Genomic DNA, 72,089 nt, shown 5'->3' on the forward strand with positions numbered 1-72,089 from the left:
TCTTAATAAAATGCAGACAGTCATATTAAGCAAGTTTATAGACATATTATGGGTAAGATAATGCAAGAAAAAATTTCTCATTGTGTAAATAGCAATGTGTTCCATTTATGAATGTCATTTACTGAGATCTTATTATTTTCATGATTCCATACCAAAGCCTGAGAGGTAGCAAATGTGTTTTTGTTAAATGCATACTGAATAAATTCCTGATTGAGTGGAGAAAATGGGGGGCATAAATACATTTTAAAGTGCTAAAATAAATAGATATTAAAATCCAGACCTCCTGGAGAGAGCTCCATTATCATCCCTTCTGTTTTAATGTTTTCTCTGGATCCCTTCTTATTCTGAAGGGAAAGAAATTTCTTGTCATAAAAAGAGCAAGTAAACAAAAAATTAATTCAAAACTCCATTTTCTATCTTTAACACACATATTATTAATTGTCATCCTTATTATTTTTAATTAAGGAAGGCCCAAGGAAAATCACTTATTTAAGTTCTATAAGTATAGTTTCTTTAAATTTCTGTAAGTAGAAAGCAAGGGGGTACTGACCATGTTATATTAGTTCAAAAGTTCTCAGAAGAACAAAGCAACCTTATATTGTAGCCAAGTATTATCTCTGCATGCAATCAGAATATGCCAGGGGCAAACATCAGATATATAACATGCTTTCTGCTTTAACATGTAAACGAACCAGGCAAACCGAAGCAATACCAAATTCTTGGGTGTCAAACCCATGGTGTCTGAAAGATGTGAACTGAGTGTCAGACTGTCTAGCAGCATGGTGTCCTGGCTGACTCTGAATCCTTCACCTACAGTCCTCCCTCTGATAAATGCAGGGAGTGCCTAGGTGCAAGTTCTTCAATACACTACCCAACTAAAAGGGTCTCAAACAAAGAATACATTGGTAGAATCAAGGTGACAGTATTAGCCAGAACATTGGTCTTCATCTACGGTTTGGGCTTTGAGCTAGGAATCGAGTTCTTTACTTTGAATCTAGAACAGAAAGACAGAAAGATTAAAAATCAAAATAGGTTTGTGCCCTTCTTGGAGAAGTATTGTATACTGCCAGGTTCTGATCCTTGGAGGCCCATTGTTCAATCTTTTCCCTAGCATAGAAGCACTGGAATGTGCAGTATTTCAACTAAGCTGAGTTCACAGGGGTCACCTTACCAAGGAAGCCTTCCTTAAATTCCAGTGCAGTGGGTTTCCAGTTACTTTCCCCTCCTCCTCCTCTTCCTCCTCCTTTCTCCTGCTTTTTCTTCTTCTTGCTCTCCCTCTTTCTTTCTTTCTTTCTCTCTCTCTCTCTCTCTCTCTCTCTCTCTCTCTCTCTCTCTCTCTCTCTCTCTCTCCCTCCTTCCCTTCCCTTCCCTTCCCTTCCCTTCCCTTCCCTTCCCTTCCCTTCCCTTCCCTTTCCTTCCTTCCTTCCTTTCTTTCCTTCTTTCCTTCTTTCCTTCTTTCTTTTGTTTTTGTCTTTTGAGATAGGGTTCCTCTATGTAGCCCTGGGCAACCTGGACTTGATTTGTAGAAAGTTTGTCCTTGAACTAACAGAGATTCGATCTTGCCTCTGTCTGCCTGGGTGCTGAGATTAAAGGCATGGGCCATATCAATGGGCTCCCTCCTCCTCCTCCTCCTCCTCCTCCTCCTCCTCCTCCTCCTCCTCCTCCTCTTCCTCCTCCTTCTACTTCTTCTTCTTGTCTTAAGAAACAAGAATTTTCTTCAAACCATAATTAAAATCTGTTAGGTCGATTGTGTTTTCCTGTTACAAGGCACTTGAACCTGTTTCTAGGTAGGTGTGGCTCAGCCCTTAGTATACACCTTTAATATCTCTGGATGGAATAGAGACACACCTATTGTACTCACCTTTAATCCTAAGCAGTTAAGGTAAAGAGCATCCATGTTAGAAAGTGATGTCTCGTTGAGTGGCAGAAAAGCAATAAATCAGAGAAGATGAGACAGAGTAGAATATCATAGAGGCCCCTAAGACAATTCATTGAATCAGTTTGAGAGTCCAACTGAGCTTTCTGCTCTGAGTTTTCCAGAACTCCCACAGCATAATAGTAACATGTGTTCTTTTACTATTCCAGACACTAATGGTATAAAATCAAGATGTCAGCATGACAGAAGTGAGAAGAGAAAAGTAGTTTCATGTTCTTCTTGAAGAATCTGTGGGTATTGTTACTTTTACTTTATATGTAATCAATCTTTTGATGATCACATGATACCTCCCCAATTTACCTATCACTCTTCTCAATTTATACCCCCCTTAAGAGAACAATATCATTAGATTGGGGCCTATGATAATTTCCCAAGAACTTTTAATTGGATTCCATCAACAACAACAAAAAAAAAACACAGATAAAATTACATCTACTGGTGCCTGGGCATAAGAACTTAGTGTAGCTTTGGGAGTCTACAATTTAATGCATGACCGAGAACATTCAAATGATTCCAGAATCGTAAGGAACATGTAATGATGAAGCTCCTTCTTAACATATGATTCTGATTTTCTCCGTTTCAGATGCATGGATTTTGGATTCTTGCTCTCAAATACAAACTTTGCACAGACTTAATTAAAAACCATAGCCAAAGTATTTGAATTGTGAAGATTACAGTCTCTGAGTATATATTTAAGAAGCCAATCTCTGCTCCATACTCTCACAGACTAAAATGGTCCCCTTACTTGAAGGCATGTGTGAGGATTCGATGATTCCAAGTGTGAATGAGATCTACTTTCAAATAGCAGAGGAAGGTACTGTTCAGGCAACTCCCCATGCTCCCACCCATTTCTCAGTTCCCATATTATTTGGGAAAAGGAGCGCAGAAGGGCAGCATTTTAAATTGGGTGGGGTGCATCTTATTTCACCCCAACCTCATTCTTCTCTACAATGGACACTGAATTTTTTTTGTCTCATTCTATTTCAACCAAATTATAAGATAACTTGGCATTAACTAATTGTTTCGGCAGTCACATCATGTTGATAAATTGCATATAACAGGTGATTTTACACCATTTACTATGCCTTACTTAAGAACATTTTGCAGAGGGTGAGAGCCTGGAGTATTCAGTTCTAATGGGGTGTTCTCATCAACCAGTCCTCTCAAGGATTGGGAACTACATAGAAAAGAAGTGTCTTTCTATTGCTGTGAATTCCATGAACAAGGCTTATCAGAAGGAGGCAGAAGGAATAAAAGAGTCAGGAGTGACTCAGGATTCTAAGGAAACACCAGGACTAAAAGATATATAAGCACACAGAGACAGCCCCACAAAAGATCAGCACAAGTTCAGACTACACTTGATCCCAACACTGAAAAGGGGAAGTAGACACAATGTTTCATCCCTAACCAGTAAACTATGTGCAATTGATAACTTCCAGAAAAAGGGGAAACCAGTTTTCTCTAATGGAGTGACACTCTGGGTATATCAACAGCATTCTGAGGGAGGCCCCATGCCCAGGAGCAGTTGGCCAACACAAAGCAGATTCCATAATTCTTTTGTGGGCTTTTTTTTTGGGGGGGGGCACACTCTTTTTTTAATGTTTTGTATGCTACTTTGTTTACTTTTCTTTTCATTTTGTTTGTTTTGTTGTTGAGAGAGAAAACAAGAAGTTGGGTGGGTAGGGAGGTGTTGAGGATCTGAGAGGAGTTGAGAAGTGGAAAAACACGATCCAAATACATCACATAAAAATGAAATCAATGCTATCAGTTTGATATATTACATCCTCTTATTACTTTAAATCATGAAAGTAAGGAAATACAACAGAGCTGAGGAGAGTATGGAAAGAATAGTAGATGAGTAAAAGAGAAAAGAAAAGCTTAAAATAATTAAAGAAAAGTAATATATTGTGCACATTGGTTAAAATGCTAGATGAAACTGAAACAACCCCATATTAGTAGGAGTTCCACAAGAAGATTATATACAACTGTAACATATATGCAGTACAACCTCAGCTGAAAACAGTGCCTACATAAATGTATATGGTTGTATTTCAATAAAACTTTATGAGAACAAAATCCAGGCCAGAGTCTTGACCTGACCTGACATACTGTTGAATGTTAGTTAACCTATCTCACAGTCTGCCTATACTGTGATTCCTATTTCTTAATTAACACCTTGACTGCAGTTTTCCCTCCCTCCTCTCCTCCCAATTGCTCCCTCTAACCTCCCCTCCATGCCCCATCCATTCTTCTTCCCTTTATCATTAGAAAAGGGCCTCCCATGGATGTCAAGCAGCCCTGGCATATCAAGTTATGCAGCAAGACTAGGTGCATCCTATCCTATTAAGGCTAGAGGCAACCCAGTGTGAGAAAACAATTCCAAAATCAGGCAACAGAGTCCGAGGTAGCCCCTGCTTACACTGTTAGAAGGTCCACATGAAGACCAAACTATACAACTGTAACATATGTGTTCAGGGACTAGGTCAGTCCCATGCAGGCTCCCTGGTTGGTGGTGGTTCAGTTTCTGTGAGTCCCTATGGACCCAAATTAGTTGACTCTGTGGATTTTCTCATGGTGTTTTTGATCCGTCTGGCCCCTAAAATCCTTCCTCCTTCTTTCCTGAAGGATTCCCCAAGTTCTGACTAATGTTTGACTGTGGATATGTTTCCATCAGTGACCGGATGAAGTCTCCCTAATAGCAATTGGGCTATGCAAATAATAAGAGCGTAAGTGCCTGATCAGTATGCAAAGTGAGTAAAGATAGATAGATAGATAGATAGATAGATAGATAGATAGATAGATAGACAGACAGACAGACAGACAGATGGGAAAGCATGGAAAGTATCTATTCTTACTGTAGCTTAATATGCCATGTTTGCTTATTATCCATGGGAGACCCACCCTTTTCTGAAGATAAATGGAGGAGGAGTTGATGATTGGGGGAGGAGCAAAGGGGAGGTATTAGTGAAGGACTGGGAGGAGAGAAAGGAGGACAAGTTGTCATTGGGATGTAAAAAGTAATTTAAAAGGTTACTATTAATTTTTTAAAATGGTAGAAGAAATAAGTACATTGTATGGTTCAAAAGGAATTGTGTAGCTGAATGCTTCATTCAACAATAAAGCCACCCCATGGCATATGGTGCTATAACACCAGAAAAGTATACAGATTTGTAAGGGCAACCAATGAGGCAAAACACTGAAGTGACCCTTGAGATCAGAGAACAGAGTTAGTGTGAGAACAAAGGTCAATGCTCCACCAGTAGCACAGGAGAGAGTTGGATGTGTTTTCAGGAAAAGTAAAGATCTTCCACTTTGACACTGAAGATGTGTCCAGTTTACAGTACCAGCCACCAGGATGAGACGATCCAGGGGCTGTCTAATTTTTATTAAAATCCATTTGATACTTGTGTAATTCAGGAGCTGAGACACAGAGAGTTTATACCACTTATTCAAAGTACACCCAGCTTGAAGGTTACAAAGAAATGAACTTCCATCTAGCTCTGGTGATTCTCAAAGCAAAGTTCTTCAACTTTGTAGGATCTTCCAAACTGTATAAGCTTTTATCACTTCACAAAGTCTAAGCTACATACTTTGGGTAATGGGACTCTCACTGGGTTACTGTATGTGTTACTGAAAAAATTACAAGAGACTTCAAGAGAATATCTGTAGTATAAACCCTGGCAGACCTTATATCAAAAGCTGTTATTTTCAAAGAAATGGTTTACATCTTATAAAACAGCTCCCCCTAAATATGACCTGCTTTGAAGACCATAATTTTTAAGACTATGACAATGCCTCAGAGAAACCATGATGAGACCATACTTCACAATCAGCTAGGTGTTACTTTTGCCTCTATGGAACATGTTGGGGGTTCTCTCTGCTGTCTTCTGGGAAACAAACTCAATTTTTTTAAAGAAAAATAATCACATGTGTAGTATCCAATAAAAACAGCTATTGCTGAGTTAACTGATGTAGTATATACTGGGAATTATGTGTTAAGTATGGGAATTTTTTTTGGCTTTCATTGTTTTTTGATTTTTTATTTATTTGATATACAGGGCTGTCTATTCAGTTTTCCTCTTGCATTCTAGATGTTTTATAATAATTTTACATTTTATTTATTTTTATTATTTTATTTTTATTAAACATTTTTATTAGATATTTTCTTCATTTACATTTCAAATGCTAGCCCAAAAGTCCCCTATACCCTCCCCCAACCCTGCTTCCCAACCCACCCACTCCTGCTTCCTGGCCCTGGCTTTCCCCTGTATTGGGACATATAATCTTTGCAAGACCAAGGGCCTCTCCTCCCAATGATGGCTGACTAGGCCATCTTCTGCTCCATATGCAGCTAGAAACACAGCTCTGGCGGGGTGGGGGCAGTTACTGGTTAGTTCATATTGTTGGATATTAGTCCCCTATCTGATTTAGGATTAGTAAAGATCCTTTCCCAATCTGTTGGTGGACTTTTTGTTTTATTGACAGTGTCTTTTGCCTTAAAGAAGCATTGCAATTTTATGAGGTCCCATTTGTCAATTCTTGATCTTACAGCACAAGCCATTGCTGTTCTGTTCAGGAACTTTTCCCCTGTGCCCATATCTTCAAGGCTTTTCCCTACTTTCTCCTCTATAAGTTTTAATGTCTCTGGTTTTATGTGGAGTTCCTTGATCCATTTATACTTTTGTTTTGTACAAGGAGATAAGAATGGATCAATTCGCATTCTTCTACATGATAGCCACCAGCTAAGCCAGCACCATTTGTTGAAAATGCTATCTTTTTTGATTGGATGGTTTTAGATCCTTTGTCAAAGATCAAGTGGCCATACGTGTATGTGTTCTTTTCTGGGTATTCAATACTATCCCATTGATCTACCTGTATGTTGCTATAACAGTACCATGCAGTGGTTTTTTTTTTTGTTTGTTTGTTTGTTTGTTTGTTTTTTTGTTTTTTGTTTTTTGTTTTTTTTTTTTAATCACAATTGCTCTGTAGTACAGCTTGAGGTCACGCATGGTGATTCCTCCAGAGGTTCTTTTTATTGTTGAGAATAGTTTTTGCTATCCTAGGTTTTTTTGATATTCCAGATGAATTTGCAAACTGCCTTTTCTAATTCGTTGAAGAATTGAGTTGGAATTTTGATGGGGATTGCATTGAATCTGTAGATTGAATTCAGCAAGATAGCCATTTTTACTATATTGATTCTGCCAATCCATGAGCATGGGAGATCTTTCCACCTTCTGAGATCTTCTTTGATTTCTTTCTTCAGAAACTTGAAGCTCTTATCATACAGATCTTTCACTTCCTTAGTTAGAGTCATGCCAAGCAAGGTATTTTATATTTGTGACTATTATGAAAGGTGTTGTTTCCCTAATTTCTTTTTCAACCTGTTTATTCTTTGTTTAGAGAAAGACTTGTTTGCGTTAATTTTATATCCAGCTACTGCACTGAAGCTGTTTATCAGGTATAGGAGTTCTTTGGTGAAACTTTTAGGATCTCCTATATGTACAATCATATCATCTGCAAATAGTGATATTTTGACTTCTTCCTTTCCAATTTGTATCCATTTGATCACCATTTGTTGTCTAATTGCGCTGGCTAGGACTTTAAGTACTATATTGAATAGGTAGGGAGAAAGCAGGCAGCCCTATCTACTCCCTGATTTTAGTGGGATTGCTTCAAGTTTCTCTCCATTTAGTTTGATGTTAGCTACTGGTTTGCTGTAGATTGTTTTTATTATGTTTCGGTATGGGCCTTGAATTCCTGATCTTTCCAAAACTTTTATCATGAATGGGTGTTGGATTTTGTCAATGCTTTCTCAGCATCTAACGAGATGATCATGTGGTTTTTGTCGTTGAGTTTGTAGAGGATTAGATTGATGGATTTCCATATAATAAACCATCCCTGCATCCCTGGAATGAAGCCTACTTGGTCAGGATGGATGATTGTTTTGATGTGATCTTGGATTCAGTTTGTAAGAATATTATTGAGTATATTTGCATCGATACTCATAAGGGAAATTGGTCTGAAGTTCTCTTCCTTTGTTGGCTCTTTCTGTGGTTTAGGTACCAGAATAATTGTGGATTCATAGAATGAATTGGGTAGAGTACCTTCTCTTTCAATATTGTGGAATATTTTGAGGAGAATTGGAATTAAGTATTCTTTGAAGGTCTGATAGAACTGCACTAAACCTATCTCTTCTTGGCCTTTTTTTTTTGGTTGGGAGACTATTAATGACTGCTTCTGTTTCTTTAGGGGAAATGGGACTGTTTAGATCATTAACCTGATCCTGATTTAAATTTGGTATCTGGTATCTGTCTAGGAAATTGTCCATTCCATCCAGGTTTTCCAGTTTTGTTGAGTACAGCCTTTTGGAGTAGGATCTGATGGTGTTTTGGATTTCCTCAGGTTCTGTTGTATGTCTCCTTTTTCATTTCTGATTTTGATAATGAGGATGCTGTCTCTGTGCCCTCTAGTTAGACTGTCTAAGGGTTTATCTATCTTGTTGATTTTCTCCAAGAACCAGCTCCTGGTTTGTTTGATTCTTTTTATCGTTGTTTTTGTTTCCACTTGGTTGATTTCAGCCCTAAGTTTGATTATTTCCTGAGGTCGTCTCCTCCTGAGTGAATTTGATTCATTTGTATTAGAGCTTTTAGGTGTGCTGTCGGGCTGCTAGTGTATGTTCTCTCTAGGTTCTTTTTGGAGGCACTCAGAGCTATGAGTTTTCCTATTAGGAATGCTTTCATTGTTTCCCTTATGTTTGGCTATGTTATGGCTTCATTTTCTTAAAACTTTAAAGTCTTTAATCTCTTTCTTTATTTCTTCCTTGACCAACTTATCATTGAATAGAGTGTTGTTTATTGTCCAGGTCAATGTTAGCTTTCTATTATTTATGTTGTTATTGAAGATCAGCCTTAGTCCATGGTGATCTGATAGGATGCATGGGATAATTTCAATATTTTTGTGTCTGTTGAGTCCTGTTTTTTTGTTCAATTATATCGTCAATTCTGGAGAAGGTACCATGAGGTGGTGAGAAGAAGGCATATCCTTTTGTTTTAGGATAAAATGTTCTGTAGATATCTATTAAATCCATTTGTTTCATAACTTCTGTTAGTTTCACTGTGTCCCTGTTTAGTTTCTGTTTCCAGGATCTGTCCATAGATGAGAGTGGGGTGATGAAGTCTCACACTATTATTGTGTGCAGTACAATTTGTGCTTTGAGCTTTACGAAAGTTTCTTTAATGAATGTGGCTGCCTCTTAATTTGAAGCATAGATGTTCAGAATTAAGAGTTCATCTTGGTAGATTTTACCTTTGATGATTATAAAGTGCCCCTCCTTGTCATTTTTGATAACTTTGGTTAGAAGTCAATTTTATTCAATATTAGAATGGCTACTCCAGCTTATTTCTTGGTACCATTTTCTTAGAAAATTGTTTTCCAACCTTTTACTCTGAAGTTATGTTTGTTTTGTCACTGAGTTGGTTTACTCCATGCAGCAAAATGTTGGGTCCTGTTTATGTAGCCAGTCTGTTAGTCTATATCTTTTTATTGGGGAATTTAGTCCATTGATATTAAGAGATATTAAGGAAAATAATTGTTGCTTCCTGTTATTTTTGTTGTTAGAGTTGGGATTTTGTTCTTCCATCTGTCTTCTTTCAGATTTGTTGAAGAATTACTTTCTAGCTTTCTGTAGGGTGTAATTTCAGTCCTTGTGTTGGAGTGTTCTCTTTATTATCCTTTGAAGGGCTGGATTCTTGGAAAGATATTGTGTGAATTTGGTTTTGTTATGGAATACCTTGGTTTCTCCATCCATGGTAATTGATAGTTTTATTGGTTATAGTAGACTAGACTGGCATTTGTGTTCTCTTAGGGTCTATATAACATCTGTCCAGGATCTTCTGGCTTTCATAGTCTCTGGTGAGAAGCCCGCTGTAATTTTAATAGGTCTGCCTTTATACGTTACTTTTATATGTTCCCCTGAGAGCTTTTAGTATTCTATCTTTATTTAGTGCATTTGTTGTTCTGATTATTATGTGCTGGGAGTAATTTCTTTTCTGTTCCCATCTTCTTTGAGTTCTGTAGGCTTCTTGTATGTTCATGGGCATCTCTTTCTTTAGGCTAGGGAAGTTTTCTTCTGTATTTTTGTTGAAGATTTTTACTGGCCCTTTATGTTGAAATCTTCATTCTCATTTATACCTATTGTCCTTTGGTTTAGCCTTCTCATTTTGTCGTGGATTTCCTGGATATTTTGAGTTAGGATCTTTTTGCTTTTTGCATTTTCTTAGATTGTTGTGTCCATGTTTTCTATGGAATCTTCTGCACCTGAGATTCTCTCTTCCATCTCTTTTATTCTGTTGTTGATACTCGAATCCGTGGCTCCTGATTTCTTTCTAAATATTTCTTTTTTTTCCATTTTTTATTAGGCATTTAGCTCATTTACATTTCCAATGCTATACCAAAAGTCCCCCATACCCACCCACCCCCACTCCCCTACCCACCCACTCCCCCTTTTTGGCCCTGGCGTTCCCCTGTACTGGGGCATATAAAGTTTGCAAGTCCAATGGGCCTCTCTTTCCAGTGATGGCCGACTAGGCCATCTTTTGATATATATGCAGCTAGAGTCAAGAGTTCCGGGGTACTGGTTAGTTCATAGTGTTGTTCCACCTATAGGGTTGCAGATCCCTTTAGCTCCTTGGCTACTTTCTCTAGCTCCTCCATTGGGAGCCCTGTGATCCATCCATTAGCTGACTGTGAGTTGTCTCCCGTTTGTTTTCTTTATTGTTTCTACTTCCATGTTTAGATCTTGGATTGTTTTAATCAATTCTATCACCTGTTTGGTTGTGTTTTCCTGTAATCCTTTAAGGAATTTTTGTGTTTCCTCTTTACGGACTTCTACCTGTTTAGCAGTGTTCTCCTGTATTTCTTAAAGTGGGTACAACAACATTATGAACTAACCAGTACCCCGGAGCTCTTGACTCTAGCTGCATATGTATCAAAAGATGGCCTAGTCGGCCATCAGTGGAAAGAGAGGCCCATTGGACATGCAAACTTTATATGCCCCAGTACAGGGGAACACCATGGCCAAAAAGTGGGAATGGGTGTGTAGGGGATTGGGGGGGAGGGTATGGGGGGATTTTGGAATAGCATTGGAAATGTAATTGAGGAAAATACATAATAAAAAATATTTTATAAAATCCTCTACCAGCATCATGAGATATGATTTTAAATCTGAGTCTTGCTTTTGTGCTGTGTTGGTGTATCCATAACTCGCTGTGGTGGGTGTACTTGGTTATTACGATGTCAAGAAGTCTTGGTTTCTGTTAGTAAAATTCTTATGTTTGCCTTTCGTCATCTTGTAATCTCTGGTGTTAGATGGTCTAGTTGTCTCTGCTTAGAGCTTGTTCCTCCTGTGATTCTGTTAGCCTCTGTCAGCACTCCTGGGAGACCAGCTCTCTCCTGAGTACCAAGGCTCAGAGCACTCGCTGTCGGCAAATGCTCCTCTGGCAGGGAAGGAGCACAAAAGGTTTCTCTGTTTCTCTCTGAGGGTCAGCTCCTCCTCCTGGCTGAGGATGAAGGCCAAAAAGGACCCTGTGCAAGAAGCTCTGTTGCTTCTGCAACCCTTGCACTCTCCTGCGTGGACCTGTCTCTGAGAGATCTGGGATAGAAGATGATATTTTCACTGGAGTCTCAGGGTCAGAGTCCTCCCTGGAGGCCAACTCTCCTCTGGCAGGGAAGGTGCACAGAGGACTTAGGGTTAGCTCTGCCTCCTGGCTGAGGAAAACCTGAAGAGACCCTGATCAAGGAGCTATGTTGCTTCTACGTACCATGTGCTTCCAGCATGGACTGGTCTCTGAAAGACCCAGGACAGAAGATCTATTAGTGTTCCTCTTATACTTGGAGTTAATGTTTCAACAAATCAGAAGTCTTTGTCTCTGTCTCTGTGTCTCTGTATCTCCATTTCTCTCTGTGTCTCTGTCTATCTGTCTGTCTCTCTCTCTCTCTCTCTGTGTGTGTGTGTGTGTGTGTGTGTGTGTGTGTATGTGTGTATGTGTGTGTGTGTGTGTGTGTGTGTGAGTATGTGTGTGTGTGTTATTTGTGTTGTTGGAGATTGTGCCTAGTGCCTTACATTCCCTACTCTAGTAATTTCATCCCATGACCTTGACTTTGTATGTTTTAGAGTTTTGTCCTATTTAGGGTTTTACTGCTGTGAACAAACACCATGATCAGGAAAATTCTTATAAGGACAACATTTAATTGGGGCTGACTTACAGGTTCAGAGGTTCAGTCCCTTACCATCAGGGGGCGAGCATGGCAGTGCCGAGGCAGGCAAGGTGCAGAAGGAGCTGAGAGCTCAACGTCTTCTACAGAATGCAAACAGGAAAAGACCAGGAAGTTAGGAGGAAGGTCTCAAAGCTCACCCTGACAGTGATACACTTTCTCCAACCTGGCCAACCTACTTTAACAAGGCCACACCTCTCAATAGTGCCACCCCCTGGGCCAAGCATATGAAAACCAGCATAGTTTTGTTTTTTTGAGACAAGACCACTTTGCATATCATGGCCTGGCCTTTAAAAATGGAGTTTCAATATCCTGCTTTTGGTATCTAAGTGTTAGGATTAAAAGTGTGTATTACCGTGGTTGACAGGCCTGTATCAACTTTAGAATTTTAGCTAATTTATTCTTCTGAAATACTTTACTGCCTTGGTATAATTGTATTCTTAATTATCTTAAACAAACACTTGATCATTTTAGTATTTTTGACCAAGAAAATATTCACTGATCAGACAAAATTAGCATTTTGTTCAGTTAGCATTGCCTAAAGAATAAAGTTATTTAGGTCTTTCAAATATTTAATTACTATGCCTTTATATATTCTCTAAATTCCTAGAGTTGTTGAATCAATTTTCCACTTACTCACTTTCAAGTAACTGACATTCTTTGTTTTGCTTTGATATTATAATTTCCAGAACCTTTTAACAGTTAGACTTGGGATAAATATTTGAAGTACAACTTATGGATGTGTGCTTTTTTTGTACTCTTTGCACCATCCTGAGATTTAGAAGGCTTATTCTTGCAATGTTGATGCTGAAAATTCTGATTGCTATCTCCATCCCACACTATCTTCTTTGGCTTATTGCTTCAAATTTATTAATGTCATTATTTTTGCATATATATGTTGTATGTATGTTCATGTGTCCACTAGTGTGTGTGTGTGTGTGTGTGTGTGTGTGTGTGTGTGTGTGTGTGTGTGTGTGTGTAGGACAGAATTTGATGTCAAATTTCCTTCTTAATTTCTCTTTGCCTTTTCAATGGAGGCAGGGTATCTCTTTTTACTGAGAGTTCAAAATTCCAGGTAAAGTAGCTATCCAACTTGTTGTAGGGATCCCCTGCATCTTTCTCCCATGATCTGATATTACAGATGGGCTGCCATATCCACCTGGCTTTAATAGGGCTCTGTGGATTTGAATGCTGGTCTTTTCTTTTGCAAAACAATGGCTTTACCCACTACACAATATCTCCAGGCCCTGTTTATTGCATTTCATCTATTTTATAAATTTTGTAACTGCTTCTTTGACTGATATAAAATTAAAAATTGCGCACACACACACACACACACACACACACACACACACACATTCAATATATACAATTTTTGTAGGAATATCTTATAACTATCAGAGGAAAGAAACGAAAGAAAAACCTGCTGGCTAAAACATCTTGTGATGGGAAACAATTTTGAAAATAACACACTACATGCTAGAAAGGACTTATATCCTTGCTTGATTCACAGCCTTGGTAATCAATCTTTATAGTGCTGTAGTAAAATGACCAAGAAGGTAGGAAAAGATGTCTGAGCATCAGACTAGTGAAGATGGAGCCCTATGAAAAGCATGCTAGTGATTCCTGCTGCACTCTCTGGCGAGTTCAGTTAAAACAGTAACTCTACATCTCTCTGCAGAAGAAGGTGGGTGCTACGTATATCACCTATAAAAAGTAAACCCAGGATACCTCAAGTTCAAGAATTTTGAGTTTTTAACCTTTGACATATCCATGGCCTACTTCCAACATCTAACTGTTCTCTTAATAAAATGTCTGGGTTTCTATAACTATACTTTAAAAAAAAATCTAGAACATGAGTACTTAGAAATCACAGTAGGTACCTTCCACCTCTGATCTATACTTACACTAGGCACAGAAATTAGTTTTTAGCCTATGTCCATCCCATTTGTATTGCTGTCCCATGCATACCCTAATAACCCCTCATGCCAGGATCAGATTTGCCTTTCCTACAAAAGAAAATATTTATAGTAAATTAACTCATCACACATCCACATGGAGTTTGCATTTACGTCAGCTACATCCAAGTATCTATACACTTTAAACTATTTCCTTCTTTATTATTGACATGTGCTTAGAGTTTTAATATTCATCTTTATTAATTGCATCCTGCATGCACAGACATTGTTGTGAATCACAGATGAGTGTCTTATTAATTCACCTTACAATAAATGATATGCATGTCAACTTCTCTTGCTTCCTGGAGTGGGAAGATCAAAGTCTTGTTGGAACATCTGTACCTCTGTGGGTACAAAGGAAACAAGGGAGTTTCAACCTCTATATGCAGTACACAAACGTCTGAACGGCTCCAACAAGCAAAGAGAAAATAAAGTTACTCTAGAGACAAAATGTTGGAATCCTGGGTAATCATCTCCTTATTTTAGATTCTGACCTCAATAGCATGAGAGAAATTCAAGATCTGGCCTAACAATCCTAAAACACAATGCTCTCTAAGGTCTAAGCCTCACTATGTTTTGAAATGCAAACAGCAGAAAGATATAGCCCTCTATTTTCCCTGCCTCTGAAGGAATGGAGTTTCTACCTTGCAGAGATGTAAGTATGTCACTCACTGGAACCAGGGCAATGAATAGGAGTAACAACCAATAAGTTAATAATTCCCATATGATTTTAGAACTAAGAAGTTTCTAGAAAAAGTGAAAGAAACATTGTTTTTCTTTACACTGCTCCCATTTTTATAACCCAAGAGACTAGTAATTTTTCTTAATAAGAAAATGGGAAATCAAGAGCTATCTTTTTTTTCCCTATCAACAGAGAGCCAAAAAACTTTCAGGACAATTAAAAAAAAAACACTCCAGTTATACAACAGGAGAAGAGTCACCATCAGTGTTAGTGATGCCAACAGTAGAAAGGAATTACAGTAATTAGTCCATGTGTCTTTGATTCTCTGGAAGAGATCACTTTATCCTATGTTAGAGATGGTTACAGTTAAACATACATAATTAAACTGTGTTGAGAATTCATGGCTAGTGTATACTTGGAACCCCCTTCCCCATGAGGAAGTGAAGCCACTGTAGGAAGTTGTGCCCTGTGCCCTCTGAGTAGAACCCAGGCTCCTCTGCCATGTGCAGTTACTTCCACAGTAATTCGCCCTGGTCTTGGAAAGACCTCAGCACTTTGATACATTTTATTTTTCCTGCCAGGAATTCCAGATCTAACGCTTATCGCTGTGCTTTAGATGCGCTCTTGCCTTCAATGTCCTTTTCTAAATGAAGTGATCTGAACTAGACTGGAGAGCTTTTGTGTTAAGATAAGGAGTTGAATTTTGTCCTTCTAGTTGATTGAGAGGCATCGCAGAGGAGCACAATGAGCAAGCTGGCATTGTAGAAGGTCACTTTCAGACTATAATGGACAAAGGCATGGGAGGGATCCAGCTGGTGGGAGAATGATGATACTAGCTAAAGTCTGATGATAATTGAGACACTGTGAGAACATAAAAAAAATAATGGGGTTGGGTAGGGTAATATATACTTGCAATCCTAGCTACTTGGGAGGTCAAGACAGTGGCATTGTAAGTTTGAGGCTAGATTGAGCTATGTAACAAAATCTAGTTTCAAAAAATGGATGCCTGTATACATTCATTCATATATGATATATGAATACACACACACACACACACACACACACACACACACACAATGTGGTAATGAAGATTTGTTTCCCTATTTAAATGGGCCCTAATAGGGATTTCATTTGATCAGAGAGGTTTATAATTCCAAAGCACTTGGAGTTTCCATTTATGAAAATTCACCAAGATTGTGTATGATACTCTATGAGAACTCTCAGCCTTAGTAGTTCTGTAATATTTCTTCATTCTGATATTACTCAAACAATGTGGATATAACTTTGTTTCTGAAAGGAAATAGAATCTCAAGATCATTAAAAAAAAAAAAACAAAAAAACAGTAGAGGAAGAGAAGAGTTTGGGTTTTTGTGACTCTTCATAGCCATTCACCTTTGACAGACTTCTAGGTTCTTTATCCATCGACATTGTGAAAGCCTACCAAATATGATAGCTAGTAGTAAGTGTCAACTTGACACAATTTAGAATCACATATGAGACAGACCTCTGAGGGAGTTTGTAGATCAGGATAATTGATGAATGAAGATTTACCCTACATGCAGGTCACATAAAATTCCTTAGGCTTGTGTCCTATTTTGAATAAAAGTGGGAAAAGGAGTTTAACCCCAAAGTCCTTTCCACTTTGCTATGTGACTGCCAATGCAATGTGGCCAGTTGCCTTAAGCTCCTTTGCTGATTTCTCCAACATGCTATGGACTGCATCCACAAACTGTGAGCCAAAATAGCCTCTTCTTTTCTTAACTTATTTTTGTTGAGTATTTGTCATACTCCGAATGAGGAAAAATAACTAAAATAAGAAGCAAGCCCAAAATTCAATCATGCAAACAAACAAGCTAAGATCCCAAGGCTATTCACTAATGAAAATTCACTCATCCATAGTCATATAGATGCCACAGAAGAACCATTTTAGGACTTGCATATAGATCATCCATTTCTGCTTTCCCCTGTGCATAGACTTACGGAACGCTCACCTAGTAATTACCTAAGGTGTGAAATGTAATAGCTACTATAGATAATTGAGTGGTGCCCAGTAACTTCTTTGTTCCAAAAGAAAATGAGAATATAAGTGATTACAGGGCAAAGGCAGCATGGTCTACTCAGCGCTCAAGTTACATAATAAAGTTTCAAGATTGTAACATGTAGTTAAGAATAAGATGTTTGGTATTTTAAAATTTTGAACCATGGGCATTGTAAGTGCTAAGATAGACATAGCAACATATCCAAAGGATGAATATCACTCTGAGTTTTACTTGGTTTTAAATATGTTTGTGTGAGCATGCATGTGTGTATCCCTGTGTGTATGTGTGTGTGTGTAGGTGTGTGTGTGCACATGTAGGTGTGTGTGTGTGTGCGTGTGTGTGTGTGTGTGTATGTGTGAGAGAGAGAGAGAGAGAGAGAGAGAGAGAGAGAGAGAGAGAGAGAGAGAATAATAAGAATGTGTCTTCATGTACAGGGTGGGGTGTACACTTCAGTTCAGGGGCCCATGAAGGCTAGACAGCATCATCTGGTGCTCTGGTGTTTTGAGCCACCTGACAGATGTCCTGGGGACCAAACTCAGTTCTTCTGCAAGGGTTTAACTACTGAACTCCTCCCTTCACTATGTAATGAAATTTCCCCTTTTCTTTTTGGGATAAAAATGTTACTGGTCACCCCTCAAAATAGAGCTACAATTGAGTAAGAACAAAAGAATAAGGATTTAAGCTCTAGGTGCTCTTATACTGTGGCTGAAAAGTGAGCATAGTAGAAATGTTGCTAAGAAAGAAAAAGCCTGAAATCCCTAAAGCCACAGGCACGTGTAAAAATGCACTCCACAGTATCTTAAGGAGGTCTATGTGAGAATAAAACATACAGCCCACCTGGACATTTGTGGTGTTATTATGACATGGTACATGATGTTGCATGCAGAACAACAGGCAGCAGACAGAAGGGACAAGCATAAGCAAACCAATATTATGCCAATGACGCAGAAACCCATGAAATGTGACATAAAGCCCCACCCTTAATAGGGCTTTCCCATTGGGTTTCTCCACTTGCTTCCTTCTTTCTGTGGCTTTCTTCCTTTGAAGTGTATCTACTCTTAGAAAACCCTCTCAGTTTGATTGTTGGAACCCAAATGACTCCATACAGGAAATCTTCTATTAGTGCACACTGAACTCAGTACTCACTGGGATGCCTTGGATCTAGGATGCAGATAGACCTTGTCTGTTTCATGTTGTTTGCATTGGTGTGCAGAAGAGGTCTCCTATGTCCTAGTTGGTCCAGCCTTCATGAAGTGGGAACATTCAGCGTGAGATTTCCTGTGATGAACTGAATGCCTTATATAAGGTGCATCTCGGGAAGTTGTTGTCATCTGAGTCATAGAGATTTGTCCATCTTCTCTTATTTTTCATTCTCTAGTCTTGTCCTTCCTCTTCCCTGGCTGCTCTTATCAATCCATGTTTATCACAAACTTCATAAGCAAAATTGTTGCATTTAGAATCCTGTAAATGAGGACTATGACCGTCTCACCCATTGTAATTTCACTAATGTGGGCACACAAATTGACTAATTTTGGTATTTAATAAACTATTTGTATATGGAAAATATGTACAAGTATGAATTATAGAATAATAAAAGAGAGGTACAGATTCACCTAAAGTCTAGGTATTTTATAATTAAAACTAGTTGGAAAGTGTTTATAAAAACCAGAATTGAGTCTTGAAGATCTTTCCAACAATAGATGTGGGATGAGATAATCAATAATCTGAGGAAGCTAGGATGATATATGTAGATATTACCAACGAAATCAAAGAAAAACATTTTAGGTATTTAGGATACATCAAAACAATGGTGGCTACTGGAGAGATGGCTTAGTGGTTAAGAGCACTGACTGCTCTTCCAGAGTTCCTGAGTTCAATTCCCAGCAACCACATGGTGGCTTACAACCATCTGTAATGAGATCTGATGCCCTCTTCTAGTGTATCTGAACAGAGCAATGTTGTACTCATATACATAAAATAAATAAATTAATTAAAAAAATAATGGTTTGTGACATAAACATTTTTTGGGTTAAATTCTAAGTACTTTGTGATTGTCTCCTGAGAATATTCATCTTAAAATAAGTGGTTTTGACTCCTTTCTCTAAAGGGAATTCCATTTAATATATCATCATTTTTCCCTTGAATAATACACATAATATCTACCATCTTGGTTGTTTGTGGAAGAAACATAATTATTTATATGTGTGCATTATGTCTGTTTCCTAAGGAATGTTAGCGTATTATAAAGACTTATTGAATGTTATTTTATTTAGATAATGTTTTACATCCTGTTTCCTGAATATTAATGGGTAGATATTATTTTGGATTTTGTCACAAATCGCAATACTATTGAAAAGGCAGTATCAGCCATGTTAGAACCTGACTGGTTACATTGTACCTACAAGATAGTCTTGACCTATATTAAAGCCATAAACGATGTTTGAAGCTCATGGGCTGGAAGAATTGATATTGTTGAAATGTTCATGTCACTCAAAGAAACATGTACATTCAAATCATCAATAGTAATTTAATAAAAGCAGGGAAAAAATGAAAATCGATGTGGAACAAGAAATGGGCCCAGACAGCCAAAGAAATTTTGAGCAAATATAAGAGATGGAACCATGTACAGTCTGAATTCATGCTATGTTCCCAAGATGTAGAACTTAGAAGAGAATCATACTAGCATGAAGATACAGACACAGAGGTCAGGATATGTATCTCAGTATAAATTTATACACATAAAATCAATGGATATATGATGAAATGCTAAGAATACCCCATGGGGAGTAAGGACAGTGTCCTCAATTAATGCTATTAAGAAAGATCTTATTTAGTTATGTCCTTTTCAATTTATATTTATCAATATTTTATCATTTTCATTGAATGGATATTTTCAGCTTTGTAGTTATTTCCTGCTTGTGGATTTTAGTTATTGTATGTGAAGTATAAAAATCTTTTGCAATTAAAGGATAGTAATACTCTTTTCATGCAAAGTTTGTCTGCTCCAATTTTACTAAATGTATTAGCTTGTCTGTGGAATCTTCTGACATTTCTATATGTAATATCATCTCATTGGTAAACAGGGCTAATTTAATTTCTTCCTATTTAATTGAACCCTCATGGCTTTTCTCTAACCAGAACTTCTTGTGTATCTTATTTAGAAGATGGTTACAGTGGACTGTGTGGTCTGCTTCTGGATCCTAGAGGGAAAACATTCAACATTTCACTCAAGCTCTGCTTGTTTGCTGCATATGGAGCATATGCCCTACTCTTGCCCTACTCTTGGCTGGGTTGCATGAGGAGGGGCCTTATTCCAATATGGTGAAGGTAAATCGATAGAGGACTATTGAGAAGTAGTTAAATCATTTGGGATGCTATCTCCCAAAAAGAATACTTCATGTAGCACACTCAATTCTTTTACAAGGAAAATTGGTTATAAACAAGAAAGCCTAGCCCCTTACCATACTCTGGCATCTTGTCTCCTAATGTTAGCCACCGGGAAGCCCTCACTTTGCCCTTGAACATCCAAAATTGTGAGATAAATAAACTTTACCCCCCCCCCAAGTGTCAGGTGTTTGCTATATAGCAATATAAACAGAATGAATACAAATAATCTGTTAGCTGTGATTTTGTCCTGCATGGCCTCTGCTTTGTTTAACTCTATTTCCTTGAACCTTAGCATCCAGTTGGAGCAAGCTTTCCTCATTTGTCTTCTTTTTCTTTTAATGTAATTCTCCACATAGCTTTAGTTAGGTGTTTAAAAAAAACCCTTTAAGACAGTAATTGATCCTGCTTTTTTGTAGTGAGTTATAATTACAGAACTGCAAATGCTGTGTAATGTTCTGGGTCCATCTGGTCGGGTGTATTTTTCTATAACAATGGAGTCATCCATCAAAACAACTTCCTTCTTTGTGTGATTCTTAGGGCTGAGAATATTTAATAAACCCCATCACTGTCATAAAACAGAAACATTTTGATATAATAATTTACTCATATAAACATGAAGCCAATGCAGGAGGACTTTGAGGTTTCTGAATAGCTATTCTCAGAGTAGTTTATCTTTCATAAAAGTGATCAAAAGTAATATAATTCTGTGGGTTTTCTCAATTTATTAGATACCACCGAGTTATAAACCTCTTACATGGCAATGTAATTTTATCTTGGGCTAAAATGCTATCAAAGTAATATAAAGTTGAGATAGGATTTAAAATTGAAATTACCCATGTTGTGGCTACATTTCTGATTCTTAAAGTACCAACTCACAACTTCCTCCAGCACAGTATAAATTGATTTATGAATAAATTGTTGTAACCCAATTCTCCAGGTATGCCGTTCAATGTTACTTTTGTGAATATTAACTGTAATAAATGCCCATTTATTTTGCTTGTCTTTCCATTATTAATTGAAGGTCTTGTAGGTTCTCTGAGATATTGATTGTGATATAAATGCACAAGGGGAACTGAAGATTTGTAAAGATGTAATTTACAAAGATTATTATAATAAGAGAACAGATGATAAGATGAATATTTTCTTAGAAAGGTTGGTACATGAACTGTGTCTCTAAAATACCAGGTGATAGGGTGACATTATTCAGATAATAATATTCACCCCTTCTAAATATTACTTTTAGTCTCAGGATTTGATACTGTAAAGATTTATTTTTTCTTCCACACTTTCTATCCACATCATCCATGAACTATTCTTAAGCTTACTGGCAGCCACTGACTTCATCTCAGAATCCTCTAATACTTTTTCAACAGCCTGTCTGCTGATTAATGGCATTGGAGTCTTGTACTGAGAGTGGAAGCTCTACTAGCGTCTGTATCACATACCTCCAAATCTTCCTTCAATAGTATACCTTGAACAAATAACTTTTTTGTTTTATGTTCCTATTGAACCAAAGGAATGAAGGGCATTGGTGATTTGTCAACACATCTTTACTCTAGGTTAGCAAGTAAGAAGCAAGCACAAGAAGCAACACAGTGAGACACACGAAGAGAGGGGCAATTTGTATGAGGTGAGGGAAATGATGCTCTAGAGGAGGAGGTTATACCTCTGAGCACACCATTCATGTTGGCATCTTACTAAGCTCTGTAGAAGAAATATTTGATCTGTGTTCACTTGCTATTGTTATAGTGAAAATCACAATGAAAATCAGCTTAGGAGAGAAAAGAATTTACTTCATCTTATAGTTCACCCTTGAGTTAAGTCAGGGCAGAGATTCAAAGCAGGAACTTGACAGAAACGTCATGGAGTAGTGCTGTTTGTGGGTCATTCTCTAGATTTCCTACTGGTCCACACTTAGCTTTCTTTTTTATATAGCATAGACCTGCCTGCTACCCACTCTGTCTGGTCTCTCCCACTTTTCCACTAAATCATCAGTCAAGACAGTCTCTTACAGACATGGCTATAGGCAAATTTGATCTAGAAAATTCACTGAGACTTCCTCAGATGACTTTAGGCCTTGTCATTTTGACATTTGATGTTAACTAGGGTAGATGGCAACATGGAGAGGTTATATGGGAACTCAGTTACACAAAGTGGCTCATGATAGGCCTTTTAAAGAAGAACCAGTAATAATTGACAATATGTAGACTTCTGGGACTCCATATGTATTTGGAGATTTGGACTTGTACAAAACTGAGAAATTTCAAAACTTTGTTCTGCTGAGCAATTTTTTATCTTGATGGTAAAAGTGTGAGATAAAAAACATACATTATTTTTTTCCTTGTGGATGATACCTTAAGTGTTTTAAATGTCGGTGAAAATGATAATATTTTGTTCTAAAATAAAAGAATAGAAAGAAAGAAAAGATGGCTCCTCGTGGTTTTCGATATACATTAAATATGCTTATATTATTTTATATGTTTTTAGATGAAATTCTAATAGAACAATATCACTTTCCCCAATTTTCCTCCCTTTACCTCCTCTCTGGTTTACTCTTCCATGCCCTCCTTCCACTCCCAAGTTGATAGTCTCTTTTTATTTAATTATATATATATATATATATATATATATATATATATATATATATATATATGTACAAACATATATAAATAAATACTGCTGAATTTAATTTTATACTTTGTATATGAATTCAGGGCTGACCATTTGCACTGGACAACAATAATGAGCCACATCCCTAGGGTTGATTTATTCTCCTCTTTCCAGCGTTATCTGCCTGCACTTGTTAGTGGGTAGGACCCTATAGAATTCTGGCCCGCTCCACTCCATATGAGCATATTCGTTGATATTGCCATTGTTCCTGTCTTATTTAAGGAATATTTCACAGCAGACTCTCTGGTATTTCTGGCTCTTATAGTCTTTTTACCCTCTTCTGTGATGTTCCTTGTGTCATAACTGTAATAGAGATGTGACAGTGGGAGCTGGGCTCCCTACAATCTGTTGATTGTGATTTTCTATAATACTATCCATTTGCTGTAAAGAGAGACATCTTTGATGAGAGGTATTAGTAACATTGATTTGTAGGTCTTAGAATAAGATTTAGAAGGTAGTAAGGAGTTATGCTGATCTAGCAAACTAACTGTAAGTTCTTTTCTAAATTCCAATACCTCATTATTCTTGAGAAGCTGGCTAGGTGTCCAGTATCAGGTATGATTCCCCTCATGTTAAATTATCTAATAGTCTAATTAGACAGCTTTTTGTTGCCAACATGTGAATACCATGTTATTGCACAATTATACATATACTATAATGATCGCGATTGTTAAGGTCTTTCAGCATGCTGTTTCATTGTAAAGACACATATCTGAAGGGTTGATTCCTTGCCCTGTGTGGTAATCCTGAAGTGCCACAGTTCTCTTGCCCCAAGGACTGTGCACATCCTCAGCAGGGTACCGTGAGCTGACATGGCTTGGTTCAGAACCTTCCAGACCAACCACAGGGGTGGATCTCCTCATGATCTTCTGAGGCAGACACAGACAAAGACTGGGAAAGAATTCAGAGCACTAACAATCAACTGCTGCGTAATGAATCACCAAAATGGGGCAGCCTCAAACAAGAACCAGTCATTCTCATGAATGTAATATGGTTGTGGTTTCATTAAGTAGTTGGTTTTGAAATTTCTCATGAAGAAGTGACAACGCTTGCTCTCAAGCTGCTGCCGTCTGATTAATGAGACTTCTGAGTGGTTCTGCTGGTTGAGTGGCTAAATGGCTCACCTGCACAGTTGCTGAAAGAGCACTTAGATGCTAGGAGCTTGGGATCTCTTGGGCCTCCACAGCTGCTGATATCACATTGTATATGACATCTGTGCTCCAGAGGCTCAACTGGCAAGGTCAAGGCTTGTGGCACCATAGTAGGACTCTTCTCAACTTGCTTTCCCATATTTACTATAAGGAAAGGCTTTCCTCAGCTTTGTTTCTATGTGTCCACCAGTCTTTCACACCCTGGCCCATCAATGTCATTCACACAATTCACTTTGGATCAGTTTTTGTTTCATAGAGTGATGAACTTACATCTTCAGCAATTTGACTTTTAAACATGTCATTATGAACATGACAGTGTAAGACAAGCTTTGTCTAAAACTTATAAACCTACCAAACAGAGATGTAAAACTTAAATTTGAAATGCATAGACATTTATTTATATAGAGAGGGTAGGAATTGAACAAACAGGAAATAACAGGACTGGAACTAGCAGTCATACAAAGAAGCTCAGCCTGCTCAGGGGGCGAAGTATATTATAGTATAGAGGAGAAAGAAACCAAAGAAAATCAATAGTTCATTAACATAAATGCCGAGTCAGACTGTGCAATAAATTAGACTTCTTCAAACCAAACTGGAAGAGCAGAATTTTCAACAACTGTACTCATGCAATGATTATAATTACAATGTCTATTCTGACACATTGCTTCATTTCAAAGGAGTAAGATCCAATTGTGAATGTGAAAATATACAAACAAGAGAATAAAATATGGAAAATTCCCTTATAAATTTACAGAGTCTTTTTTTACATTGATTTGAGGTACAGAACTTAGTAATGTGATTGATATCAAAGCCAAATGAAAAGAAAGATTATCACAAGTGTTTTCAAAAAAAAAAAAAAGAAAAATTTGGCAATAAAAATATTACCAACTCTGATTCTATTAAGCTTATTATAAAAGGTAAAAAAAAATTTTCTAGAAAATAGAAACTAATTTAGAATAGAGACCAATGAACTGGAAAACATGTCCAGATACATGGACACGCACAGGTGTGTCAAATTAACAGTAAACAAATTAATTCATGTCTGTTTTTCTTCAAATTCATGTCACATGAACATACCTCTATTTAAACTTTCTTACTTAGAAAATCTCCCCATATTTTGCTAATATTATCCGCAGGCAGCAACTCTAAGGAAATCAGCACATCTTTCATATTTGGAGATTACAAATTACTTTATAACATGAGGGGCAGTTTTGCATTACCATGCCAACATCCTATAGTCACACTATGTTCACAAATGCAGAGGATAGTTCAGAGCAGCAAGGGGCAATTGACGTCTATCTATGGTTTCTAGATTCACTGCTTACATAACAGCCCATATTAAGACAGCCCACAAGCCTCTCCAGTCCTCTGGTATGCCTCTGGTAATATGTAGAATGTAGCAAAAGTCTCTATAGGAAACATCACAAGTTACATTGTCAGGTGAGTGATTTGAGGTCTAGGTAGTATGCAGAAAGTGCTACCTTAATCATAAAATGGAGAACGTGTGTTCCTACTTGCTCATGTTCTCAGGAAGAAACATTGCAAGAATATACACAGAAAGACACTCACATACAATCATACACACATACTCACACACACACACACACACACACACACACACACACACACACACACATATATATACTCATCCTGAGACATTCACACACAGAGATAAACACAGATATATTCACACACAAAGACAGAACAACAATATAGGGAAATAAATGGAAAAAAATTAATTGATTAATATTGTTAGTGACTAAATTGAGTGAAAAAAAAACATGCTACTCCAGAGAGCAAAGAAGAGTCTCTATTCTGCCTGTAGCATAGCTTCCTGTCATGTTTTATCTATATAGATACAATATGTATTTAAAGTAGAACAAAAAAATGTACCCAATAACTATGTTTCATTATCTTTCCTTCTGCACACATCCACTTACTAACATTTGCACTAACCTGACAATAATTAGAGTGTTAAGGAGCTAGTGCAAAGCACAGGGGATACCTATCAAAAAGAGATGTACTGATGTCATGAGAAATCCTACTTCTGTAAAAGCATCAGTGTCCCCAGCCAGGACACTTAAGTGCTGTTGAAGGGACTCTGACTAGGACCGAGTGCCTTCAGGACTTCCTGATGAATCTACTAGGCCATCCAAAGACAACTAAAGGGCATTTCCAATGAGTGTTTATCTAATTCTCCTAAAAATTTAGTAATGCAGCCATGGAACTTTTCTGAATCTGAGAGATTAAGATCATCACCAAAGATGCTTGTGTCTCCTTGATGAAGAAGAGGTAAGCAGGAACAGAGAGGAAGCAGTAACAGGAAGATGTTATGGTGGTAAACACTGTCACCTGGAGAATATTATATTGATTTGTACTTATAGGATTATGATTTATATATTTTTAATTAGGTATTTATTTCATTTACATTTCCAATGCTATCCCAAAAGTTCCCCACCCGCTAACCCACCCACTCCCCCATCCACCCGCTCCCACTTCTTGGCCCTATGATCCCCTGTATTGAGGCAGATAAAGTTTGCACGACCAATGGGCCTCTCTTTCTACTGATGGCAGACTAGGCCATCTTCTGATACATATGCAGCTAGAGACACAAGCACCAGGGGGTACTGGTTAGTCCATATTGTTGTTCCACCTATATGGTTGCAGATCCCTTTAGCTACTTGGTTACTTCGCTAGCTCCACCATTGGGGGCCCTGTGATCCATCCAATAGCTGACTGTGGGCATCCACTTCTGTGTTTGCTAGGCCCCGGCACAGCCTCACAAGAGACAGTCATATCTGGGTCTTTCCAGCAAAATCTTGCTAGTGTATGCAATGGTGTCATCGTTTGGAGGCTGATTATGGGATGGATCCCCGGATATGGCAGTCTCTAGATGGTACATCTTTTCATCTCAGCTCCAAACTGTGTCTCTGTAACTTCTTCCATGGGTGTTTTTTTCCCAATTCTAAGAAGGGGTAAAGTGTCCAAATTTTGGTCTTCGTTCCTCTTGAGTTTCATGTGTTTAGCAAATTGTATCTTATATCTTGGGTATTCTAAGTTTCTGGGCTAATATCCACTTATCAGTGAGTACATATTGTGTGAATTCTTTTGTGATTGGGTTACCTCACTCAGGATGATGCCCTCCAGGTCCATCCATTTGCCTAGGAATTTCATAAATTCATCCTTTTTAATAGCTGAGTAGTACTCCATTGTGTAAATGTACCACATTTTCTGTATCCATTCCTCCGTTGAGGGGCATCTGGGTTTTTTCCAGCTTCTGGCAATTATAAATAAGGGTGCTATGAACAGAGTGGAGCATGTGTCCTTCTTACCGGTTGGAACATCTTCTGGATATATGCCCAGGAGAGGTCTGGCTGGATCCTCTGATAGTACTATGTCCCATTTTCTGAGGAACCGCCAGACTGATTTCCAGAGTGGTTGAACAAGTTTGCAATCCCACCAACAATGGAGGAGTGTTCCTCTTTCTCCACATCCTTGCCAGCATCTGCTGTCACCTGAATTTTTAATCTTAGCCATTCTGACTGGTGTGAGATGCAATCTCAGGGTTGTTTTGATTTGCATTTCTCTGATGATTAAGGATGCTGAGCATTTTTTCAGGTGCTTCTCTGCCATTTGGTATTCCTCAGGTGAGAATTCTTTGTTTAGCTCTGAGCCCCATTTTTTAATGGGGTTATTTGATTTTTTGGAGTCCACCTTCTTGAGTTCTTTATATACATTGGATATTAGTCCCCTATCTGATTGAGGATAGGTAAAGATCCTTTCTCAATCTGTTGGTGGCCTTTTTGTCTTATTGACGGTGTCTTTTGCCTTACAGAAGCTTTGCAGTTTCATGAGGTCCCATTTGTCAATTCTCAATCTTACAGCACAAGCCATTGCTGTTCTATTCAGGAATTTTTCCCCTGTGCCCATATCTTCGAGGCTTTTCCCCACTTTCTCCTCTATAAGTTTCAATGTCTCTGGTTTTATGTGAAGTTCTTTGATCCACTTAGATTTGACCTTAGTACAAGGAGATAGGAATGGATCAATTCACATTCTTCTACATAATAACCACCAGTTGTGCCAGCACCATTTGTTGAAAATGCTGTCCTTCTTCCACTGCATGGTTTTAGCTCCCTTGTCAAAGATCAAGTGACCATAGGTGTGTGGGTTCATTTCTGGGTCTTCAATTCTATTCCATTGGTCTACTTGTCTGTCACTATACCAGTACCATGCAGTTTTTATCACAATTGCTCTGTTGTACAGCTTTAGGTCATGCATGATGATTCCACCAGAGTTTCTTTTATCCTTGAGAAGAGTTTTTGCTATCCTAGGTTGTTTGTTATTCCAGATGAATTTGCAGATTGCTCTTTCTAATTCGTTGAAGAATTGAGTTGGAATTTTGATGGGGATTGCACTGAATCTGTAGATTGCTTTTGGCAAGATAGCCATTTTTACTATATTGATCCTGCCAATCCATGAGCATGGGAGATCTTTCCATCTTCCGAGATCTTCTTTAATTTCTTTCTTCAGAGATTTGAAGTTCTTATCATACAGATCTTTCACTTCCTTTGTTAGAGTCACGCCAAGGTATTTTATATTACTTGTGACTATTGAGAAGGGTATTGTTTCCCTAATTTCTTTCTCAGCCTATTTATCCTTTGTGTACAGAAAGGCCATTGACTTGTTTGAGTTAATTTTATATCCAGCTACTTCATTGAAGCTGTTTATCAGGCTTAGGAGTTCTCTGGTGGAATTTTTATGGTCACTTATACATACTATAATATCATCTGCAAAAAGTGATATTTTGACTTCTTCCTTTTAATTTGTATCCCCTTGATCTCCTTTTGTCATCGAATTGTTCTGGCTAGGACTTCACAGATACAAAAATATTGAAATTGTCCCATGCATCCTATCAGATCACCATGGATTAAGGCTGATCTTCAATAACAAAATAAATAATAGAAAGCCAATCTTCAAGTGGAAACTGAACAACACTCTTCTCAATGATACCTTGGTCAAGGAAGGAATAAAGAAAAAAATTAAGGACTTTTTGGAGTTTAATGAAAATGAAGCTACAACATACCCAAACTTATGGGACACAATGAAAGCATTTCTAAGAGGAAAACTCATAGCTCTGAGTGCCTCCAAAAAGAAACTAGAGAGAGTACACACTAGCAGCTTGACAACACACATAAAAGCTCTAGAACAAAAGGTAGCAAATTCACCCAAGAGGAGTAGACTGCAGGAAATAATCAAACTCAGGGGTGAAATGAACCAAGTGGAAATAAGAAGAACTATTCAAAGAATCAACCAAACGAGGAGCTGGTTCTTTGAGAAAATCAACAAAATAGATAAACCCTTAGCCAGACTCACTAGAGGGCACAGGGAAAGCATCCTAATTAACAAAATCAGAAATGAAAAGGGAGACATAACAACAGATCCTGAAGAAATCCAAACACCATCAGATCCTTCTACAAAAGGCTATACTCAACAAAACTGGAGAACCTGGATGAAATGGACAAATTTCTAGACAGATACCAGGTACCAAAGTTAAACCAAGATCAGGTTAATGATCTAAACAGTCCTGTATCCCCTAAAGAAATAGAAGCAGTCATTAATAGTCTCCCAACCAAAAAAAGCCCAGGACCAGATGGGTTTAGTGCAGAGTTCTATCAGACCTTCAAAGAAAATCTAATCTCAGTTCTTCACAAACTATTCCACAAAATAGAAGCAGAAGGTACTCTACCCAACTCATTCTATGAAGCCATAATTACTCTGATACCTAAACCACAAACAGACCCAAAAAAGATAGAGAACTTCAGACCAATTTCCCTTATGAATATCGATGCAATAATACTTAATAAAGTTCTCGCTAACCGAATCCAAGAACACATCATAACATTCATCCGTCATGACCAAATAGGTTTCATCCCAGGGATGCAGGGATGGTTTAATATACGGAAATCCATCAATGTAATATAGTATATAAACAAACTCAAAGACAAAAACCACATGATCATCTTGTTAGTTGCAGAGAAAGCTTTTGACAAAATCCAACACCCATTCATGATAAAAGTCTTGGAAAAATCAGGAATTCGAAGCCCATACTTAAACATGATAAAAGCAATCTACAGCAAACCAGTAGCCAATATCAAAGTAAATTGTGAGAAGCTGGAAGCAATCCCACTAAAATCAGGGACTAGACAAGTCTCCCCACTTTCTCCCTACCTATTCAACATTGTACTTGAAGTCCTAGCATGATTTATATTGTATGTGACAATATTAATCATCATATAAAATCACCATGAAAACAAATGACTAGGTTTACTACAGTTGAAATTTACAGCTTAGGTTAATTAAGGTTAGAATGTTCAACCTAACTGGGGTAACATCATTCTATGGGGTTTTAAGTAAAAACAAACAACAAAAACACAACAGGCGAATTCCCGCTGAGCAGTGACTATCCTCTCTTTCCCTATTCTGACTGTGGTTGCAGTGTAGCCAGTTGACTGTATCCCTGCTGCCATGACTGGCCCACATGTTTTACCCCTCACATTGAGAGCCAAAATCACCCCTTCCTTCTTTAAGTTGCTTTTGTCAGATATTTTGCTGCAATGACAAGGAAAATAACTATTAATGTTGCTATCCTCAAAGGAAATGAGATATAAAGACAATATGAAAATGTTCAAGAGAGCAGAGGCCTATAAATGAATACATGCCCAGGTTTCAGACAACTTTCTTAGCTGACAGAGTAACACAAGGTTTCGCTGGATTAAAGCTGGAAGGAAAGAGAGGTGGTTCTATTGTCTAATGATGAAGAGGCTTGCTTGGCTTATAGAGTGATGTAAAATTATCTTAGAGGTGTTGGAAAACTGAAGACTACAATCTAGGGAAAGGGTAGAATCACATTGGAGCTTCTAGAAGATGCATGAGAGTAAGAAAATATCCCCAAGATAAGGAAGACAATTTATGGATGATGTTTCATTAGCACCTAATATAAGTTTCAAAAATAGAAAACAGAAAAAGCCATCACTATTATGAGAGCAGGAGCTCAAAGGCTCAAGTTTATCACTCTGACCCAGCCTTTTTCCCAGGGGACATTGCTAAGTCCATGTCCAGTGAACAATGACGGTTGATCTATTCACTGACCTTGTCCTCTGCTACTTGGTGGACCATCTTCTTAACATTGGCTCATTTGCTTTAAACTGCATCTCCCCCGCCTTCACCAGGAGCAAGAAAGCAATTGTAAAGAAAATGGAAAACCCTTTCATGTCTAACTTCATGCCTGTGTGGATTTCTCAGAATGCTTTTTATTGTAGAAATTCATTTGGCTGAAAGAAGAAAGAAAAAACACAATGAAGTGCATTGTTGGGATGAGTAAATTGAAGCTATTATATTTTCTATTCCCTTAGTGTTGTCCTTGCATTAATAGATCTGTGACCTTGAAAATTGGGGGCTGGTTACTTTTTGTTGCTCATTACTGTTGTGAATGCTTCCCCATCAATCATATTTATTTAGGCAGGGACCTTGAAAAAGATTTTAATCAGCCTTCTGGTAATATTTTTGTAAATGTTAATTTATTTCATTTTCCCCATGTTGTTTTTGTAGAATTTATATTTTTGTTTGAAAGTGGAAAATCACCAAGTGTTAAAAAGCCATCTTCTCTCAAGCCTGACAGTTATTGACTTCAGTCTTAACCTTGTGCTTTGTTTGTTTGCTTGCTTGCTTCTAGCATGCACCTTTAAGTGAATTATTTCTGAGTATCTCATCTGCACACCTACCTAAGTATATGTTGTATCTAACATGTTTGTTACTGGACTACATAATACATTTAAGGCTTCATTCTACTGTTTTCTAAATATAAATGTAATAAAGTTGTACAGTTAAATATAAGCCTGTATAAGGATGAGGAAATCAGGAAGAGAAAAAAAAAGAAGTAAATCTTCATCCTTGTGTTGACATACATGACTGTTCCATCATAGATATTTGTCTTGCTGACCTGCCAATGTCTGTGGATACCCAAGTTCCTTATACCAACATACTTGAAAGCTACACACCAAGAAAATGTATAAGGAAATATTTTTTTTTCTTTTCTTGACAGATATTTCTAAATAATTATCTAGAGTTCCAGGTTTAAATATAGACGTTTCAGGATCTTGAGCATTCTCATCTGGACAGAGAGTGGTTTACAGAGAGCCCTTTGCTTCTGAGTTTTGTACTGGCCCTTGCTATGTGGGGCTTCACTTGAATATATCTCCAAGCTTTGAATGTCCTCATGGCCTACTCCCCTCTGTAGATAGTTCACACTTAGTGATTGAGTCACACTTGAAAAGGAAGATTTGGAAGGAGGCCAGAAACATGTCATCAGAGACTTTTGGATCCCTAAAATCTTCAGTCATTACTTGGGCAGAAGGACTGAGAACTTTAGATAAACAAACCTCTTTGTCTTGTAAGAGAAGAGAAAAGCCCAAACAGGGCCCCTTATTCATGAGATGGGTCCATATTAATGTTGAAGATGGTTATGTTTCTGTCAAATTTGTGAAGGGTGAGTTAGCTTCTGTTTGCATGTAGAGAAGTCTAAGACCACTCACAGGTGTCTCCTTAATTCATTTTCACTTATTTATTTATTTATTTATTTATTCATTCATTCATTCATTCATTCATTTATACATAGCCTTTCACAAACCCAGATTTTTTTCAGGTTTCATGTCTCCACTGCTAGGCATCTTGGCTAAGTTGACCTACATTGACTCCTGGGATTCTTCCCTATCCCAGGTCTCTGGGACTTCTTGGAGATTTTCCCCACTCCAACCCTGGCACCTTCAAGTTTCCATTCATTCTCCTGACCCTGTAGCCCTTCTCTCCTGTCTCTCCTCACACCTGATCTTATTCCTTCATCCTCCATACCACCTGTCCCACCCACTTTCCTCCCTCCATCTGCCTCCTAAGACTATTTTATTCTCTATTCTAAGTGAAATTCAACTATCCTCTCTTGGGCCTTCCTTCTTGTTTAACTTCTTTGGCCCTTTGTGGTACATCATGGGTATCCCGTACTTTATGGCTAATATCCACTTATCAGTGAACACAAACCATGCACATCCTTTGGGACCTAGGTTATCTTACTCAGGATGATATTTTCTAATTCTATCCATTTACCTACAAAATTCATAATGTCCTTGGTTTTAATAGCTGAGTAGTATTCTATTATGTAAATGAACCACAGTTTTTGTACCCATTCTTTGGTTGACAGACATCTGGGTTGTTTCTAGTTTCTGGCTATTTATGAATAAAACTGCTATGAACATGTCCTTGTAATATGGTAGAGCATCTTTTGGGTATATTCCCAGAAGCTTGTTCTTCAGGTAGAACTATTTCCAATTTTCTGAGAAACTGCCAGATTGATTTCAAGGGTGATTTTACAAATTTGCAATTCCACCAGCAATAGAGGAGTGTTCCCCTTTTCCATATCCTCGACATTTACTTTCATGTGAGGTCCCCCCAGAACTAGAGTGGGGGCTTTCCCTAAAGTTGTAGCCAGACTATGGTATCTGTCACCAAAAGGGCTTCCTTGCCTGGCTTCAGTGGGAAAGAATAAAGTAATCCTGCAGAGACTTAATGAGCCAGGGTAGAAGGATACCCAGGGAAGAGGGGGTACCCTTTCAGAGGAGAAGTGGAAGGACATTGAGGCAAAGGATCTCTGTGATGGGGGAATAAATGTGAGTGGCAGTGTTTGGGATGTTAATTAATTAATTAAAACATTCCAGGGATAATTAAGCAGCAGTTATTATACCTAAATTATTTTTTAAAAAGCTCTAGGGATCCTCCTGACTCCACCCCAACCTCATGATGTTCCCCCTATTGGGAGTACAGATGTGTTGCTGTGCTTTTTTTCTTTCTTTCTTATAGATTCTGAAGAATGAACTCAGGTCCCTCTATCAGAATGCCAAATATGTTACAGCTTGAGCTATCTCCTCAGACCTTCTTTCTATGTTTTATTTATTAATAAATCTTTTTAAGGTGTGTGTGTGTGTGTGTGTGTGTGTGTGTGTGTGTGTGTGTGTGTGTGTGTGTTAGTTTGGGTTTCTATTGCTGAAACAAAACACAATATCAAAAAACAAGTTGCAGAGGAAATTACTTATTTGGCTTATACTTATGTTCAGCACTGAAGGAAGTCAGGATAGGAATTCAAACAGGGCAAAAATTTGGAGGCAGGAGCTGATTCAGAGGTTATGAAAGGCACTGCTTACTGCTTTGATCTCTCTGGCCTACTCAGCCTGCTCTTTTATAGAACCCAGGGCCACCATCCCAGGTATGGAACCACCCACAATGGAATGGGCTCTGCCCCATCAATCAGTAATTTAGAAAATGCCTCACAGCCAGATCTTATGGAGGCATTTTTCTTTGCTGGGGTTCCTTACTTTCACATAACTCTTGCTTGTGTCTGATTGACATAAGACTAGTCAGCAGGATGTGAATGTTTCCTTTATGGTAATGAAGAGTCACCATTAAAATAAAGCTCTGCAGATGTGGGGAGCATTTTGGAGGTAGTATGAGGTCGTTGAGAGAGTTGAGTATAATGAATTTGGAACTCCAGAGGAAGGAAAAGGTGAGAAGATGAGGAGCCCTTAGTCATATCACCAAAGCACAGGGCAGGCGAGGGGATACACAAGGTGGCCCCTGATACATTTTGATATGTGGTCTCAGGAATTTAAAGCAAAGTTCCAATACAGAAGACTTTCTTGATATGAAGTCGTATGGTCACTGAGTGCCATTTTATTTTTCTCTGTGAATTGAGACTGAAATATTCAGGTGAGTGTGGGAGAGATCACCAAAATGAAACATCTGAGAAAAGCAAGAAGAATATAAAAGAAATGTTAAAATAAAATCTACAGTGGAGAAGCAGGCAAGGACAGTTTGGGAACTACTCTGGGTTGTCTGGATGGACCCTGTCAGTGATTCCACTAGGTTTGCCATGAAAAATTGAAGGTCAAGTAGACAGGTCATGATGCAGCCATGATCTCACAGGGAAAGGGAAGAGTACAGCAACAATGTGATAGCATGCAATAAAACTGACCTAAATCCACAATAATGCAAGGAGACCCCACATGTGACCAAATGATGGTAAGCTGGTGGGTCACAACTGCCAAAGGAGATGCAATTTCAGCTAATGAATAGAGAGAAATGACTCGGCAACATTGAAAGTATCAGAGAATGACAACAAACATTTGTGTTAGTGTTTACCTCATAGGTACTACATTCCTACTCACAATACATGGTACACTAAGTCACTTTACAAAAATCCACGTCATGCTAGAAATGACATACAGTCTGCTCTAGAAAACTACACATTATCTGTCAACCTTATAAGTGGATTTCAGACAGAAATTTATACCCCAAGGGTCAGGCTCTGAAGGGGCTAACTTGAGAGATTTCTCTTTTTCTATTCTACCAAAGACAGGGACTGAGGAAGAGCTCCTGCAGCTTTTATTCTCCCGTAAGAAAAGCAGTATTTAAAGAAGAAGTATGTTGGTGCAATTAAAAAGCTATACTATAAATTAACTGACCTGTCACCATTAACTTTCCTTCCCACGGGAACTGAGGCATCTGGGTGATTATTAAACCATGAATGGATTTATGTAATGTCTTCACCCCCACAACAGTATCTTATCAGCAATCATTTCTTGGTCTTTGGAAGTGGTTTTCAAGCAATCTTTGAACCTTGCAGTATGAGGATGGCTTAAATATCAGTAAATCACAGGAATGTTTTCATGCATTATTGATTTTCTATTGTCATTTACTACTTCATTATGTTTGGGGAGTTTATTATTTATAATACCAACTATAGCACTCAACAAGGTTGCCACAAATCAACCCTACGCCTCTCCAAGTAGCTGTCACAATTCTTTATTACCAGCTTGGGAGCTTACACGATCAAAACACATTCCTAACTTAATTTTAAAGTGCATCACAGATAAACCACCATAATTTCAGGGAGCCAGAGTGCTTCACATAGAGTGTTCTCAACATGTTCTTAGCCATTGCAATAACGCATTATGAAACCACAGGGTGCTGATAGTCTGTTCTCTAAGAGATGAGTATGTAAAGGGTGGAGCCATTTTAGCTGCATGTTTTAGGAGGAGGAGAGACAACTTATAGGGAATTGGAAATGATCTATAGCATTCGATTAAATAGGTAGAAAAGTCATAAATCTACTGACATTAACCATGGAGAATTGTAATCCCTTTGGGGATCACAATGAATGTACTCAGGTGACTGATGGATCAATGTGTATAATAAGATATAGATTTAGTTTTTGACATTCCAGAAAGAAAAACCTAACATATTACATACAAGTTTTCAGAGCATGACTTTAATTCAAAATACGAAAAAGAATTCTAGTTCATAGAATTGTGTGAAAGATGCTGTTGAATGAGGTTGAGGACATTAAACATATTAAGATTATTACATCACACAAGGTTTAGTAATTATGTAGATTAGGGGAGTGGGGTTAAAGTATATAGATCACGAAACTTTGTGTGTAATTTACTTATTGAAGCATACTTGTTAATGTAACCAAAAAGACATAGCACAAATTGATCTAAATATCATTAGAACTCAAGTAGAAAATGTGATACCATGGTTACAATTGTAACAGTGGGACCTTGTTATTAGAATTTGGATGGACCTATAGGATATATATATACCAAGAATAATGAGATATTAGATTGAAAGGTACAAACATAGAACCTAGATTTAATGACAAAATTTCTCCTGAATTTCCTGCTCTAAATATGTAGGCACTTTGTCCTCAAATTCTGCATGTAAATTTCATGTTTTAGGCATTCAGTGGTGTGGAAATAGTCTCCAGGTGGCCTCATAGACCTGACAGACAAAGCTCTAATCTCCTAAGCATTTTGAGTCTCTAGATTTCTTCTAAGACCTGGAGAATTTGTCTGTGTTTCACTGAATCTTGGTCCCCCATTTTCTTACCTTCAACTGCCTTCACAACCTGTCTTAGTTAGAGTTACTATTGCTGTGATGAAACACCAGGACCAACAGCAAACTGAGGAGGAAATGTTTACTATTGCTTACCCTTTCTGCTATACATTACTGCAGAAAGTCCAGACAGGAACTCAGACACATCAGGAATGTGGAGGCAGCAGTTGATGCAGAGGCAATGAAGAGGTGCTACTTATTGGTCTGCTCAGCCTGCACTCTTGTAGACCTCAGGACCACTGGCCCTGGAATAAAAACCATCCACAATGAACTGGGTCTTTCCCCATCAATCACTAATTTAGAAATATCCTACAGCTAGATCTTATGAAGATGAAGTCTCTCTCTGAATTAATATTCAGATAACTCTACCCTGTGTCAAGCTAACATAAAACAACCCAGCAAACAATCCTCCATTCAATTCTCTTTCACCTTGTCCTTCACAGTTCTTCTGTGTGTTGACACTTAAGTATCATAGCAAATTTAGCCTTTATCAGTTACTTTCAACACTAAGAACAGAATAAAGGAGATCCTTTTTCTTTCCTCCACTTATTGTAATTGTCACAATAATGTGATATGATAAATTCTCTACTTTAAAATTTTAAAGATTTTGAGGTATATGAGATAAATGTAGAAAAAGAGCCAAAAGTGCTAAAAGTCTCAGGGTACATTTTAGCCAGTCAAGGCTTCATATACATTAACCAGTCCTAAGCATGACCTTTTAAATATGTTCTGTTATTAGATATCATTACCTCCACAGATGAGAAAACAATGATACACCATATTTAAGAAAAGCCTAAGCAGCAGATTCAGCATAGGAAAGCATGCTCCCTGAGCTTAGTACTTAAGCTCTTTCATACCTGTTCTCCACATCACTGTCTATGAGTTCAGAGGGAAAACATCTGTTTCATAGGAGTTAAGAAAGAAATAAACCTGGATTCATCTTGGTAGCAAATTTAAAAATTATTTTCAGTAGCAGAAATATGTGCTTGGTGGCTAGGAGTATAACTACATTAGAAGTACTTGTCTTGCATACCAAGGTCTGAGAATTCTCAGAAACACACACAAACACAGACACAGACACACGCACACACACACACACACACACACACACACACACACAAAGGCACATAGCTTGTATACATAGGAGCAGATGGCACAAAAATAAAACTTGATAAGATTATCATTTCTATAATTTTGTAATAAGGCAATGTATGTCTTGGAGAGACACTAACCCAAGGGTTTCAGAGGGGAAAAAACATAATTTAAGCAAAAAAAAAAAAAAAAAAAAAAGAATGTGTATCATAGAGAAAGAAACTGATTATAGGACAGAAAACAGAAGAAACTATAGTATTGTGTCTGGAGACAGAAATAAGCATTCAGAAAGATGCCCTTATATCCTACTCTAGAAGCTAGGAGGTTTACTTGATCTTCTATGGAAGACAAGAAATAAGCAACAGGGAAAGACCTCTATTTTGTTTATTGTAGTCTTGATCTCAGGTATTCTACAGCACAAAGGGAAGTCATGTGAGATAATGTGGCAATGGTGAAAATCACCTAAAGATTAATGAGGAAAGTCAATTTGTTAAAGGAAGTTATTTCAGGCGAATGGAATATTGTGGATGGTGCAAGCATTTCCTAGCAGCTGAGAATCATTGAGCTTATTTTCCTCTACATCCCTGAATCTTATGATACAAATAGAAAAATCTCCTTGATATTCTGACTAACCTAATCATACACAGGTCAGCTGCTGCCAGCATCCCATGCTGCTATCAAACACACACACACAAACACACACACACACACACACACACACACACACACAAAATGAATCCTATCTGAGAACATAGCCTGTTTCTTTGTTCTCTTGAGAAATTCTTGGTAAATGTAGACACATCTGGCTATAAAAAAAAAAAAATCTATGACTTTCATGTTCTGCATTCTGTCTCATATCTTGATTTCCTGGCATTATACTCTGTCATCTATGTTAATTCACTATTGAAACCATCTCAAAAACAATTCTTCTCATTGATGAAGATCTATTTTCATCAGATCTTCAGATATTTTATTTGGTTTTTATTTTTGATTTTGATTTGCAATTACTTTGCTTAAAGAGAAAATCCACACTTCTCTCTGATAGGTTTTAGAGTTATGTTTTGTGTTCAGTGGCAAATCTGAGGTGGCCAGAGAGTATCCAGTCTTATTATTTTTTTTCTATTTTCATTATCAAATTACTTATTTTCTTCATTTACATTTCAAATGCTATCCCCAAAGCCCCCTAGACCCCCCAACCCTGCTCCCCAACCCACCCACTTTTGCTTCCTGGCCCTGGTATTCCCCTGTACTAGGGCATATGATCTTTGCAATACCAAGGGCCTGTCCTCCCATTGATGGAGGAATAGGCCATCCTCTGCTACATATGCAACTAGAGATACAACTCTGGGAGGGTACTGGTTAGTTCATAATGTTGTTCCTCCTATAGGGTTGCAGACTTTTTAGCTCCTTGGGTACTTTCTTTAGCTCCTTCATTAGGGGACCTGTGTTCCATCCAAAAGATGACTGTGAGCAGCCACTTCTCTATTTTCCAGGCATTGGCATAGCCTCACAAGAGAAAGCTATGTCAGGGTCCATTCCGAAAAATCTTGCTGGCATATGCAATAGTGTCTTGGTTTGGTGGTTGTATCTGGGATGGATCCCCGAGTGGGGCAATCTCTGGATGGTCTTTCCTTCCTTCTCAGCACCAAACTTTGTCTCCATAACTCCTTCTATGGGTATTTTCTTCCCCATTCTAAGATGGAGCGAAGTATCCACACTTTGGTCTTCCTTCTTCTTGAGTTTCATGTGTGTTGCAAATTACCATTCTAATGTAAATTTACAGAGAAAGAAGAGAAAATGATACAGGCATGTTGATAGTTCCATGACACAGTCCTAGCAAAATTTAAAATATGCATTCTTTGTCTTGTAACCTTGTTTTTTAGAAAGCTTGTTTGGCTAATCTGAGTACATGAAACTTAAGAAACTACCAGATTAACATTATGGTTTTTTATTGATAAAGAATCACAACTTCAACACAGTCAGCTTCCACAGTCCTTTGATACTTGCCTTCTTTAAACATCACATAGTATATTTACTTGATCTTCTCTGCTGACACTACTTCTGTCAGCATCTCTTTAGAAATAGGTATTCCTCCTGCCTCTGACCCTTGTCCAAGTTTCTTCTTTTCTTTATAATAATATATATGTGTTGAATAGCTACATGTCCTCTTGTGATTTCACCTGTCACCTCTCAGCCAGTGGATGAGGACTTAGAAAATCAAGATAGTCACAGAGCATTATGGTGACGAGTGCCAAGCTAGCAGGTACAAGGTCAGGGGTCTTTACTCTGCAGACACATCAAACTCCACTCCTTCTGAATTCTGCCCTTTCATTTCCCTCTGGAAATGGAAAATTCTCTTTTCAAGTCCTGAATTTCTTTTATCCAAGAGTACCTGGCAATCTATACTTGTCAGTTTGGGTGTGGAGAGCAGATCACAGGGCAGCAAGATGTCTCATGAATCCAGATAAAGTGATTCTTGCTTGAAGGCATAAAAGGAAAAGTCAGTTGTAAGTAATTAATTTGGTGAGAAGATATTCATTTCCCAAGATCAATGTGAAGGTTTCTAGGACTGGAGGAAAACTTGGAAATAGAATTTTGTGTTCTCCAACCCCCCCAAAAGGCCTGTTTCACTGAAGGGGTTCTCAGTGCAACAATGCATTTATGTTGTAGTGAGACCCATCAAGACATCTCTATTGTTCTTTTATAACACAAATTAGACAATATCACCCCAATATATTACACAGTGACCAGGAGAAAACCTACCTTTTTGATTCACAAACTTAGTTATTTTTTCTCACTACCGTAGCAACCTGCCTGACAAAATGAGTTAAGCAAAGAAGGAAGGATTGGTGGAGGGCTGTGTGCCAATACTGATACAAAAGCAAGATTCAGTTACCTTTGCCTTTGAAAAATTAGAACTGAGAAGATAAGCATAAAACTGAGATGTGATTTAAAGTGTGGTGGGGAGCCATGAGAAAGGAGAATGTACAAGAAGGGACATAGTGATAGGGAAGCCGTGGTAACAGAAGCATGACATCAATATTATGATATGCCTGTGCTCAGAGAGCTGTAAAAGATGGGTGTTGACACTCCTGCTTTTTTTTTAGTTCAGACCCTATCCTGCCCATTGTCCTGCTCCACCCATATGCTGACAGGATTGTGCATCTCAGTAAATCCTCTCTGGAAATGCCTACAAAGACCTGACAGTGGTCCATGTTCTAGATAATTGTAAATCCTTCCAAGTTGGCAAGTTTAAGAGTCACACATATGACTCCTATGTGTCAGTAGTGCCCTATGCCTGCCATAATGTTGACCCTCAGTAAACATGTGCTAAAAACTGAATAAATCTATTTGTTTAATACTCCTCCCTGACAGCTGCATAAAACCCACACTGAATACCCTAGAATGGAAGATGCTTCCAGTCTACCTCTATAAGATAGACTTATCTTTCTGCACATTTTTCTAAGTTTAAAGCAAATCCCAAACACCAATCACATTACTCTAAAATTGCCCCTATAAAAAAATTAAAAACAACACTTCATTGTAATGAATACTACATTGATTATACTTTCTACAAAAATGTATGTGATGCATACAATTTTGAATGAGGTATATGGGATTGAGGTGGAACTTACACCTTCACCTAGAAAACTTACATCTGAGAAGAGAAACATATAAATCAGAAATGACCATTAAGAAGGGAACACATGTAGTATTCTTGGGGAATATCAAGGGAAAGAAAATAAAACAGACTTTCATGTCTAGAAAAGGCTTCCTTGGGGAAGTGATGTCTTGCCTGAAAAATGTATAGAAACTTTGTATCCATAGACCTAGAGGCATGGTCAGAAACACAATTTGTGGAGTGCCATAGAAAAATCAATGCATGGGGAGGATCAAGCAGCAGGAAAGAGTGCCAATAAAAATAATAACCTTTAAGATTCTTCTCCATTAGCTGTGGTTTTTCTCTCAAATGCTTGGCACTTTTACTTACTGTTTAATAACATTCTATTTAAAGAAAACATGATTTGCATAGATTTTTCATTTTATCTTTAATAACTTCAAGTTCAATTTGGAATATAAAAGTATTTAGCTCAAATGGGAAAAAGTAGATAATCAAAAGCACAAAGATGTACCTAGAGTTCATAGATGTATGCACATTGCATTTTTGCCTCTGCAGTGGAATTTCTTTACAGAACTAACTCCATGGTTTAGTTCTTGAAGCATGTCTATTCCCTGACATTCTTTTCCTACCCTTTTCCTTCCAAGTCACCAATTTCAGAGGGAGATTCTAAGTTCCACAATCATGAGAAGTCACATGTTGTTTGAGAAACTCTCTTGCTCATAAGCTTTCGACAGTAGTGAATTTCAAGTGTGTGTGTGTGTGTGTGTGTGTGTGTGTGTGTGTGTGTGTGATATTACTATCTAGAAATATTTACTTATAACATGTAAAATCAATTATATACCAAAGGCTTGATGGCATGTGAAGCCAGATGTCCTGGGAAAGTAGCAAATTATCAAATGCAAAGTTCTACTGTAGAAAGACAAGTAACCACACCCCACTGGCTAATATTTAAGCTAAGTCTTCAAAGACATCAGAAGATTTTCTGCATTCCAATTTACCGTCTTGAAAACAAAAAATGGAACATAGGCTCAAGAGAGCTAATATATGGATATATGTCATCAATAAACAAGCCAATAGATGATGAACTTTTATCATGGAGAATGAACATAAAACGTAGAGTGTAGAGCAAAATGCTCACTATAATTAAGGCCCAAACTGGTGACTGTAAAAGGAAAGTACAGCAAAATTAAACTCAAAATGGATTATAAGCAGGCTGGTTGTCACGGTAAATGTGAGATTACCATTTAAGTATAAATTTATGGGGAGTGAGGAAGTGCAAGAAGCTAATTCCTCTCCACACCTTGGGATGGAATGTTCCTAAATGTTGTAGGACTAGGTCATGAGCTGAACAGTTGTAGGGATAGAGACTGTCAGGAATAATAGCAATGATAAGTTCATGAAACTATTTGTGGTCTGCCAGGCAGTGACATACTGCATACCTTTCATATACTACTGTGTCCTTCTGCATGTGTCCCAGGAGTATATGGGATTGATTCTCATTATAGCTCATGGACTTATAAATGTTATCAGGGTTACCGTACAGTAGGGTAATGATACATCTAGTGATTGACAAATAAGTCACAGTTTTGATTATACAGGGTCTTATTATGAGCCTAAATGCAATTACTTGGTCATGCTGTTAGACTACCATACAATATGTTGGACATTAATAATCACTGAACACACATTGTCTTGTCAATGTCATAATTAGACTTTAGATTCATCTTTGAAATTTAGATAGCAGTGTGTACTCCACACGCACTTCAGGGAAGATGTTTGAGTTGGCTGATGAAAACCATACTTACAGATATTGAAAAGGGGTTAACTTAGTTGCTTTTCCATTGTTGTGATGAAATGCCATGGCCAAGGAAATTAATAGAAGGAAGTTTTTATTTAGCTTGCAATTCTCCAGGGATAAGCCCGTCACCAACATGACAGGAAAATATGGCAGCACACAGATATGGCAGCTGGTACAAGCTGATCCTGAACATTAAGTTAGAAACAGATAGAGTAGAGTGGGGATGATTTGAGTCTTTGAAACCTCCAAACACATCCCAGTGACATATTGGTTCCACCAGGCCTATCTTCTAAGCTTTCCTAAACAGTGGAACTAACTGAGAGCCAATTCAAATACCCGAGATTATGGGGACATTCTCAAACCATCAGAAAGATGCTTAACATATTTTAAGGGTATATTTTTTAATTTATTAACTGGGAATTTTAAACATATTTACTGTTGGAGAACTGAGAATTGTTCCCTGTATGGCAAAACATAATCTCGAACCATGACTGACAATCAAAAACTAGTTGGATGTAACACCAACAATACTTCTTTGATTTCCATAAATGATTGTGTATGTTTGCTGATAGATTTCGCTGATGAAACCTCTACACAAAGATAATCCAATTACTCTTTGTGTATATCTATTTATTTCTCTTGAGTCCATTTGTATATGATCAGAATCTCAGTCTCTAGTTAAGAGCCTCATAATCTCTTCATAATGTGGTCTTTCAGGATAATTGTTCTCTGCATTTATCCCATGACTATCTTTGTCATAAAAATTGATGGCGCTGGGCCTCAGAAAACACTAAAGTGTAAAGATATGAATGGTACACCATCTATCAAAGATAAAAGATGAGTGAAGATGTAATTATGAGTGATGCATCTAAGTAACTCATTGCCCCTCAGAAACTTTGGTACAGGTTTTTCTTCAGTTACTCCTGCACTACCAGCATTACATTGTAACAGGAGCAGTAATAATAATATCACAATAAGGAAAAGATCAGTACTTAATTATAAGACACCTGAAATAGAACACTATCTGAAATTAACTACCCCAGGGGTCCGAGCAATTTATCTGAGCTACTGTTGATATTGGCAATTTAACCTTTTAACTAGTGATTGGCAACCTGTTTCTAAAGGATGTAGTATTTATAGATTCCATTACAAATCACATTACCTCAATTCTCCAACAGATGGAGGCAAAGAAGGCAGAGTTTCCATAGACCCAAGATGAAGCCTGGAAGTCTGACACTTTGCTTTATATGTGTCTCCAACGTAAAAAGAGTTAAGTCTTCGACCTGACTCTGTGATTGCCAGCTGCCATATGAATGACCTGCTTTGTTGATACCTAGTATTTACATGGGTCTCCATGGTGTCCTGGTATAAAACAGTTGCACTTAAAATGAGTTAGCTTGGGAATCCCTTTGAAATTTGACTATGTCTTTCAATTGTTCTGTCCTTGAAAATTCAATAAGAGACAACTTGAGCTTGACATAGTATTCTCTCAAAGGTTGTAGTGTTAGAACCAGTTGGTCTATAAAATGGAATGCAATAAGGACTGTCTCAAGTGCTGTGTCATTCAGCACCTTTGGTTCCATACTCAATGGTGAATAGTGGAATTTATAGGCAACAAGTCTGAAGGGAGTTTATAGGCAACATTGTAAGCAGAACAGAACCCTGCTGTTTGAGATACAATCCCATAAGGACAGAAAGAAACATTGGTCTGACTCTGGCAATGAGTTTTGTTGTCATTTAAAGGTTAAGGACCTTTGTCAAAAATCAAAGTATATGAGTTTGGCACAAAAATGCTGAAATTGAAGGAGACTCCAGGACTGGGACTCTGACTCAGAGGTGATATATGCCAAGGATCTGAGTGAGAAGCTCAGGAAAAGCAATTGTGAAATTTCCAATATCTTTCTTCTTCCAAATTATGTAGGAATCTTCCTCTGCCCTGCTGTAACAGGAAACTGATAGGAAAGTAAACTCTATGCAATAGAGCTCAACAGGTAGACACATAACGGAGCCTTTTACAATATACAGAAGCTTCCAAATGTGTTGGTTTGAAATTACAAGGTAGTAATGGTTGTTAGAACATGTCACTGTTTTCGATTCTAGGAGTTGTCTGTGTGGCTATTAGGACCCAAGATACTATGATCATTTACCATATGTGTATATTCCTTGGATCTCCATTACGGTGACTGCCAGGTGGGATTAAAAACAAAATCCTTCAGACATAGAGAGCTATTTTATAAATAGTAGTATGGATTGAATCTGTGGGATAACTTATCTTTGGTTACTTAATTTATGACCTTAGAACCTGATTTCTAACTCTGATGGAGAAGATATGACCATGTGTCTCAGAGTACTGGGATATATATTTTGAGGAATGTACTGCTCAGTTGTGTGTGTGTGTGAAACTATCAGGAACAAATTACTAAAGCTATATGGTATAAATCAGTACCATATGTGGCTTTTTGATGAGATTCAGACACACGGAAAACAGACCAAATTGTCAATGGTCTAACAGAACACATTTATTCATTGCGATCATATTTTCCTTTTCCAGGAAGAATTTGTATAATCAGGATAATAATTAGGTGGCATAGTAAATACTCAGGTTGATAAACTCATTTTTACAATTATTGTTAAGAGTGTATGGTAAAAAAAAATCATATTTGACACACATTCTTGACTGTCAGTACTGTGGCATTACATATCTATACATGTGTATTGTCCCATACCATGACATAAGAGTGGCTGTAAGGTCACAAGAGATGAAATTTGCATCTCTACTACAATCTTGAATAAGCTCACCATTAGACATGTGTCCATCAAAAGTCGAAAGATCAGTATGTAGCACATGGCTCTAAACCAGTATAGGAGAAATGTGACAGAGAATGGAAAGCATCACACCACATTAGTCAACATAGGAACAGTCGAGGAATGGTCCATCTACTGCATACACAGGCATTTATTTATTCATTTAATTATTTATTTGTCATAAAAGTAAAATAAGGGAAATGAAATAAGGGAAGTTCATATCTAAGTAAGGAAAAGTGCAAGGTAAGTCAGTCATTTCTCATGCCAAAAAGTTCAGAGGCTATAAAGGAGTATGGGCCATGGTAATCAAGTCTAGTATGAAGTCTACACAATAGGCAAATACAGAGTTTAAAAGTCAGTTCAATTATAATCATAATGTTAAAACATATTTAAATTTTAAATCCCAAAAGTCCATTCACATAAAGAGTGGCAAAGACAAAAGCATGGACCATCCAGAGATTGCCTCACCTGGGGATCCATCCCATATACAGTCACCAAACCCAGACACTATTGTGGATGCCAACAAGTGCTTGTTGATAGGAGCCTGATATAGCTGTATCCTGAGAGGCTCTGCTGGTGCCTGACAAATACAGAGGTGCATGCTCTTAGCCAACCATTGTACGGAGCAAAAGGCCCCCAATGGAGGAGCTAGAGAAAGGAGTGAAGGAGCTGAAGAGGCTTGCAACCCCATAAGAGGAACAACAATATGAACCAACCAGTAACCCTCAGAGCTCCAAGAGACTAAACCACCAACCAAAGAGTACAAATGGAGGGACACATGGCTCCAGATACATATGTAGCAGAGGTTGGCCTTATTGGACATCAATGGGAGGAGAGGCCTTTGATCCTGAGAAGGTTTGATGCCCCAATGTAGGGGAATGCTAGGACAGGGATGCAGAAGTGGGTGGGTTGGTAAGCAGGGGGAAGGGGGAAGGGATAGGGCGTCTTCTGGGGGGAAACCAGGAAAGGGGATAACATTTGAAATATAAATAAATAAAATAATAAAAATATTGATACTCAAAAAGAAAAAAAAGCAGAAATGAGCTAGAGAAGAAAAGGAAAATTTTAGAAAGCATGAGCAAGAATCCAGTCATCTTTGATATCTGCATCATGAACATAAAGAATCTTGAGACTATTCCCTAGGTACTAGGGTTGACAAATCAAATTTAACTGGACATCTGGTATTTTAATGCCAAAGGAAAACAAATGAGTTTTTAGTATAAGTGAGATACAAATATTGTTTTATGTGTAAAATTGTAACAGTCAGAAAAGATGCACCTAACCCTTGAGAGACTTGGAACCCCATGAAGTGGGGAGGTCTGCCACCATGAAGTGGGGAGACTGCCACCTCAGGAATGGTCATAAACCCTAAATATTTCTCTTCAATAATTTCTCTGAACACAATTTTTATATCTTTATAACTAGTCACTGATAGTACGTGCTTAACATTGCTGGTTGTTTTTAATGAGATGGAAAATTTCATATGACATAGGAAAAATGTGGCCTACAATGTATGAAGACTAAAGTCATAGGGCAATGAGATAGATGTGTATGCATAAGTGAACACCCCAGGACAGGCTGTGTTATTGGGATTGTGTTCTGATCTCATTGCCACTCATTCTGGGCCTCTTTGATCTTTCCTTTCCTTAATTTCTTTATTCATATTTATAATCACCTCTAAGCTGGGCAGCTCTATGAAATGCACGCCATTAGAAAAAATGATCTGCAAATGTGTACAGGCATTTTTTTTTCTTTTTCACCATGGCAATGGCTACTCTCATGCATTGCAAAATGTATCACACTGGAAATTCTGCTGAGCTCTGGGTTTTGGCCCAGGCAAGTGGCACTCTGCAAATCACTGGTTCTTTGCAGCCACTCAGAAGGTCCTGAATGCTGCTATGATAGATGTACCAACAGCAAACTGCCCAGGCTCACTGCAGAGAATTGAAGCTTCCCATTTCTGTCCCCATTTCTGTTCCCATTTCTGCATCAATGCTTGTTCCTGGTGAACAAGAACAGTGACAGGAGGTGGCTTGCTTTGTTCTCTCTTATGATTTCATATTTCTGACATTATAAGGATATATAACTATATATAACTACATATATATATATATATATATATATATATAGAGAGAGAGAGAGAGAGAGAGAGAGAGAGACTTTATATCAATATTAACACAAAATTGAGGCTGAACAATGTTCCAGCAGCTAGAGATCAGGTAATTAGGGAGGACAGGTGCCTTTGTTGTGTCTTAATATTTCAGTAATAGGTTAGAGAATGCAATAATTGAGTTCAATCTGTTCCCCTCCAGTGATATAATATAAAATTGCATTTCAGAAGAACACATTACAATACTATATATGGAGTTGCTGGGAATTAATCTTCTGATTGCAAGTGCTATTTGCAGTGAACAAAGAGTTTTTAAACCCTCATATGGTATTTGAATGTTTAGCTTGATTTTATCAAATACAATCTATATAGATGCATCTAAGAAAAATGTATCAAGATGTTCCTGTCTGCTTTGCAGAGTTGGAATGAACTGGAATGACACTATTCACTGCATTTTCCACATATAGCCTTGAAAGATTAATCTTTTTAAGATGCCCATTTTCTCACAGCATTGTAGTTCAAATCTTTCAGCTGATCCTTTCTGCCTTTCTCTAAGCTGAAGTAATTTCCTTGCTAACTCTGAGCTACCCAGGTACATTGAAAGAGAATTCACTTAAACGTCTTTCAATCTACATCCATTTAGGTATTACTTCTACACTCATATGTTCATTCAGCTCCTGTTTACAAAGTTCCTATTTATGCAATATGGTTTACTCATAAACAGACAATAAAAATCAACTTTCTGAATGTCAAAGATATTATACTCATGAAACCTGACTCCTGAAACAAGCAAACTAGATGTATGATTTCTATCTCTTGCAAATGAAAATACACATCTAGCTCATGATTGACCTGGGGTTCAAGGACAGACTAGTTATCTACAAGGAATTAACTGACAAATGGGATATTCTTCAGAAATGTCAGCCTATGGGACAAAAGAGCCTGAAATAAACATTTAGGGTGCTATATGGGTGGAAAGTAAGCTGTTCAATAAAACAGAGATGGATGCACAGGAAACCATAACTATTTTCTATGAACTTGGTGCCTAAGGGAAGAATCAAATGTCACAATCCATGTGAACATACTTTAAATTGTCAATAAATATGCAATTTGTATAATTACAATTATAATTCTTTGTGCTTTTACCTTGATGACTTTACTGGGAAACCACGTGTTCATCTAGTATTATCTTTTTACTTAATTCCATCTTCTATAATGTATTGTGTGTCTTGTAATTATTAATTTGAACTTGCTAATAACTGCATCTTATCTTCAGAATAAATCTTAGCTATTGAATTTCCTTTGGAATATAGGTAGTCATGGATATACAAGCAAATAAAAAAAACAAAAAAGGGGAAAATGTTATGCATACACACACACACACACACACACACACACACACACACACATATATATATGGTAGGTCCATGTTGGTAATATAATGAACTTTCAATGATGGATATAGGACTGAGAAGATAAAATTGAAATCAGTGTGCTATGGTCTGAAAGTCACACTATGTAAGTCCCATTATCATATGTGAGAAATATGTAATTAAGGGAAGATTTTAAGTAGGCATCACTGCTGGATGCCAATTTTCCCTTTTCTATTACTCAAAATCTGCATCTTTCAAATAGAGATTGCAATACCCTCTTTTCATAGTTTGTCTAAAAATTACAGTTAGTACATCTGGTGCATAGGCTGAGACAAAATGCAGAGCACATACTCTGTGAGTCTTGAATATTGATTCTCTAGCACACCACTGTTAATTTCCTTTGAGAAAATATGGAAGAAAGTATTGATATAAATCCAGTCATTTTTTAAATTATTTTATGCATTGTTCTTACTGTTGTGAGAGGGGTGGGGGAAAGGCCTTTCTCTTTAGCCATGTGATCATTATTGTAAGACACCATGGCATTATATATTACCATTGTATGCATGTATGTAAAGGTAAAGAGAGGAAAATAGATATGCTTAGGGCTTCTGTGCTGAAGAAACAGTATGAGATAACTAACTATCCCGATGCTTTGTTTTGTTTACTCACCCCAGTCTTGAACCTGAGTCAGCAACCTAAAAATAGCAATGGTTGTAGACAACTAAAAGTACTAGCCAAAGTCTGTCAACTTTTAACAAATAATAGGGACGAAGTAGTTAAGACAAAGTTATTATGCCATTGGGACTCTATCGTAATCCATGTAAAAGTTATTGAAATATTCACAATTGCATTCATGCCTATTCAAACAGATAATAGACATTTACCCTTGTGAAACTATAGTGAGACCCTTGCAAACTTACTTTTCTTCTTGTTGATGTAGAGAAAAAAAAAAGGTACAGTGGAGAACTCAGACCTTTATCTTTTCTGTGTGATTACAATCAATTCACAGAGCACTTTGGGGGCCATGTAAGAAAAGATATCTATCATTATTCTTAGTTAGCAAGTATCCATGACTCTGTCTGCTGGGATAATGTCAAGAGAAGCCTGACAAGAATTAGAACTTTGATTATCTCCCAGTCACAATGAGGATTGAACATTTATTCTGTTAACCATCTTTTAAAGAACTGTGAACAAAAACCAGATAATGACTGCTTTAGGTAAGATGGATTCTTTTTGACTCATAGGAGTGCATGACAGACTTCTTATGAAATGAGGTTGCTGGTCATATTGCCTATGCAATCAGCAAGCAGAGAACAAAGGATGCAGATACTTGACTCATTTTCTCCTTTTACTTGTATCCAAGGATGAAACATCCCACATTCAAGGTACATTTTCTCCCTTTATATAAACTTCTTTAGAGGCATGTTCACAGACATACCAGAGATATGTCTCCTAGAAGACTTTAGATACAGTTGACAATAAAGAGTAACCATCAAATCTATGTTGGTCTATCAAAGCACATTGCAGCATATCAAGGATGATCATTCAGGTCCCGGTAGTGTGGGTGGCAATCTGGTAGAAGAATTCAGCTATAGTCTAAGCCCAAGAGTCATAAAATCTGCAAACTTGGCATCAATGGAGGTCAAGAAAAGAACATCAGACACTATCACTATCACGAGTGGAGTGTGACATGGTTTTCAAAATAACCATGTTTCAATCAAAACTAATCCTCCTTACAAATAACCATGATAATATCTACATGCATGGGGAAAGGGGGTATGAGATAACAACTCCAGCAGGGCACAGATTTGTAATTATGGTATAACTGAAAGACAGAAAAAATTATCAGTATAAGGTATTAAAATAAGAAAGCCATTTCAATCTTAACTATGTTTGTGGGACAAAACTTTCTGGGGGAAGATCTGACTTTATACATGTCTACTCATTCCAGAAAGGATCACAAAACCAAATTGTGGATACAAACAAGTCCAACTTGATTAACCTATAATTTTAGTGAGGGCATTTATAAGAATATGGGTGAGGGGTTACATATAAGAGCAGAAATGAATCAAAGACGGTTTCATCACCAAAATCCACTGCAGCATGGGTGACAGAGGATAAAAGCTAAGAACCTAGAGTACACTGTACAGATTTCAGGATGTTCAGCAGGTTGGAGAGAGCCCTTTTTAAGTGACACAGTTGGGCTAAACCACTTCCAGGTATCTCAGCTGGTTTCTGGTTTTTTTCAAACAGCTGGTCTGGCCTAAAGACTCTTCTTTGCTGTTTGGCTTGTTCACTCTTGGAGGGAGGAACCTAGTGAATACTGTCAGTTTCAAACACTTCTTGAAGATATTTTGAGTTGTTTACCTTCAGGCTTAAGAGTTTCCTCATAGGATAAAAAGTTGTAGAATATAGAACAAGGAAGAAATGTGGTGAAAAGATGTATAATCCAGAAGAGGGATTGCTCAAACAAATAACTGATTTAGTAAACACAATTATAATCAAATTTCTGAGGGTGAAAAAACAGCAAACACAAAATGCCAAAAAAATCTATATCAAGATTATCATAGACAAATTCCTACAAGATAAGGAGTCAAGGAAAATTGTAGTTTCCATGGGAGATGTATAACAGTTGTACTCTTAAGGAAAATATAATAATACAAATAAATTATAAAAGCGTTCTCACTGATAAGTGGATATTAGCCCCAAACCTAGGATACCCAAGATATAAGATATAATTTGCTAAACACATGAAACTCAAGAAGAATGAAGACTGAAGTGTGGGCACTATGCCCCTCCTTAGATTTGGGAACAAAACACCCATGGAAGGAGTTACAGAGACAAAGTTTGGAGCTGAGATGAAAGGATGGACCACGTAGAGACTGCCATATCCAGGGATCCACCCCATAATCAGCATCCAAACGCTGACACCATTGCATACACTAGCAAGATTTTATTGAAAGGACCCAGATGTAGCTGTCTCTCGTGAGACTATGCCGGGGCCTAGCAAACACAGAAGTGGATGCTCACAGTCAGCTAATGGATGGATCATAGGGCTCCCAATGGAGGAGCTAGAGAAAGTAGCCAAGGAGCTAAAGGGATCTGCAACCCTATAGGTGGAACAACATTATGAACTAACCAGTACCCCGGAGCTCTTGACTCTAGCTGCATATATATCAAAAGATGGCCTAGTCGGCCATCACTGGAAAGAGAGGCCCATTGGACTTGCAAACTTTATATGCCCCAGTACAGGGGAACACCAGGGCCAAAAAGGGGGAGTGGGTGGGCAGGGGAGTGGGGGTGGGTGGATATGGAGGACTTTTGGTATAGCATTGGAAATGTAAATGAGCTAAATACCTAATAAAAAATGGAAAAAAAAGCGTTCTCTTAGCATTCATGGAAAGTTAGAATACAATTGAAGGGCATATTGTTAAGCATTGAAAACAAGGAAATGTCATCTTAGAATCTGTTATCTATCATGGAAGTACATCAATAATGAAGACAAAATTAAAGCAGTTGTGCATAAAGAGAAATCAAGGCATACTTTGTCACTATATAACCTAAAGAATAGTGAGGAAGTTCTCGGGGCAGAAAGATCACTAAGTCACTCTACCCTCATCTGAAGAAATTCTTGCAGTTCATGGTAAAGAATAAAGAGATACACAAGCAGATATTGTGCAGATATAAAGTCTTTGGAGCCCTAAGCCCTTAATTTCCAGAGACAGAACAATGGATTTGCATTCTTGGTGTTGCACAGAAAAAAAAGGAGTTAGAGAAATATTGTAAACAAGTTAGGTCCACTCATGATTTCAAAAGCCACAGAAGCAGCAGAGCTTCAGAAACAGGGTCCTAAGAGCTTAGTTCTGCAGCCAGGAGGTGGGGCACTTCCATAGCCCTCTGTGCACTGTTCTTGCCAGGGGAGAGCTGGTCTCCCAGGAGTGCTGACACAGGCTTACAGACTCACAAGAGGAACAAGTTCCAGCCAGAGACAGCAAGAACATCTAACATCAGAGTACTAGATGGCAAAAGGCAAACACAAGAATCTTACCAACAGAAACCAAGACTATATGGCATCATCAGAACCCAGTACTCCTACCACAGCAACTCCTGGATACTCTAACACATGGGAAAAGCAAGATTCAGATTTAAAATCAGATCTCATGATGCTAGTAGAGGATTATAAGAACATTAATAACTCTCTTAAAGAAATATAGGAGAACAATGCTAAACAGGTAGAAACGTTAAAGAAGAAACACAAAAATCCCTTAAAGAATTATAGGGAAACACAACCAAACAGGTGAAGGAATTGAACAAAACCATCCAGAATCTAAAAGTAGAAGTAGAAACAATATAGAAATCGCAAAGGGAGACAATTCTGGAGATAGAAATCCTAGGAAAGAAATCAGAAACCAAAGATGCAAACATCACCAACAAAATTCAAGAGATGAAAGAGAGAATCTCAAGTGAAGAAGATTCCATAGAAAACATGGATGAAACAATCAAAGAAAATGTAAAATGCAAAAATGATCCTAATTCAAAACATCCAGGAAATCCAGGATACAATAAGACCAAACCTAAGGATAAAGAGAAATCAAGGCAAACTTTGTCACTATATAACCTAAAGAATGGTGAGGAAGTTCTCTGGGCAGAAAGATCACTACATCACTCTGCTCTCAACTGAGGAAATTCTTGCAGTTCATGGTAGAGAATAAAGAGATACACAAGCAGATATTGTGCAGAGATAGAGAGTTTGAAACCCTAAGCCCTTAATTTCAAGAGACAATTGGTATAGATGAGAATGAAGATTTTCAACTTAAAGGGCCAGTAAATATCTTCAACAAAATTATAGAACAATACTTCCCTAACCTAAAGAAAGAGGTACCCATGAACATACAAGAAGCCTACAGAACTCCAAATACACTGGACTAGAAAAGAAATTCCTCTTGACACATAATAATCAAAACACCAAAACCACTAAGCAAAGATAGAATATTAAAAGAAGTAAGGGAAAAATGTCAAGTAACATATAAAGATCTATTAGAATTATTCCAGACTTCTCACCAGAGACTATGAAAGCCAGAAGATCCTGGACAGATGTTATACAGACCCTAAGAGAACACAAGTGCCAGCCCAGGCTACTATACCCAGCAAAATTCTCAATTACCATAAATGGAGAAACCAAAGTATTCCATGACAAAACAAAATTCACACAATATCTTTCCATGAATCCAGCCCTTCAAAGGATAATAAAGGGGAAACTCCAACACAAGGAGGGAAACCACACCCTAGAAAAATACAAGAAAGTAATCTTTCAACAAACCTAAAAGAAGAAAGCCACATGGAAAGAATCCCAACTCTAACAACAAAAATATCAGGAAGCAATAATTGCATTTCCTTAATATCTCTTAATATCAACGGACTCATTTCCCCATAAAAAGACATAGACTCACAGACTGACTACATAAATAGGACCAAACATTTTGCTGCATACAGGAAACCTACCTCAGGGACAAAGACAGACAATTCCTCAGAGTAAAAGGCTGGAAAACAATTTTCTAAGCAAATGGTCCCAAGAAACAAGCTGTAGTAATCATTCTAATATCTAACAAAATCAACTTTAAACCTAAGTTATTACAAAAGACAAGGAAGGACACTTCATACTCATCAAACTTAAAATCTACTGAGATGAACTCTAAATTCTGAACATTTATGCTCCAAAAGAAAGGGCATCCACATTGATTAAAGAAACTTTAGTAAAGCTCAAAGCACACATAGCAGCACCTCACACAATAATAGTGGGAGAATTCAACACCCCATTCTCATCAAATGACAGAACCTGGAAAGAGAAACAAAACAAAGACACACTAAAACTAGCATGTTATAAAACAAATGGATTTAACAGATATCTACAGAACATTTTATCCTAAAACAAAAGGATACACCTTCTTCACAGCACCCCATGGTACCTTCTCCAAAACTGACCACATACTTGGTCACAAAACAAGCCTCAAGAGATACAAAAATATTGAAATAATCCCATGCATCCTATCTAATTATCACAGACTAAGGCTGATATTCAATAACAACATAAATAACAGAAAGGCCTACAAAAGCCTATACTCAGCAAAACTGGAAAAGCTGGATGAAATGGACATTTTTTTAGACAGATACTAGATATCAAAGTTAAATCAGGATCAGGTTAATGATCTAAATAGTCCTATCTGCCCTAAAGAAATAGGAGCAATAATTAATAATCTCCCAACCAAAAAAAAAAAAAAAAAAAAAAAAGCCCAGAACCTGATACATTTAATGCAGAGTTCTATCAGACCTTCAAAAGAGACCTAATTCCAATACTCCTCAAACTATTCCACAAACAGAAACAGAAGGTACTCTATCCAATTCATTCTATGAAGCCACAAATACTCTGATGATAAAACTACACAAGGACCCAACAGAGAAAGAGAACTTCAGACCAATTTTCCTTATGAATATCGATCTAAAAATACTCAATAAAATTCTCACAAACAAAATCCAAGAACACATCAAAGGATCATCCATCATGATCAAGTAGGCTTCATCCCAGGGATGCAGGGTTGGTTCGATATAGTGAAATCCATCAATGTAATCCACTATACAAACAAACTCAAAGAAGCAAAAAAAAAAAAAAAAAAAAAAAAAAAAAAGACAAGACCATCTCATTAGATGCTGAGAAAGCATTTGACAAAATCCAACACCTGTTCTTGATAATCAACTTGGAAAAGTCAGGAATTCAAGGCCCATACCTACACATAATAAAAGCAACATACAGCCAAACTGTAGCCAACATCAAACTAAATGGAGAGAATCTTGAAGCAATTCCACTAAAATCAGGGAGTAGATAAGGCTGCCCACTCTCTCCCTACCTATTCAATATAGTACTTGAAGTCCTAGCCAGAGCAATTAAAGAACAAAAGGAGATCAAAGAGATATGAATTGGAAAGCAAGAAGTCAAAATATCACTATTTGCAGATGATATGGTAGTATATACAAGTGACACAAAAAATTTCTCCAGAGAAATCCTAAAGTTGATTAACAGCTTCAGTGATGTAGGTGGATATAAAATCAACTCAAACAAATCAGTGGCATTTCTCTTCACAAAGATAAACAGACTGAGAAAGATCACCCTTCACAATAGTCACAAATAACATAAATTACCTTAGTGTGACTCTAACTAAGCAAGTGAAAGATCTATATGATAAAAACTTCAAGTCTCTGAAGAAGGAAATCAAAGAAGATCTCAGAAGATGGAAATACCTCCCATGCTCATGGATTGGCAGTATTAATACAGTAAAAATGGCTATCTTGCTGAAAGCAGTCTAAAGATTCAATTCAATTACCATCAAAATTCCAACTCAATTCTTCACCGACTTAGAAAGGGAAATTTGGAAATTCATCTGGAAATACAAAAAACCTAGGATAGCAAAAACTATTCTCAACAATAAAAAAGCTCTGGTGGAATCACCATACCCAACCTCAAGCTGTACAATAGAGCAATAGTTATAAAAACTGCATGATACTGGTACAGTGACAAACAGGTAGATCAATGAAATAGAATTGAAGACTCAGAAATGAACCCACCTACCTATGGTCACTTGACCTTTGACAAATGAGCTTAAACCATCCTGTGGAAAAAAAAGACATCATTTTCAACAAATGGTGATGGCTTAGCTGGTGGTTAGCATGTAGAAGAATGTGAATTGATCCATTCTTATCTCCTTGTACAAAGTTCAAGTCTAAGTGGATCAAGGAACTCCACATAAAACCAAGACACTGAAACTTATAGAGGAGAAATATGGCAAAAGTCTCAAAGATAGGAGTGTAGAGGAAAAATTCCTGAAAACAGCATCAATGGCTTGTGCTCTAAGATCAAGAATCAACAAATGGGACCTCATAAAATTGAAAAGCTTCTGTGAGGCTAAGGACACTGTCAATAAGACAAAGAGGCAACCAACAGATTGGGAAACAATCTTTACCAGTCCTAAATGTAACAGGGGGCTAATATTCAATATCTACAAAGAACTCAAAAAGTTAGACTCCAGAAAACTAAATGACCCCATTAAAAAATGGGGCACAGTGCTAAACAAAGAATCCTCAACTGAGGAATACTGAATGGCTGAAAAGCACTTAAAAAAATGTTCAAGATCCTTAATCATCTGGAAAATGCAAATCAAAACAACCCTGAGATTCCACCTCACACCAATCAGAATGGCTAAGATAAAAAAACCAGGTGACAGAAGATGCTGGCAAGGATGTGGAAAAAAAAGAACACTCCTCCTTTGTTGGTGGGATTGCAAGCTGGTACAACCACTTTGGAAATCATTCTGGTGCTTCCTCAGAAATTGGACATAGTACTACTGGAGGACCCAACTATACCACTCCTAGGAATATACCCAGAACATGCTCCAACTTGTAATAAGGACACATGTTACACTATGTTCTTAACAGCCTTATTTATAACATCCAAACCTGGAAAGAACCCAGATATCCCTCAACAGAGGAATGGATACAGAAAATATGGTAAATTTATGCAATGGAATATTACTCAACTATTAAAAACAATGAATTTATGAAATTCTTAGACAAATGGATGGACCTGTAGTATATCATCCTAAGTGAGGTAACCCAATTACAAAAGAACACACATGATATGCACTCACTGATAAGTGGGTATCAGCTCAGAAGCTCAGAATACCCAAGACACTATTTGCAAAACACATGAAACTCAAGAAAAAGGAAGACCAATGTGTGGATACTACTATCCTTCTTAGAAGGGGGAACCAAATTTCCATGGAAAAAGTTACAGAGACAAAGTTCAGAACAGAGACTCAAGGAAAGATCATCCAGAGACTGCCCCACCTGGGGATCCATCCCATAAACAACCACCAAACCCAGACACTATTGCAGATGTGAACAAGAGCTAGCTGGCAGGAGCCTGACAAAGCTGTCTCCTGAGAGGCTTTGCCAGTGCCTGACAAATACAAAAGTGGATGCTCACAGCCATCCATTGGATGAAGCACATGGTCCCCAATGAAGGTCTGGAAAATGTACCCAAGGAGCTGAAGGGGTTTGCAGCCCCATAGCAGGAACAACATTATGAAATAACCAGTACCCTCAGAGCTCCCTTGGAATAAACCACCAATAAAAGAAAACACATGGTGGGACTCATGGCTCTAGCTTTGTATGTAGCAGAGAAAGGCATAGTCGGTCATCAATGGGAGGAGAGGCCCTTGATCCTGTAAAGGTCCTATGCCAAGGCCAGGAAGCAGGAGTGGGTGTGTTGGGGAGCATTTGGAGTGGAGAAGGTGATACTGGATTTTCAGAAGGGAAACTAGGAAAGGGGGTAACATTTGAAATGTAAGTAAAGAAAATATCCAATAAAAACAAGCTACAGTTAGAAACTGAAATCAGAGTTTCAAAATAGCAGGGTGCATGAGAAACTGGGGCACAACGGACAAGCTTCATCGTGGCACTGCTTATAAAACAGTTACTAACAATTTCATTTGCACAGTGTAGAAGAAATGCAGAACACAGAGGCAAGGTCCATACATAGATGCTCTCATGAAGCCTTCAGTTTTGTTTGGATGAAGATCATTATACAGGGCACCACTGCAAGACTCTTCCTATTTTTTTCAGTGCAGTGTATCTTGTGTGCTTACTCTGGCAGACACATCACTTTAATTCAGATTCTGAACAAGTAGACAGAGATCATGCTGTCCTTTCTGCTTCTCTATGAAGATGGACTGAAAAGGATATTGGGGCGGAGGAGGTTTGTGTACATAGTTCAGTATAGGGAGTCTCAACAGGGACAAGTAGAGAAAATGTAGGAAGCATGGGCTGGTACAATGGCACCCTCATTTTTCTTGCATGGTACTCCACAGTCTGTCACAGGTTTGCCAGTTTTGCCCTCACATGGAGTTGGAAATTGATGCCAGGTTTCATGTTAGGATGGAAGACGGGTATAGGCAACGAGACACCTAGCTACTATAGAGAAATATGGAAGCCTAACTATTTTACAAAATTTGGATATAAATTAATCTGACATAAAGGAGTGGTTGACATTTACATCAAGTCCAGATTTGTATTTTCTGGTGAGTCCAGGTGGAAAATTGTGTAAAATGTAAAACTTCATTGAGCAGCCAGATGCTGCATCTGAACAGAGCTTTTGTGGGTCAATAAATAACCCAGACCTATAGAAGACGGATGGTAATGGAAAATACTGTGATTTCTTTGAGCAGATAAGAAAACAGTTGGTTGGTTTTTCATGTTATAAAAAAATTCTCTCTCTCAATCTCTCTCTCTTTCTGTGTGTGTGTGTGTGTGTGTGTGTGTGTGTGTGTGTGTGTGCGCGTGTGTGTGTGTGTGTGCGTGCATGCACACGCCTGTGTGTTTTGAAAGAGGCAATAACAAAGCATCAGGACAGTTGAAAATCCTGAGGATATTATTCTTATCAATCAAATGACAAAAGAACAGACCTTTGACTTTCCAGATCATTGATCTAATGGGTCTGCCAAGTGAGTTAGTTTCTCTGAGGGCCATTTTGAGTTTTCAGAAGGTTTATCTATCTAGTGGGAATTTTGGGTTAATGATGGTACATTTGAGAATGGCTTATAGGAATCGCAGATGGATGGAGAGGGATTGACTGATATTTTTTGTTTGTTATTTTTGTTTTTGCAGTGGAGAGTTAGTTCTCTGTCCTTGCTTTCTTTTATGTAACTCAACTTCAATATCCACGAATCTCCAATATTATATCTATTTTATGGTACATTGATGGCTAAATCTCTAATATTATGTACTGGATAAAAATATTTTAGACAATATCCAAATAATCCTACTAGTAGTGAGTACAAATAATGTTAATTTGAAAGAAATGGATACAGTAATATCTACTACATAGACAAATATTTCTGCTGGTTCCTATGTGATCTTGGATAAGCCACAGCTTTATATTGTAAAAGAATGTTAACATAGAAAATCGATGCCTTAAGAAAGCTGGGCATTGTGGCACATGCCTTTAATGCCAGCACTCAGGAGGCAGAGGCAGGCGGATTTCTGAGTTCAAGGCCAGCCTGGTCTACAAAGTGAGTTCCAGGACAGCCAGGGCTACACAGAGAAACCCTGTCTCAAAAAACAAAAACAAAAACAAACAAAAAAGAAACTTTCCAAGACTGGGTTTCTGTCTCAATGGTTAAAGAACAAGATTCTCAGGGTCTATGTAAATTCAGGAAAGTGTTGCAGTCTGCTTTAATTCTAGAACTTGTAAAACAGAGATAGAGGCTTCCAGAAGCTAATTGCGTAGTCAGATTAATAAACAGAGAAACCTTTCCTCAATGGACAAAATAGAGAGGAATTTAACTCTGTGTGTATGTGTGTGTGTGTGTGTGTGTGTGTGTGTGTGTGTGTGTGTGTATGTGTGATTCTTTGGTCTTTGTTACAATCAAAAAGCATTCAGATCAATCCAGGATAACACTGGTGATACCCACGTTAACCCCAAAGAAACAAGGGTATACATAGTGTACTTCTAGTCTTCCTGGAATGCTGCCTAGAACAGCAAGGGTTGTTTGGGTGGGTGAGTGTCTCATTTGTTTATTTGTTTCTTTTTTTGTTTTTGTTTTGGAAAGATACAAGTTGTAAGCAGCCAGCTCAACAACAACAATAAAAGGTTTTTATTTATTTTTTAAGCAAGATAATATTCTTTTAGATAAGGATTTGATAGCAAAGATTATTTTAAAGGTGGGATTTTAGGGAATCAGGAGATGAGTTGTTCACCCTGATACTGGAAGAATTTGTGAAGACAAGAGTACCATAATGTGAATGTATTTTTGGACACTCAGGAGTATATTATGAAGCACAATTGGGAATTGGTGGGTCTTTGAAAGTAAATGTTCTTTACATCATGAAAGACATAAGGAATTGTTCTTGACTGGTAATGTGAGGGCTCTTGTAAGGAAGCAAGCCTTTCTCTGCCTATCATTTATTATCACAAGCTGTACACCTGCCACCAACATGATGTGTTGTTGCCAACTTCCTATATCAAAGGCCAAACTACTGGTCACCCTCTCCACATGTCCCATCCAGCCTTAGACATTGAACCTCTGAAATTGAGTAAAATACATCTCCCTTTGTGTCCTATGCAGGTCATTGTTACTGTTGATATTTCATTATAGAAACCCAAAGCTGGCATTTATCTAGGAGTCATGTGAAGTTTAGAAAACTGTGTATGGGTCTCTGTAGAATTTAGAAATAATATCACCTAAAACTTAGAATTGTAGATGGTAAACAGTAACATTTTTAGAGAACAATCCATCCATCTATACCTAAACAGCTTCAAGTAGGTTGTTCCTTCAAGTAGTCTCTTCCATAAAAGAGAAATATGGTTTAATGTGGGGTGTGAAAAACAAAGTACTTGTCCATCTTTTTAGTTACAAAACAATTGGGTATGCATGGAAGCTTAATAAAAGATTGGCAGAGGCACTACATAAATAAGGAGACTCTACATTAAAATTACAATTACATAAGCATTGTAAATGACATACGAGAGATGTGTTCTGTCATTAGAAGAACTGATGATAACCCTGAGCAGCATACTGCTCTATACCAGGTGGGAGATGCTTACTGAAAATGAGCACAGCCAGATTTCCATTGTTCTCGTGATTGCAGAGTTACCTGAGATGTAATTTATTTCTTCAATTGCAATGTACAGTACCACTTTGAGGCTTTCATCAGTATATGCTCTTTGTTTCTTCAAGTGAATGATAACTGAGACAACACAATTATCATATTTAAAGTACAGAATTTCAATTTTTTGAAGTATGATATTTTCTGTGTAACTGTCTCTACAACTAAGAACATAAATACATCTCTCCATCCCAAGGGTTTTGTTCTTAATTAATTTTTTAAGTTAGTGTGAAAAGTTGTGGGGATTATTGTGGCATTTTCTTACATCTCCGCATTTGTGGAACTTCCTTGCTCCCCTCTTTTGTCCTGTGTACTCTTTTGCTGGTCGCTGTTCTGATCCAGGGTTCTTGCCTTACATTTTAAGTCATATGAATTCCGTTGACCTCTTCACAGACATCACTCCATTAAGACCTCCTCAATTTCCTCTCTTATCATCTGTTTTCTTGATTTATGGCCTTCTTCGCCCACATTCATGCACATTTCTAAAGCAATAAAATCTAGGATTCTCAAATGAGAGAAAACATGTAATATGTCTTTCTGTGTCTGGGTTATATAATTCCTAATTTCCTTCATTTTCTTACCAGTTTGTCATGACAATTTCATGTTACTATGTACAACACAAAAAATTCTTTAAAACTCCATGAAAATCCCCAAAATGTCAATGATGCTTCATGTTATTTGATTTTTCTGTCATACATGACCTGAATCTTCTGGAGTACAGTATAAATGGATTAATACTTCATTATTTGTCTTTCTACTGTGCTTGGCACAACTGTTTTGTAATCTATGTGGTAGTAAATACAGTTTATCTTTATTGCTCAGTAGTATATCACGATAGTGATAGCTCACAGTTTGTATTCTCATTGATTTATTGATAGATAGTTGGGTCATTTCTACTTGTTAGCCATATTATATTAAAGGACACATCTATAGATGTTAATATAGAATGCTTCATAATACACATAATAATTCCCATTAGGTAAATCTGTAGTGTCAAATGATTGTCTCACATAGCACATACATGTTTGCATACTAAGACTCTATTAAGTTGCTGTTTACTATGATTTCTTTTTCTCTTTCTTTTTCTCTTTGTCTTTCGGTAATAGAGTTTCAGTTGACCAACATACTTGTCAAAGCCTGGGAGTTTGTTTGTTTGTTTTTTCTAATATTGTTGATTTTGTAACTAATATTTGATATTAATGACTAGTGAATTTCTGCATATTTCTTGTACTGTCAATTGATCAAAATTTTCACATTCCTTATTGACTATGTTTTCTAACTGAATTTTAAGAGAAATTGTTATTTTGTTATACAACCCCTTTATAAGATATTTTGCAATTCTTGAGCTAGCTTATATGTGTGTGTGTGTGTGTGTGTGTGTGTGTGTGTGTGTGTGTGTGTGTGTATTTCTTGTCTATTTTTGATATATGTTTTACACAGTTATTTTGGAAAAGGTTTGTCAAATTTTCCAAGTGACCATATAGAACTTTATACAGAAGCCATAGACCCACTGAGAAGGCATTATACTTAGAAATTATATTTAATGACATATACTATGCGTATGTCTTCATACACTTCATATACTTCAGAACACTTATAATCTAAATGATATTGATGGTTACAGCAGTATCTCAAAGACCTTTGATTCACTTTACTCCCATTATTTATGTTTTTATAATATTTTAAATTGAGTTATTTTATATTTAATTACCCTGTTTACCAAAATTGACTCATTTTTAAAATTATAGATTGTAGTGGGCAAAAGATCCTAACTGATGGCTTACAAAGATGGCAAAACAAAGCTAATCATATGAGCAGCTGAAGAGAATTAAGACTCTTCATCATTGAAATGAAAATTAAGGCAACAGCCAGGTGTGTTGAAGATCTACTATAACGACCCAAATTTCCCATATGGACAACATCACAGCATAGTTGGCATTAGGAGGAACCCTCCCTTTATGGTGCTGGGAGTCCAGAGTGAAGCAGACATAGGAAGATAGTCTGATTCTTAACCAGCTGAACACACTTGTCTCTCATCACTGATTCAGCAGTTGAGTTTCTTGCTATTACTATAAATGTCTGCATATGGTGGCTAAGGCAGATTTTCTCATTATTGCCAACACTCAGAAGAGACCCAGATTCTGTCAGGGGAAGACTGTATTCTTACATTGCTGTATTCAGGTAGAGAGATGGTATTTAGCTATAAGAAAGTGTGAGTTACTAACCTACTCAATAATTGCATGCTACTAAGTTAATGAAGCCAGTCTAAAAAGGTTATATATTGTATGACTTTGCTAACATGACATTATGAAAAGGCCAAACCACAGGGAGAGTAAAACAATTAGGGAGTAGGCATGGGAAGAGCAGAGGGATAAAATGTTGGAGTACAGCAGGGATTTAGAGCAAGGAAACTGATCTTTATAATATGATGGTGGATACGTGTCATTAGACTTCCAGTAAATCCATGGTTGTGGGCAAAATCAAGAGTGTGACTGATGTGTAGACGTATTCAATAGAAAAAAATTGTATTTCATCACTATGATGGGATTTTCACACTCAGTGAAACCATAGGTCAGCACAGGGGCATGGAAGGGACATGCTACACTTCCTACTTAATTTTCCCAGGAGCCAAACACTTTCAGACAATAAAATTGTTATTTTATCTATTTTGTTAACTGGGAACTGAACCTAGGGCCTCACACATTGCAGATAAAGCACTGTACCAGTGAACTCTGCTTATCCTTTTCATTTTCGACACTGTTTCTCTAAATTGCCTGTGCTGACCTCAAGATCATCCTGAAGTTCCCATTGGCCGTGAAATCTTCATGCTCAACTTCTTTGCAAGCAGGCCTATAGGCCTGTACCTAATGCCTAGATCATTCATTCATTCTTTATTTGTTTCTAAGTTGACTTTTATATAGTATGTAATTTCATGTTTCCTCTCCAACTTGAATGCCTGGTGTGTATCTCTCCTTTCCTGATGACCCAGTCTCCACTTCCTATGAAATGTTAATCATGGGGCTTGGGACAGAATTTGGCACATTGCTATTTCCTTTCAGTCTAAAACTTTTAAACCTAGGGGAGTGGGGCTTGTGGTACTTGCTGTGCTTAAGGCATTGGTCACACAAGTATGAGGTCTTCAATTCAAATAGTAGTGGACTGGATAGTGCATGTCTGTAAGCCCCGGGTTCTCACAGAGACACAGTCACTTTGTTGTGTATGCTAGGCTAGCTGGCCTGTGAGCTCCAAGGACTTTCATCTTGGCCTAACATCTCTGTGATGGTGTCTCCAAACTTAGGTTCTACACTGATCTCTGGATGAGCACCAAGGCCATACCCTTACACACATATGCATGTGCACACACACACACACACACACACACACACACACACACAGAAAGACAGAGAGAGGGAGAGAGGGGGGCACCAAGGCCATACCCATACACACATATGCATGTGCACACACACACACACACACACACACACACACGAACGCACACGCACATGCACAAAATGACAGAGAGAGGGAGAGAGGGGGCAATGGAGGGGAAGGGAGGGAAAGAGGGGGAGGGGGGAAGATAGACAGAGAGACAGAGACAGACAGAGACAGAGAGAGCTCATTTTAAAGTACTTTTCTTTATTGACTATTGTCAGCAGGCTAAGGAAGCTGTATTTGACTCAGTCTTGCTATCTAAGCTATAGAAAATAAAAATCCTGCAAGTTTTCCAATGTTTTTAGACTCATTTCATATAAACTAATATTGCTCCTTATAGCTACTGCTGGTTGTAGAGATGAGGTGAATGTCATAGTTTATTATAATATCATTTATTTTTATTCTTTTTTTAAACATTTTTTATTATTACGTATTTTACTCAATTACATTTAGAATGCTATCCCAAAAGTCCCCCATACCCTCCCCCCCCCACTTCCCTACCCACCCATTCCCATTTTTTGGCCCTGGCATTCCCCTGTACTGGGGCATATAAAGTTTGCGTGTCCAATGGGCCTCTCTTTCCAGTGATGGCCAACTAGGCCATCTTTTGATACATACGCAGCTAGAGTCAAGAGCTCCGGGGTACTGGTTAGTTCATAATGTTGTTGTACCTACAGGGTTGCAGATCTCTTTAGCTCCTTGGATACTTTCTCTAGCTCCTCCATTGGGGGACCTGTGATCCATCCAATAGCTGACTGTGAGCATCTACTTATGTGTTTTCTAGGCCCCGGCCTAGTCTCACAAGAGACAGCTATATCAGGGTCCTTTCAGCAAAATCTTGCTAGTGTATGCAATGGTGTCATCGTTTGGAGGCCAATTATGGGATGGATCTCTGGATATGGCAGTCTCTAGATGGTCCATCCTTTTGTGTCAGCTCCAAATTTTGTCTCTGTAACTCCTTCCATGGTGATTGTTTCCAATTCTAAGAAGGGGCAAAGTGTCCACACTTTGGTCTTCGTTCTTCTTCAGTTTCATGTGTTTTGCAAATTGTATCTTATATCTCGGGTATACTAAGTTTCAGGGCTAATATCCACTTATCAGTGAGTACGTATCATTTGAGTTCTTTTGTGATTGGGTCACCTCACTCAGGATGATGCCCTCCAGGTCCATCCATTTGCCTAGGAATTTCATAAATTCATTCTTTTTAATAGCTGAGTAGTACTCCATTGTGTAAATGTACCAATGTGATAGCATTGCCTAAGAACATGTTAATCTGCTTCCCGAGAGTAGAGATCTTTTGAGGAGAATTGTGCCTGTTATTAACTGTAATCTAGTTGACTTGCCTGATTTGGTATGAAATAGTACTGATCTCAAAGTATGTGCTGCAAAGTTTTGACTCATCTTTAGATATAGCATTTGGGTATTATTTCTAGAAATCATAGTCTTGAGGTAAGAGGCCACTGACATTTGAAGCTGTCTTTGTTTAACACTTCTCTACTCAGAGAACTAATGTTGCCCCTTTATACTTCACAGTATCTTTAAAGAAACACTTTAACCTACATTGCCCACATTTTCTCTTGTGATGTTTCTCTGCACTTTTTCCTAAAATGTGTATATTTGTTCCCTAATGCCCCTAATGTTGATGGTAGCTATAGAATTCAAAATTTGTCTTTCTTTAAAGAGACATCAAACCAGCATCCTTTGACAAACATAGTCAACTACATTTAGACAGTGGAAAAGTTATCACCAGTTTATCATCTGAACCACTGGCTGACAGCGCAATGTGCTCTAGGCAGTTGCTATGGGAAACAAGATACACACTGCTGTTGGTGTCCTCCAACCTGTCCTGAGCTCCTCATATGGTAGCATTCAATGTTCTCAGAAGCAGTGTCACAGAGAGTTGTCACCCTACTTAGTGTTGTTATCTAGCTGTAGACAACAATGTCTCTAAAGGCAATAGGGTTATTCAAATACTATTATAATAAAATCATTGTAACACCTTTAACTGCACCACTTGGCTCAGAACAAACTGTTATCTTTAGCACTATTTATGGATACCTCTGAGCCCCTTTACTGACTACAGACAGTTATGTACCCTCAGAGCAGGTCAGAAGTGAAGCTGGTATCTGAATCACACCAGTGACTGCTGAATGGGACTTACAATGGCAACAGCCAGTGCTGTAATAAAATACATTCATATTTTGCTTAATGCAAAAGAAGAACACTTGCAAAGCACATTTAAAACCTATATAGAATTGTACAATGCATTCCTTGCAGAGTTCTGCATGAAAAGCTCCCGGCATTGAGACTGCGGGGTGCTTGAAAGGAGAGTGATCACTTTAGAAAAGTTAAAAGGCATTTTTTTTCTCTTGGATTTATAGGAAAGAAAAGTACATGTAGATCGTCGGCATCGAAACTTGCAATCACTGCTGCAGAATGCACCCCAGGAACAAAGGCTGCATATCGATAAATGGACTTTTTATTTTTATTATCAAATTATGCAGCCTAAATTATACATTCTTCCCCAGCTAGCAGCATACTTCGAAAGATTTGTAGAGCTGTGAAGATTACTTGCACAGAGAAGCCAAATGTGAAATACTCTTCACTTGCTTTTAACATTTAACAGGAAAAAAGAAACAACCAGTTGGGTAATTGATTGGATTGATGGATTCTGGAATTTATTTAAGTATTAAGGAAGGAAAAATACTTACTTTTAAATGTAGAAAAGCTAGACTCTTGAGTTTTTGCCTAGAAAGATTAAGGAGAAATCAACTTATATATTTTTGCTTTTTAACGCATCTGAGTTCGTAAATCCTTCATGGAATATGAGCTGAGATTAAATCAGATTAGAAAGTAGTTTAATTTGTTAAGTGGGTCTAAAATTACTTTTGTTCAATCAATCAACAACACCCAGTCCTGGAAATGTATAACTAAAGTCTTGATTTGTACAAGATGTGCTAGAAGAAAGGATCAGTTGTAGTGTGTGCTCCCCTTCTCTTGCTCAATGCAGTACTCAAAGTCTTAGCTGCATCAACTAGAAAAGAGAAAGATAGAAAAGGGATAACGATAGAGTAAGAAGTAAAACTATCCTTATAGGCATATTACACAATTCATTATTTAAAATGTTGTCCCATTGAGTCTAAAAAAACAAACAAACAAACAAACAAAAAACAAACATATGGACCTAAAAACCACAGAAAAAATGAAGGATACAAAATTAATATTTTTTAAAAGTAGCTTTCATTTGTACTAACATTCTATGCTCTAAGAAAGACATTAGGGAAAAATCCATTCCAAACAGCCCCAACAACTTAAACATTTAGGAATATATTTAACCAAATACATGACAAAACCTCTGCAGTAAAAATTTCATGATAATTAAGAAGGAAATCAAAGAAGATAATAGTCAATGGAAAAATATTTCTTGTTACCAGAGAGACAAAATTAATATTGGGAAAATATCTATACTTTCAAAATTAATTTATAATATTAATATAATAACTGTCAAAAATGCTATATCCTATTTTACCAGTTTAAAAGAATACAAGAATTCATGTGAAACTGTAAAGTCCATGAATGTTCAAAGCAATCTTAAAGAGTAAGGGCATGGTTGAAATACTACAGAACAATCTCATATTATAGAGCTATAGTGACAAAGACCGCCTGGTGTTGGCATCAGAATAGAAAAGTACACCAATGAAATAGAATAAAGGACCTGAAAATAAAACTGCAAAGCTATGGTCCCCTAACTTTTGACAAAAGAAGCAAGACCATAGTTGGGAAGAGAAAAAAAGTTAACCTATTCAAAAACCGTTTCTTCCAAAACTGGACTTCTACCAGTTTTGAATTTAGAAGAATGAAAGTAGAGTTTTAGCTTTACCTCATACAAGAATGAATTCAAGATGGATCAAAGATCTTGAATGTAAAACCTGAAGCACTGAAACTTTCAGGAGAGAACAAAACTTCAAGAATTTTGTATTGGTGTAGGCAAGAACTTTCACATTTTTTAAATTTATTAATCATTCTTGTTGTTTACATCTCAAATGATATCCCACTTCCTGGTTACCCCTCAAGAAACCACCCATCCTACATCTTTCCTCCCCCCTCCCCTTTGCCTCTAGGGGGTTACTCCCTCACCCACCCACCCTCTCCCACCAATATAACACCAATAGCGAAGGGAGTAAGTCCAAGTATCAGGAGATGGAATTATAGTAATATTAAAAGTTTTCTACACAGTGAAGGAAATGATCATCAAAGTTAACAGAAAGCCCACAGAATGAGAGAAAATATTCCTGATATACTTCAGAGGGGTTAATAACCAGAATTTACATATAATTACAGAAATTAAACTCCAAGAGACTAAAACTGCCACTCAACACATGGGCACCTGAATTGAATATATAGTTTTCAAGAAGGAAAGAAAGCAGGGAAGGAAGGAACAAAGGAAAAGAAAGGAAGCCAGAGAAAGGCAGAGAGAGAGAGAGAGAGAGAGAGAGAGAGAGAGAGAGCACCAGTAAGGATTTTAAAATTTTCAATATACCTAACTATGAGGGAATTAAAAATTAAAAACTTTTAAATTGTTTAAAAATATATCTCAACTGACCCTTCTTCTATACTGGGGGTATTTAATACAGCCATTTTGGAAATCAGGTTGGAAATTTCTCAAAAAATTAAAAATAAAATTACCATACAGTCAAACTATTTCATTTCTCGACCTATAACTGGACAAAGTCTTCCTTAATGTAAAGATATTTGTGTATCCATGTCTAACACTGCTTTGTTCACTGTTGTAAAGAATTTGAATCAAATTTTGTCTATTAGCAGAGAAATGGGTATTAAAATGTTTGGTGTAGTTTAAAATTTTTCAGGCCAAATTCATGACACTATTAATGATATTCTATTATGCTTGCAGACAGGAGCCTACTTTAGCTGTCCTCTGAGAGACTCTACCTAGCACCTGACTCAGACAGATACAGAAATCCAGACCCAAACACTGAATGGAGCTTTGGGACACCTGTAGAAGAATAGGGGGAAAGGTTAGGGGCTCTGCAGGGGATAGGAACTCACCATTCAATACTTTTTTGTCATGAATGAAACTGTATCCATCTAATAGCTCCATCTAAATAAATAAATACTCATTTAGATCATAAACCTCAAAAAAGTATTTAAAACTTAAGGATTTTAGTCCATTGTGACCTTGGTATTCTATTAAACCTTGTGAATAACGACTGCATTAGCTCCTAAAGCTTCAAACTGCCTGTCAACATGAAATGCCAGATTGTTTGCTTATTTTCTGTGAATCTTTAGAGATGCAGAGTGTTTTCATTAAATATATATCTTCAGTATGACTATCAAATTGTTTGATAAAATCAAATAAAAAACTTATTATGTCTAGTAAAGTAATCATTGTAAGCGAAAAAATGCAGTCCATGTTTTCATTTTTAACATTACACATAATTATTGAATGTTCACAAATTTACAGACAGAATGGCCTAAAGCAGCATACTGGAAATATTCATTTCAACACTTACAATATTGTGTGATTATACTGAAGAAAGAGGCATCTATCCTAACTTGAATTCTGGTTTCTTTGTCTATAAAGAAAAAGAAATATGTAATACAATTGTAGACCTTATGGTCAAGTAGCGTTGAAAGTTAATATTAATACTAAATCATTCTCCTATATATTGTCAATAAGTAAATAGAAACTAAACTTATGAATATACTCTGCATTTATTTGCCCAGAAAGGAAATGTTAGCTATATTTTAATGCATAATACTAAGATCTCTGAATGAAAATCAAAGAACTAAATGAAGAAAAATATTCCATATTCATAAATTTGAAGCGTCAATATTTTCAAATATTTAGTACTCCCCAGCTTTATAAGTAGGTTCAGTGAGATCCAATTCTAATAGCCATCAAGCTATTCTTTTACACACACACACACACACACACACACACACACACACACACACACATATATATTAGCAAACTCATTCTAAAGCTTATGTGGATAAAAGGGCTTGAAGAGCCAGCACAACTTTGGGGGAA

The sequence above is a fragment of the Mus musculus genome, chromosome 15 (assembly GCF_000001635.26).
Source record: "Mus musculus strain C57BL/6J chromosome 15, GRCm38.p6 C57BL/6J".
NCBI lineage: Eukaryota > Metazoa > Chordata > Mammalia > Rodentia > Muridae > Mus > Mus musculus.